Source organism: Varroa jacobsoni, unplaced genomic scaffold, assembly GCF_002532875.2.
Source record: "Varroa jacobsoni isolate VJ856 unplaced genomic scaffold, vjacob_1.0 scaffold_304, whole genome shotgun sequence".
Lineage (NCBI taxonomy): Eukaryota > Metazoa > Arthropoda > Arachnida > Mesostigmata > Varroidae > Varroa > Varroa jacobsoni.
This window is the reverse complement of record NW_019213206.1, coordinates 1-72,089: the sequence shown is the minus strand read 5'-3', so window position 1 is coordinate 72,089 and position 72,089 is coordinate 1. Positions and strand designations below refer to the sequence as shown.

Below are 72,089 nucleotides of genomic sequence, written 5' to 3'. Positions count from 1 at the left end.
TTATGGTAACAATATTAGCCGTGGGCCTTAGTGAATTCACGTTTGTGGGTTACTGCGGCGACAAGGTGTCGCGAGAGAAGTTGAGCTATCGAGAAAATTGGCTATGTTTTTTCTACATGCGTTTTATTTTATACGAATAGTGTACCTTATACATACGTATCGTTTGGTTGGGTTTGAACAAACGATTACTTTCTAGTTATATAGTACTACGGCCACATGGAAAATAATTCCAGGCAAGTGTGAGATTATCCGATCCACTAGGGCAAGATCAATTGGTGGTTTATCTAATAATTTCATTCTAGATAGAACGCGTTTCCGATTACCCAGTTCACCGTTATCCACCATGCACGGGTACGATGACCACCGAAAGAGTTTTATATCGTGTTCTTCATTTGATGATCATATTTACAAAGCCAATTACTCGTTATCTTTCTGTGTAACATGTACAGAGGTCTGATTGTAAACGGTATTACGAGGTTGCACCATTCATCCACCTTTTCGGTAGCTTTATTGTGTAGTTGTTGTCACCAAGGAGATTTAATTCGTGCACATTTGAACCACGTCATTCCACCTTAATTTAACGTTTAGCAGCTGACAGAAAAAAAAAAAAACATAAAGCATTTAAGCATTCTTTTCTGGTTCCATTTAGCTGAATCTTTTAGCCATGTGCTTACACTAGCTACACAGGAATTATTATCATCAATATCATGAAAACCATCCACTGTTTCAGTTGTTCAATTGAATATTTCGCTAATTTGGATTTGCAGTTTGTTAGATGCGTCGGATATGTAGAAACGCGGATCCATTGACATAATTTAATTTAGGGCCATTTCCTCCATCAGCCGCTTTTCTTATTCATCGATGCGTCTGCAATCACCGATACCGCAGCAACAACTGTTTCTCTGTTATACGTATGTGATAGAGTTATAATGACAACGGTAGTAGCAACCACCGATATAAGAGTAGAAGTAAGTTACGTACAATTTCCTCATTATTGCCCTTTACCTATAAGCACGTTTCTGCAACTGGAAAGTCAACAGCGGCGATCATTGTCACCACTTCTCAACTTCTACCCTACGTACATACAACAGCAGCAAACTTCTATTGGCGGAAGAATTTCTGTTCATTTGCAAATATCTGCTACTTTTTCTGTTAGACTATTACTACTACTACCAGCAAATCATTATGTAGCTGGACACATGAGCATTTTATTACGTTTACTAGATGGGCTACACTGCTTGAGCGCCGCTGTCGTCGTGTATAGGTAAAAATAGACGAAGCAAGGTAACAGGCTTTCTCTGGTTCGCCTCGGTACTTCATCATTACTCATCATGTTAGTACAACGGGATAGCAATCTGTCCACAGATTTGCCACGCGACCGACCTTTACCTTACCTAGTCGGAGTAACCCCCTTGACTAGGTGTAGGCCTGCTTGCATCTTACTGAGCATATAGTTCACGACTTCATGCGCGTAAAGAAGAGGTAAGAACTAAGGTAGTGTTGTGGGCCCCTTTTTCCTGTCGTATTTGTTACATGTACCAATAGGCATACAATGCCTCTTCGATGGCAAACACGATGTGTGTGTGTGTGCTTATATTGACAAAGTAATAACACAGCAGTGAGGCACTTCAGCGCAATAGCGGTGCGGCGTATTAAGCAAATTCATTTGGATTGAGAGAATAGCAGCATTGGTTTGTGCTACATGGCGAGCGTTATATATACATATATAGTTTTTATGTCGTTTTATTATAATATATTGTTATGCTGACAATAAATTGTTAAGCGTCTACAGAACTGGGACCGCAATATTACATTGTTCCTTGATATTTGATTGCTACAGGAGCGGTGTGTTAATGGATCGGAAGTCGCTTTTATAGTCGGCTTAGCTAACATCTGGCTATTAGTTGATGACACGCTAAATCATCGATGTATATTAGAAGTTATATTAGTTCATACAATAACCTGTTTCTTACGTAGCGGAAATGCTGTTTGTATTATGTAATGTTGCCTTGATAACTACGTACAGGCGTGTGAGGCCTTTGGTGGATAATCGTAAAACTAAATTCAATCATCATTTTGATCACTTTCTAGGATTCCGTGGCTACACTTTCTAAGTTTTGCTTTCTAAGTTTATAAGTTTTTGAGTTTCTACTGCTAGGTGTACTATAATTTCGAACGGTGTGCGGCTAAACATGAATAGCACCGATAAAAATTTCAACTGTTCACCACTCGCTTTGTAGAACAGAACCGCTCTATAGAATACGACAAGCCGACGCGCCGTGGGGCACGTTTCGACTCACGAACGCAATGCAACAAGGTCATCGCTTAATGGGCCAAGTAGACGCAGTACCTGTTCGGCAGGTTCTTCTTCTTCTTTTTCTTTTTTTTTTTTTTATAATGCTAATACTACAAACGCATTTCGGAAGTAATGCGAATAACTATCTATTTTCTTGGAACTTTACTCCAAACGTTTGATGCAAGATGTTTCAAAAAGACTCTCTTTTTTCATCGAAAACAGACAAGATCTCCAAGAGTTTCCCGAATTAATGGTCAGTGTGGCCTTTATAATAAATAACAGTACCTTGTGCATTAATTGACGTGCAAAAACAACTGCGACCCTAAGAAGCGCGTGTCGTCTTCGCCACGTGCTGAAGTTACGCATATATATGACTTGCGTAAAACAAGCTAAACCTTGTTGTATCTACAACAGTGTGATGATAATATGCGAGTTTAGCAAGTTAACTTCGGTGGGTTTCAAGTATTACTTTGAAGCCTATTAAGTTAGTGCCATCAAAGAGCAAAGATTTGTGTAGGCTTCTTGTAACTAATAACTGAAATATCTTACGTCAGACACTGTGTACGTACGGATAGGGTAAGCAATATGGACGCCAACAATAAATCAATATTTTGATATGTTCTGGATTTGCGTATAAATTCTGTCCGTATTTTGTGTTCATCTTACCAACAATAGGAAACGCACGGCGTAATTAAGTGGCAAGAAAATGCTGACGGCCTACATATATCATGAAAACCTGCTGGGTAAAAGTAAGAATTGCTGTAAAGGTCAAGTAATCTAGCATTTTGCTACAATGAGCGTTTAGACTTCCGTGGCCAGTCGTGTTATCGTATATAAAGACAATGTCAACATTCCGTACCTAACTAATTGTTTCCCTTACAAAAGTGTATGAGCTGCTGGTTAAATTATGGAGCACGCAACGTTCACAATTAACTCTACCTTAGATAGAACAACTATAATGAATGATGATGAGTATTGATATTATCTTTATCTACATAATTCGCATTTGGTTCGTCCTAAATGTATGATCTGAACTCGTTCAGACAGTAGATTCAAGCTGAATATTATTTTCTCTGTTGCTTGATCTACTGTAGTATAAAACGACTCATTTTTCGAGGGTGATAATTACTTCCATTTACGTCGATGAATTGAGCTCGATGTCAGTGATATGATTGATTGTCACCCAGAATCATTTAACTGGCCGGATCTTCAAATCCAACATCGGTAAGACAAGTTCATCACAATTGTCTCAAACCCCAGAGAATACATTGGACAACAGACGATATAGGATGGAATTATGTTATAGTGTGTGCTGTATAAACGAACGCGTTACCGCAAGCACTGCCTACATCGAGGAATATGACGGCACAGCTATAGGGGCATGTTGTCAACGTTGCCCAGTTCAAACAAGATCCCCAAAACCCCCATCTAGTTCAATATGTTTTCATGATTATCTCATTTGACCCCGATGACACAGTTGGTGTAATCGTTATTTTTTTTACCCATGATCCCATTCACTTCCACATTCATCTTTTGTCGACGTAATTTACGCTCGCGTCGAATGCTACGCGTAAATCCCACTATACTATTGTCCTAACCCTAGCAGAGCTGGTTTTCCCTGAAAGCTTGCCCTCAATGCGTACAAAGGTAAGCATTTTACAGTTGCCGACGTCAAAGCTCGAATAGTGTTACATTAAATTGTGACACTGTTGCGTTGAAGAATTGCCAGTAGCATCGTTAATGGCTGACAGTACCTTTATCGCTGCGGATGCACAACTATTGCTACAACTGCTAGTGCTGATGCTACGCTTCGATGGTGGGGACCCTAGCTAGACCCGCGCTACCTACGACTAACAGCTATTAAACTCTAAACGTTAAAGCAGACACGCGTATTTTTTCCTTCTTCACTCTTGAATGTAAGCCATTTTTAATCCAGCTTATACTTTTTTCGAGTTAAACAGCGCGGAAGAATAACTTTGCAACGGAAAATTAGTTGTTTCTGCTTCAATTACAGAAACTCTTATTTATTTAAGGAACTGAATGCGATTGGGTTGATGGTGCCACAATAGTGGCGTAACAGAAGCCCCTGTTAAGGGGCAAAAAAAGGATATATGTAGTAGCTGGAACTGACCGTTTATTGGATGAAAGGAGAGCAATGCAGTGCTCTCTTAATGACTGCCTACCTAAGCATGAAGACGAATACGTAGTATTTATCATGGAAAGTACGTGTGTTCTATAAAAGGAACCTTACTACAATGTTTCGGTTAATTTTTAAGGCGACCAAAACCTTTTTTCAATACTTCTCATCGTTAGCTTCAAAATGTCTATTATTTAGGAATCTTAGGAAGAATTCGAGAAATATTTAAGAAATTATTGTATTATATTATACGATTGCGTGAAAAGATCGCGCATTCAAACAAGAGCTATTTGCGTGAAAATGTCACGCGCTGCTCATTTAATTACATTAGAAAGTTAGCATATCGTTCGTCATTTTGTCGTATTTTTATCATTTATATTTATATCAACACATTGATCTCCTGCTTTAACATCTTCACGTGTTGAACAGGCATACTTGCTAGCATCATTACGGCTATTTAATTTTTCTTTCTGTGTCAAAATTAGCCAAACGAGATTAGTCTACACTACAATATCTATGTATATGATTGTTTCTTTTAAGTTTGTCGTTACCGTTCAGGCGGTCAACTCATAATGGGCGCAGCGCCTACGGTCTATTGTCAAGGTAAGGGTCGCGTCTCAATCATCTATATCAATATCTTCAATGTGATAAGTAAATACAACACGTCAACGTCGTATCAATTGTAAGCTTAATTACGCAATTGATTTTTATGTAATATAGGTTACGCCATTGCAAGTGTGCAAGGTTAAGGCGGATGGGTGGTCTACAACGGCATAAGTTTTATCAAAAAATAACGCTGTTATATAGCTGTTCTTTTAGCCAACTTCTGCAGATTCGCGCGCGTCCTTTGAACTATACCCAATAACTCTAGTGTTACATAAAATTCGTGGAGTACAAACCAATGATCACTTCAAAGGAACCATCATATTTTTAGAGCGGATTCTGTTGAACTTATTCACTTTAGTGCATTTTGGTCGCTTTATTCAATGCGGGTGTACTACATAGAATTGTGTACTATATTGTTTTAAGCAAAAGTAGAACGTGTGTATACGTGAAGTTCTGAAGTAATTTATATCAGATCGCTTCCATGTACCGATGCTTCGTTTTTAGCAAATCATGCACTAATTTCGTTAAAAATGTCGTCGGTAAACAAAGACCTTTGACACTTCGAGCTGTTACCAAGCGCTCCCGTAGTATAGATCGAAGTAGACTAAGGTTTGAAAGCATCTATTTACTATGAAAGTTCAGCGATTTCTTCAGTAAAAGCATTAGCGTGTCTGACGCAATAACTTTCGTGTATCGAGGGATCTACACGTGTGTACAATCTAACGAAGCACTTCGAAAAAAAAAAGGCAAGCTATTTTTCGATCTGGGATGGAACAAATGGAGATTATAGCTTATAATCCTTTATCCTGGAGATGGAGTTGTCATACGCTTGAACTTTTTATGTAAGTCTTTTTGTATCCAACAATTCAATGTGTTGTCCAACAATCTTCGACTCTACTGTAAAACCGCATTTACGATTAGACCTTGAATCGTGAAAAGTCCTGTCTATACAACTAAACGTTAACATAGACTTAAGGAGAGCTGATGTGCCATTCGGGATGGACTTGTACTATCCGGTGGTTTATTTCAACATAGCCCACGCTAAAATATTCACGTGGTTCAATTAAGGTGTTTCCTCAACTGTATATTGTGTAACTAAATCACAAAGAACTATTTAGCAGATAGTTGATTCAATAGCATAGAGCATATATGAGTGTATGCTGTTGCAAGTATTTGAAGGTAAGTGGACTCGTGGGACTTTACAGCTATCAGAACAGAGTCTAAGACGTCAATGCTTTAGGGTTTCTAATACGCCCCTGTGGCGTCGTAACTTTGCTATAACAACTAGGTGTGTCTTCCATTTTCGATGTGGGACTAGCTCCTTCAAGCGTGACAGAGCCGTTGAAGTCGATCGTAAGGATGTTGGAAGCACTATCAAAAATCTATGTTTTGATAAATGGCTTAAGCAATTCAGATGATACCAGCATAACTGCACAATAAACTATATATACATTATTCAATCGCAATAGATTGACCTGTTTTCTTCCTATGTCAAGCTTAGCCATATGACCTGGGTTTGAGAAGCTAGGTCAATCAAATGATTTTCATTAATTACGCTTGTCGTTCTTAGGCAATCACCCACTACGTCATCTATGTACATGACTGTCCTTTTCGGGTTATGACCACATGAGTAGTTCTTTAAACCAATTACACTGCATTTATAATTCTCACAGCAAGAGCCAGTACCTGACAATTGTGATTGGTATAATGGTCAAGGAACTTTTACCACTGACAACTGGCATAAACTTTCAGGTGCAGTTATTTTTTTATTTCGAGGTCGCCTAAACTCTAATGCGTTTCTCTGACGAAATATGTTATTCCGTAAAATTGCATATAATAAATTTATTTACTTGGGTATCTCGAAATGATGATTAATGTTAATTAAATTTTTACTACTAACGTTACTTAAGACAAACATTTGTTCTACTTCATAAAATTACGAATGAATGTAATGCTTTTAAATGGACAGAATATACGTGACGGCTGGTTTATTTTGCTACTGAATTTTACTTAGCCTCGGTGGCCAGGTGAATTTGATCTCTATGCGGAACTTTTGTCTTTAGATCGTATATGAAAGTTACACACTAAGGCATATTTTTGAGCGGAGTCAGTGTTCATCGGTTACTGCCAAATACGAAACTCAGTTTATAAATTGAAGAACATTTGAATTGCATAACACTGTGGTCTACGTTTTTATAAGGTGGTTAATTTTAGTTTTCGAATGATGTCAATCATGATCGCAATTTTGGAACTCAAAAGCTATTTGGAATCGCTGTTTCTCGCTTCACGGTATAGAAATTTCTATATACTGGCTTCAATGCGAGGAAGCAATTTCTTTAATAGATTGTTTACTCAAGTAGCTCACTGTTCGGTTATCTCAAGGTGATGTACGGCCTTAAATGGATTTAATATGAACGATCCCTGTTTTAGTCCTAGCTCTCTATATGTATACTTTACATTTTTTTTTAGTATAATGAAAAATGGAAGACAAGCGATAGCAACACAAATCTTGCTATTCGCTATTGAAGAGAGACCGACAATGCAAAAGACAGATTATTGGCTATCATAAGGGAATCCGACGGCTTTGGAACTAGGTGAGTTAGAGTAATGATTTTTTTTCACTTCAGGGCGGTGCTATTCCATGGCCTGATGTTTTCCTGGCTAGCGGTGAAAATTTAAGCATGTTTCGCTTGCGAAGGTATGCTCCGGGCTGATTTTGTTAGTTAAAGTTCCACGAAATGTACATGGAATACACCGCATGCACCCCGAATTGTCCTGGAATCATTTCACGGTTTCGCACTTTGAGTATTGTGTTTATAATCCTGAAAAGTATTACATGTGAAGTGCCAGCTTTGGTCGACTGGGCCCTTGAATTTCAAATTTTACTTTCATGAAAGTGCTCTTCTATTGCAGTAATCTAATGCAGTTTGTTCTTCAAGTCTCGACATCTAGTCAATACTCTGGTGATCTTCAGTACTCCAATCTCCATTCTTGAAACGTTTCCCTCATTCACGTACCGCACCGTCGCCTGAGTCACAAAGGTTGCTGAGGCCTTCTTGCCTGACGTCTCCACCAATCGTTGACGAATTAGCGCAACGCTGTGGCCTTTGACGAACAAAAACTTGGGCCCTGAGCGTTAATTTCAGACACTAGAACGTGTTTTTCCTTTCGAACTAATTTCTCTCAGAGTAAACTCAACCAGTTTTTACTCACAGATCTTCACTAGACTGGAGTATTTACCAGTTATTATAATTTTGTCTGCTAGCTGCGCGTAGAGCAAGAGCTATTCAATTTTCAAGTCTGCCGGATTCGTTTGTAATAACCTAATATTTCAGTATCCTATTGCCCAGGGGCCGGAAAAAAGTCATCATGTTTTAAATAATCATCGAGCAGATCCTGACGTCATATCTACATTTTACACCTTTGGTAGCTGGTGTGTTTTCCAGCCATATTGTTTGTTTCATAATATCACATTTTGAAAAGCGTCTGCTTCATTTCTATTTCTGAAAGGTATTAATACCGAGATCTTGACACCGTGCGACAAACTCTCACACCCGTATATGCAAAAATAAAGTTCAAATTAATCGATCGAAAACGGTAGCGCAAATAGAAGTTATTTTGTATGCAAGTTATTTTTTTATGAGATGTTTTTTCTTGCTGTACCTTTCTTTCATGAGGCCAATCATGTGAATTATAGAAAAATACAGGATATTCGGAGTAAGCATATGTCAGATGAGTAAATACTTGATTGATAAATTCATTATCTCATTAAATTGAATTAGTTAATTCGTAATTAAGTAGGCGGGTCTGCTGGGGCTCTATTTCTCTGCCCCCTAAAAGTCCTCGTAACTTGCTGTATATATAAGTTCAATGCAATCTTCGTAGGAAATGCTACCTCGTTAAGAGATTTCTTCCAGTTAGATGATAATGTTTGTGCTGTTTCATTCATAGTATATATTTCGTAAAGCAGGAGTAAAAAAAATTCATTCAACGACCGTTATCATCCACCTAATATTCAATGGCTTTTTCGGAAGGACACGGGCTGAATAGCCTTTAACTGGAGGACGCCTGCGTATTTTTGATAGTGGCAGTAAAGTACGTCGTTGATTCAAACGTGTACCTGCTATCCAGTCTTGCGCAACATCTATAAAAATTGCTTTATTGTTTCAGCTCCCGGCACTGTATCTAACGCTTCCTACCCCTATGGTGTGGCGTACAATTCGTACCTAAAGAAACCGCTGCATTCCAACCACCGGGTTGCTCCACTTTCGACTTCTTTTTCTTCAAGGATACGAAAGATCTACTTATATATTCCCATGATAAAATCTTGAGCTTACCGGCAATTTCTTCGTCGTTGGAATCTGCACAAAGGGAAAGGGCTTGTTGGCAATCGCTATGGCTACAAAATAATATCCACGAAAGGTGACCGTCAGACTAAGAAGTGCTCCCTTTAGGCCGATATTAACTGGCGCTCATAACCGATCAGCAACAGTAGCGCCGCCACTTGTGGTGCGCCGATACTATTTTGGCCCTAAAAAGACTTGATACGGCGACCAGAATTGTCTTTAGGACATATAGCTGATATCTGGCGGATACTTCAGTTTGTTCTGTTTCCTTTAATTCTTGATTTGTATTTTTACATCTTCGTTTAAGGTTCAATCATGTGCTTCCGGATTCTACTGAATAGACGCTCTAAAACTCGCCTTTTCTCGTGAAATAGTGAAGACAAGAAGTAGACTGTAATGTTACGTAATGATTGTTTATAGCAAATACGCAATCATTTTCCGTTATCCGTACACTTCCTTCATTATTGGATTAATTAACGTGGACTAAATGTAACATAATGACCATTAATGGTTAGTGTTGTTAACGTATACACATCACCCCATTAATTTGAAGCTGTAGAGAAATTCACACCAAAAAAACTGAAGAAGTGCCGCTAAACGTAGACGATCAACCCACTGGATAGGTTATAAGAGCATGCTATAGCAACTATATAGATTCCGTCAGGGTATAGATTACTTCAAAATTACGCATCACGTTTAAACAACTATAATAAAAAAGTGGGACCTTTTACTGCGTTGGCTTCCGCAAATAAGGTCGGTTACCTGAATCAGTCAGATACATTTTTTTTTTGATTTATTTGCGTGTGGTGGCTGTTATTTCGTAAACGGACTGATAAACGACCAATAAAAGAAATAACTGCGAATGTAATGTAGAATTACTTTGTGAGTAAACTATAAGCAGAGAGAGATTTGATCGCCTATGCAATACTTCATGTCGTACTAGCACACGAATAGTGATTTTTAATGAGTATCCCCTTCAGTAAATAGCAAATTACATTTCTTTATATTGAAATCCCTTTGTGTTGAACGTTACCGGTAAACTCTGAACCTATGCAGAAGATCTGTTTTCCTAATGAGTCCTACGCTTAACCTTAATTCAAAATTAACCAATAGCCAGAATTGGTTATTCAATAGGCAAAGGTAATGGTTTTCATACAAAAGTGAAATGGAAGGGTTTCTTTGAAGTGATATAGGTAAAGATACAGGTTGGGGAACAACGGATCGAATTCAGGACAGCTTCGTAATATGTCTGTTATAGAATTATAAAATGATGCCGAGCTTGTATAGTCGCCAGTTCATAAAATAGTATTTACGTGACCAATTACACCATAATGACCGCAGTATATTAACCAATAGATATCCTGAATAACCATCTGCATTTTATATGTATCTTTGCAATACCGACAGGTTTTTGTGTAATTCTACATGTAACTCTATACGTTTTTTGCACAAATGTTCATCAACAAGAAGTATATGAACTCTGTAACAGAAGTCACGGCCGCCGTACCTCTTTTGCTTACGCGCACAGTTCGACATTGCACATACGTTGTACAACTGTACAAGCTCGGATTTCTCGAGCAGAAGTTTCATGAAGAAGTGGAAATCCGACATGCCGCCCTTAAAGTTCGTTTAACTTGATCCCCTGTACCAAGGTACGTATGCTGGTCTTATGGTGGGACACCCACTACCGCCGGTGCAGTTTACTCTTGTGGAAGTGTCCCTCTACCGACATAACTGTGTTAAATATGTATAATTTCAAGTGGAACACGACCACCTGTCATACGCGCCTCGGAGCTGTGCTCACCTTCTATACCGCGGCATTTAAAAATGTTTAGTACATAAGTCTTGTTAGTGGTAACAAGTCAGCCAGTTTTCTGGCATCACCCCAAGAAAGAATCATGCACATCTATTATAAAAATAAAAACAACACTATATATATATATATATATAGCCAAAATGGATAGTTATATTTAGATGTTTAACACATTACGCTGATTATTGTGACTTCAACTGGGGGTGATGCTGTTGCGCGGCTGTTTATTCATATGGCCTCTGCACTAAGTATACTTTAGGTATAGCAGAAGCATAGCGGTATATTAAACTATATATATCGCGAAGGAGCAGGCAGGCTCATTTCTATTAATTGGAGTTGGTTATAGCATATTTCAAAGGAATTTGACCTTCCACAGTTAACGCAGCTATCGGTAACGGTGACAGTTTTGCTTCCGAACTATATAGTGTACATCGCTCTGTGCAACATGAGCGAAGCGTTAAATAAGCGACTTCAGTCTGAGAGTTACTCTTTTTTTGTTCATTACAACGTATTAATCTCACGCGCGTTCGTGCTCACAGAAGCTGACTGCCAGCTCCGATGGCTGCAACGGTTTACTCTTGTGACTGCTATGTCCTATCTGCAGCCATTATATCTCCTGGTGTACAGAACCGATTTGTGGAAAATATGTAGTGGTATAAAGTAAGTAATTCATTGTTCTGGATGACCTTACGTATAAAAAAAAAATTGTTTCAGTAAACAAGATTTATCGCTTAGTGAAAAAATGAGCATCTTTCTGTGTGAGCAAATGATGAATGCATATACGATTTCACACGGACAGAATGTATTGTTTGCCTTAGTAACAATTTATCTCCTAAGATTTATTTAGTAATTTAGAGCTGCTGCATTATCGAAACAGCATAAATTCACTCATGTGGCACATGTTATGCCCTAGGCTACTGCAAAGCAAGGCTTTATACCTGCGAAGGTCTGTGCTACTAGTGTTGGGAACTGACCTTAGTCGCCGACCTAGACGTTCACGACAAAATCTCCAGTTAAAAATTGTATTCATTTTGCGTAAATACATGTGTGTTCTGCACAACCGCCAGGGGTTATTGTGGTAATGGTATCCTGCTTAATACGAGGAGAACGGTAGATAACGACAACTTAGTTATTCCTTTGCACAGTAGCTATCTACATCGAAACTAGTAAATAATTTAACTAATAAGAACTGCTCGTGTAGACAGGCTGCCATGAGTGTTGTGCCCTCATTTCTTAACAGCAAATATAAATTCAAAATAACGTCCAGTGCTGGTATATCGTCGATATGGTCACTAAATTGGTGATGGTCTAGTATCTCTTTGTTGCAACGTCTTTTCACGAAGCTTGGACACGTTAAAGTTCCTCACTACTATTGGAGAACCCTCAAAATTCAGCGCAAGGTAATTCGGTCTTTTCTCCGTTGGTATATGCGAGTGCAATGTCCACCAATGGAAGCGACGGTAAGGGAAATTTCAAGTCGGTTTGATACTCCTGCCATTTGTCCAAGTGTGAGAACGTATTAAGGAAAAACTATTGTTTTAAATATGTTTTGACGTTGCCAGCAAACGTTCGACGTCTTCCAATTGAGTGTCGTCTATCTTAGCATGCACCAGCTAAAACTCGAATAGGTTGTTTTGTGTATCTAGAGTTTTCAGGCGAACTGGAGGTACTCTGTAACATAGTGAAGGGAATCACGTTCAACTATCCGCCGGAAATAGGCGACCACTCGGTTAACAATAAGATAATGTGCGAACGAAGGAGGTACTGTGTTTTCATGATGTATGTACCTGTGCATGATATATTATGTGCTTACTAAGACTCAGCATTACAAATTGAAAAAAATCGACTACGAATTTTCATAGCAATATATTTATTCAGCAGTTGTTTATTAACTGAGAGGTTGTATGGGAAATTATTCTAATCTGGATTTTTGAGCTGTCGAAGGCTTTAGAACAATAGTGGCCTGTTAGTAGCGAGGCGAAATGCGTATCAGCACTACGACTATAAGATAAATTGAAGGAAACACCCATCTTGATGGTATCATCACGTCTACAGACTGCGCTGCCTTAATAACAATATACAAATTTTGCCGGTAAATATTTAGAATCTAAGTCTCATTTTCACAAAAGTGAAAGTTATTGTGGCGATATTAATCATTAAGGACTTCCATAGTTGTTTCATAAATATGACGAAGTGTCCATATTATAGCAGCTATGTAAACTGAAGCTTGGCTCAAGATGCTGAGCAAGTGCTAACAACGTTTGTTTTAAAGAATCTACTTGATAAATCCTTTTAGTTACTGACTGTTCATGGAAACAGCGTAAGGTAGCAAAATGTCAACTATTTTAAACGCCAGTGTACCTTAATGACAAAGTATATGCAGTAGACGTTCCACCTCGCAACTGGGCATTGCTTCTGAAGTTATTTTAATCATTCATCATTCACTGAACGGACGTGACCATAATTGGAATGTATGTCTGAATGTATATCTGCAGTAAAAGGTAAATTATATGAGATCCTAGGAAGATAACCTTTCGAGGCATACGACGGTAAAAATGAAAAGCGGAATGAGCAACAAAATTATTGATGCTATGCATCGGCTATCGTACCACTCCATGTATACTGGGTTGTAGAAAAAGTACTGGCTATTTTGAAGCCAAAGCTGAAACAAGTGTTTTAACATATGTTATAATAACGTTACTAAATTTTTTTCGAGATTTTCGCGCAAAAAATTGTAACAAATGATCTTTGCATCCATCCATCTATTGAAATTGAATTAATACCATTAAAGGAGTTCTGCAGAATGCGAAACAAATGACAGATAGTGTTATAGTGCATGATCTATGTCCTTCAGAAGATGCACTAGAATTCCTCATTGAAGTTCTTTCTATTTTCGCCAGATAGTTATGTATGTAGTCTGGCACTGTCATTATGGAGAACGAATCCTCCTCATCCGTAGTCAACCGCTTTAGAAATGGCTTGGTGTCGTTGCATTCTTGTAGAATTTGGCAGATTTATTATAACCGGGCATATTCTTTTGCGTGATTTCGTGCGGCATCCAAGTTTCGAGTTCTTTTTGTAACTAGCTTTCTTCGAACCGCTTAATCGTCGATGTTCAGTTCCTTAGCGATACCATGGCTACTTACGGGTTGGTCTTGCTAACTTGCGCATTCATTCCATCAACTTCTTCAGTAATTCGTTGAAAGCTATAAGAAGCATCTTTCACGTGTAAATTTCTAGGACGAAACTGATAGAACCATTTTTAAGCCGTTTCTTCCGATAACGTATCCTTGTCATAAATGGTACAATATTTTTTGCGCCTGGGCAGCACCAGTGCTTTTATCGTAATAAAATTATAAAATGTCGTAAACGTTTACTATAATTTTACTTATCTCCAAGGCACCTTATTTTGGGATTTCAACAGTGCTAGCACATCTACGACTGCCAAATCCCAGCTTTCAGATAACAACGACGCTGGCCGCATATTGCCCGACCCACCCAGAGCCAGCGGGGAATCGTAGACTTCTGGTTGTGCACTTCAGTTGGAAAATCGTTATCATCAACCTTCGCCACAAAAGCGATTGTTACAAAGGCCAATGTTTATAGCGATATAGTACACAACACGACAAATAGGTTCCATATTCCAGGACCCTCTTTTTACAGTCTTGCACAAACGTTAACAATAGCCGGGCCTGTATATGTCGCAACGCTGCATAGGCAGTTCCCGAGACTTCGTACAAAAGGATTCGTCGATACAGCAGTTCAGGACGTACTTGCGAATCTTAACGTCTCAGGTGCTTGCCTAGTGCAACAGTTGGACCTTCCTTACGATACTGTTTGCTGTTTGCTACACTAATACCTCGGCAATCGGCGCCATGGAATTCAGATAATTTAGGATTTCAACCTAACGGCCACGCGAGACGTCGTATTTTTGTTACAAGGACCACAGGAAGGCTGCAACGCGATTTTGTATCGAAAATCGTGTCCTTAGTTGTTCCGCACATCCACCCAACTGGGTTGATGAGACTGCTGTACCCTGGCATATTAGAGCTTTCATGGCATTCACAGACGACTATATTATGTAGCGAAAGTAACTTTACAGCGCGAACTCTGCGCAAGCCCTGTCATCAAATTGTTTTTTAAACAATTCTCATTACAGAGATACGTTAAATAACTTTGAAATCAAAATAGATAATTTGGACTCAGGCGGTATTTTATGCTAACACGATATTCATTCGAAGTGCTGCAGTTATTAAAGGAGAAGCGCGGTGAACGCATAATTTATTGGACTTAAGGCAGGTTTTTTTTTTACAGATAAGGTAAATTTTTTCACAGAATTTTTTCTAAGGTAAAGTCCATTCGATCACATTTACAATTAAGGAATGTGGCCAACATTAAATTCGGCAACGAAGCCAGAGTTAAATAAAAAATTATCAAAGAGAATCTTTTAAACCACCAAAGTAAATTTGGTTGGTGAAGAAAGCGGTTGGTGTAATATTTGATGTATAATGGCATTGTTATTTATGTTATAATTTTGATATTGTACAAATTCAACAAACTGCCACTATATATAAAAAAACAAATATATATATAAACCGAGAATTGCTGCTTGAAATCTCGCCAACGACACAGCCATTGTAAACAAGAGTAATTATTTTTTTATGATATATATAATATCCTCACTGGAATAGAATGCCTTGTCCTCTCGTATAGTAGATATTTTTATTATTCATATGTGCTTTGGGCACCTTCTACCATGCGCCTATATAAATCTCTATAACGTTGTAGAACTCACATTTAATGATGGTTCCTTGATTAGTTTTTTGAGCGATAAATCACTATTATTTGTTATTTCAAGCTTATGACGCGACAGAGAACATCCAAACGACATCTGAACCTCAATTACCTGCATAAACTTACCATTTAAAAAATAATGAGGAAGACGACAATGAATCTGAGGTGGTTACTACCCTTCATCCTCAGCTATATAATCAATTTTAGTATTTCAGTATTCCACTTTAAGTTCCTAGAGAGGAAACGTATTCAGTGCCAATACTTCAGATCAAGTGGAGACTCACAAATTAACTATGAGACAAGAGTTCATGACGTTGTCGAACTTATGCCTTTATAATGCCATTAGAAAAGATCCGCAATGCAGAAGTGGAGTGCTAACACAATGAATGTCATGGCTGGTCGCCACACAGCTCATGACTCATAGAGGCTCGAATCAATATTAGTTCAGATCGTGGCGGCCTATCATTCCTTTTCGAACGAATGGTTGTTTACATTTGTCCTTCTTACGGTTTGCGAATCTACTTTGACTTCCTCTGGGACGTAGCAGTCTCTTTGCTAAAATCATTCTTATTATCTATTAGCTCACCGACAAGCCAGTAAATTGATTTTTTCTTATTGACTATTATTTTGTGGCTGAAGGTTTCCATAGGTAGATTTTTTTGTTCTTCGATGTGTCCGGTTTGTCATAACCTATTAGACCCATAAAGCACATGTGAATTTGGAACCTTAGCCGAATTGTTTTATTTTAACATACTTCAGCGGAGAGAGTCAAATGGTTTAGACATTGAAAATAATATACATTTTAGAGAAAAAAACAGGCTTTTTTAGTAAAAGATTTGCCTTGAGTACATTTACATAATGATATGTAAATGTACTCATTATGCCAATTATTGTGGGACACTATGTAGTAGGCGAAACGCTAGGGTGAGCGTACATCTGGCTACGAACTCGTCTAGTGTATCATTAGTTCTATTGAAATGGCTCCACGGGTACCAATACGTTTGAAAAGTTTCTTCAAGAAACTTATTTCTTCAAGAAACTTCTTATTTCTGCTTACGTACTAACTAATAGACTAAAAACGATTTACTAGAGCATCGGACAAGGAGAGCCTTTCCAAGGGGCATCCTTTCATGGATAAAAGACGATTCATGATTAAAAACGATCGATTAGGCACAGGTGGTGCTCAGGACACTAAGCTCGTTTTATAGCACAGGGACCTTATGATGCGACTGGCCGCTGTCTTCACTGGCTACGTTATATCAACGACACGGCCGTTTTGCATAACGTTACATGACATAACGTTCGGGAATCGCTTCCTTAATTTTATTGGTTTGGAGCTATTAATCTGAGCGGCAAACAAAGGCTGCCTGTCAATCGGAATTATTAATGCAGGAGCTTATGATAGCATCCGCACTGCGTTGTCCGTGTGTAACATAACAAATACCTACATGAACAATGCCCTATGGAAAACAAGAGAGAGTCTTTATCAGTGGAACTATATTCAGCACGTTATAATCGAAACTGTTGTCAGTGTCCCAAGTACAAACAAATCTATAGATTATACATTGCTGGAGAGTTTAGGGGGAAATGTACAAACATACTCGCTACTTTCTGAAGCCAATTTGACTCGAGCGAAGTTATCCATGGCTCGATTGTTCCTGCTTAATAATAATAATTTATGATCGAATGTGCTGCATTTGTCTGTGATGCATCTCTACTGTATGACAACTATTATGCGGGCAGTTCCGTTTGGGAACAACGTTGGCCATGTGGGAGAGTAATGACGATGATACAATGCTGACAAACATATATGAGCTTACCAGACTGTTTTGAGGGCAAGCCGCCAACTTGCCATCAATAGCATTTCATTTGCTTTATGTCCGAAACACATAGTCCCGTAGCGTGTCAAGAATAGTCAATAGAAGATGTTCATAGAATGCAATTTGGTTAATCCGTTTTGAAAAATGTAGGCCAGCTTATATTGTTAGAGTTTTACATACGCTGACAAAAGTGCAGAGAAATACTCAGGCGACCCAAATAGGCTGAACCTGGACTCCGATAGCATGCATCTTTACAAGCAACGTTTAGCCCGGTAGGAACAACTAGAATGCCTCCTGGCCCTATAACCCGACCGTTTTTTGCACGTTGACGTTTTATGCATTATAGTCGTTTGGACCTGTCGTTACGTTAGGTTAGGTTTTTGCCCGCCCCGGTTCTTTTACTTCTACTCTGATCATCTCGCCTGGTGACGTTACAGACTCGTATTCTCCTATACCAGATCGTGCTGATTCGTGCTAACGAGAGAAAATGCAGATGATCATTTCGTGCTGTTCAATTGAGAGGTTTGACTTAAATTTAATCACCACGTCAACAGATGAGGGGAATTTATGCTAGTCTTCCTTTGCTTTCCAGCGATGCCACAGTCCCGATTGGTGAAGCCGTCCAGGAGGCGCTCAAATATATCGAGAAAATTATTTGTAACGACATCACTCAAGTGCTTGACGACTTATACAAAAGGTAACGGATACCGAAATGACTTTCTATTGCTAATAGTCAAATAGAAAGTGACTTAATCCGAGTACAACGAGTATTGAATTAATGCGGCGACATCAAAGCAGCGAGCGAGAGAGCGAGCATGACAGACATAAGTTCATCTTCTTCTTGTTTGTTATTCTATAAAATGACAAATCTTGCGTCTAAACCATTCACAAAGTATTTAAACACAACAGAAGTCTACTCGTTATTGCAGACGTACTAGGAGCGTGTACCATGCTATGGCATATGCGCACGTGATGTTTTTGCGAGCGGGCCTAACCCTACATAAGGTAAGTGAACCCTAATTTGCATGTGTCCGGATAGTCTTCACGCAAGTACGTAAGTTCTGTTTTTAATACATCATTATAATATTCTTCACTACAGTTTTATTCGGTGCTAATTAGAACCTGTAGGCATTGCTTAATTTTCATTTATTGCGTGTTTAAAAATACTCGACGCTCACCATGTCACCAGACTATGTCAGAACGGTATTTTCCTTGTAATAATACGGGGGTAGTTCTATTTATTCTGTAATAGTTTATTACGTAAAGCTTGCAATACTTACCTACCTGTGTCATTGCTGTCGAGTTACAGGAGGATATAGAGAAGGCGGTAGCAGCGTTGATTGAGACATCCACTTTTTGTCATGGCCGTCGTAAACAGTCGTCAATGGTGTACCGGATCATACTCCGAGAAAATTATAACTCTTACACAACTGAGCAAGTTCGTTTAATCTGAAAACCATCGTAATAACTGTATCTCTGCTTTGACGGTAGTCGGCGCTTTTGAGCTCAACGATAAATCTGTTGAGAAGAAAAGATTACATATGAGAAAAGTCAAATAAGATTTAACATAGATGTACGATATGATGTCAAATAATCGTTATATATTAAAAACAAAAACTGAACTTACTTATTTTTTATAAGTTCAGTTGAATTGAATAAAATTCAGTTCAACTACTCAGTAATACGGCCGCCGTCTGTCTGGTTTAGATATTAAAACGAAGGAAACTAATTTGGAAATGCGGTAAACATATCACTCCACACAGGTAGTCTATATTAAATGACTAAGTAACAAAAATATAAGTGCGCCTCAGGCCAAAAAATTTAGAGAAACCACTGCGAAGGACACCCCTTTTAAAATTGCAGGTACATGCCGAATTGTGTTACGGTACCACCCTTCTCGCTGAGTCGATCTTAACGATGCTGCAGGACCCTTCATTTCTATCGGTTGTTCATGGCGCTTTTAAATTTCGTTCCTGCTATCGTGCGTTCAAGTGGGTAGCTCAATAACGTACAGATGCCTCACTGTTGTACGCTTTTAAATCGAATATTTATTATAATATTATCTGCACCAATAATTAACAAATACTTCTTATAACTTGAGTCAAGGACGGAGGAGAAATTTTGTGTTGACGATAACTACTCTCGAATTCGCTATCTATGGCCACAGAGAACGGAAAGCGCAAGGAACGCATTGGACCTCTGATTAACTCTGACAAAACGTAGATCACTTCAACTACCAATTTTCATTCAAAAGCCAAAATGCTTTAACTTGATCGTACTCTGCATGAGAAAGGCGGTAGGATTAGAAACGACACTTAAATTAATCTCTATACGTTGCTAGATCCACAAAATGCGGCGTTCAGCATTTTCTACGCTGCAGCGTAACCAGCCCTGGTTCCACAACAACATCTTTTGCCGTTTATTATATATAATAGTAATGTATAAGTGTACTCTTGGAACGGTGCTCGGCCCGAGGCTGTTTACTTTACGAATGAGAGGTAAATAGATTAAAACTGTCGGTGATTCTTAAAAGATTTGTCAACGATGATGCGATTTGAAGAGAGGGTCGTTTAACTGACATTCACAATCATCGCTAATACAGCAGTTTTTGAGCCGTTCGCGGCAACGGTATGTTCCAGTGGGCATTAGTTGCTCACTGTGTAATTCCAGACTACTCAGCCAGCCCGCGCAGGTTCAAAAACAAACAAGACGCCAAGTTGAAAGCAAATTGACGCTTTTCTTTTATTTTGAATACAACTTACTTGCTCTCCATTTCGCGTGCGAATTCAGTGGACGCAACCTACCCATATCAACTACAAAATTCGCTAACCATCTTTATTTATGAGCCTCTATTATTTCTAGCCTATGTCCTATCTGAGTATCGCCCACACTATAAGCTCACACCCGATAGTCCCTGACTCATGTTGAATTTCAACATAGCGTCGCTCCCGATACGGCCTTTGTCACCATTTCTTAGCATCGACTTTAGTTTTGGTGGCTTTATATAGCTGCGGTTAGTTATTGCGTAATTAGTCAAACCTCCACAAAGTTCCTTCAAAAATTCTTATGTTTAGGCCGAATTTCGATTACCTGATTGTCAGTAACCACGTAATTGATTATTGCGGCAGATATTTTCAAAGTGTTGCATTCGTTAGTAAATTTAGATTTTATCCACAATCACGACTTTGATATGGTTACCCTCCTGTTGTGCGTTAATCAGAGATTTCTATATTGAACACTATTTTCTTTCTGCTTTTTATTGCTTGCCAGACAGCCTTTTAATGTGGCGCTAACCTGGTTTGCGTCACTGCACAACTATATATGAATACTTTCTCGCCTGCCTTACAGCATACAAAAGCGCTTGTGATGAATTGGTAACCACTGCTTTTCAGCTTCTACAGAGAATATCATCATAGAAACATTAGCGCGTTGTCATCCATTGGCAACACTGGCCGGCGTATATTACGTGTATAATAAAAACTACGGAAGCCCCTGAAATCTATTAAAAGTATATTCTATTCTGCGATCTATCGAACGACCTACTGTTCTAGCGTGCACATACCTATTTATACTAAAACACCTATTTATTTTATTTATCATCTCACTGATCCTCTTTCTAATTTTCTAACCAAGTTAAATTTTTTAGGGAATGCATAGCTATTCTGAAAGAACGCAGCTGGGGCGAGAATGAACAAAAGATTCACTTTGAAAGCGGCGTTATGCTTGGTGTTGGAGTTTACAATCTCGTAAGTAGCGCAAGCATAAAGCTCAGGCTCTATTTATTTTTTGGGACTGACTTTTAGGCGGATTTGTTTATGAATTTTTCCAAGTGCTTATTTCATTGTAATTTTATCCTGCTCGACAATACTGGCGTAGGCCTTGACAAACTATCTTGCTGTCTATTTTGACACGTTTTTTGGTCTCATTTAGATGATAGCGTATGCTTTTATGCATTATAAAACATTGTAAATTGTCATAGGAAATTCTTCTATGGATCTACTTCATCGATCTCTAGTTTACTCTGCGAAGCATCTTAGCCTTCCTAACTCCTAACTTCAACCTTGAAACTCTCAAATAATTTCCGTCTTCATAGAACATATTTGAAATTGATATTAGTATAGTATAATTATTTTAGCCTACCCAATATATTGAAAGCTATTCTATTATTGAAAGTTAGACGACTTTGCCCCACCTTGCCGTTTGTTAGACATATGTCTAAAGAATCTGATTACGGAGTTTTTACCATAGTATAATTCCTGTTTACTTTCCTTAGACTTGAACTTCCCGCAAGTTGATAGATCTGACAGAATCTTCTCTAACTTTTTTTTTTTAATAAAATCACATGTATGTCCACCTTTCAGCTCGCAGCGTATATCAAATATCGGGGTTAAATGGACACCATCTATCGTACTCGGGACTTTGATTCCATCGCGTTCATTACACAGATTAATTAAATAAATGCATTATTCAAGAAAAAGTACACACTTGTTTATTAATAGGCCTATTGTTTATTGTTCTTTTCAGATCATAGCTTCGCTGCCCCAAAAGGTACTTAACTTACTTGAGTTCATAGGTTTTCATGGGGATGAAGCTACTGGCGAACGATTGTTAATGGAACAGGTAGAATCATTTGAAGGCTTCATGGCTGTGCTGAGCTGTTGCGCGCTCCTCATTTACCAGACTTATCTCTACTACATTTTCGGTAATTTTTTACTTTTCTCAGTAGTTTTTTTGTAATTGTCATTAAATGATCTGGATAGTGTTCTTTTGTATTCTACATTGATTGTGGCTTAATTCAAGGTTGCACAGACTATACCTGCATGCTGCGCTTAGCCTTATTTTCAATCGTTCTACTCAAGTCAATACTATGTGGAGCATGTTAGTGTTTTCGACTACAATTTTGGCAAATCGACCTTTACAACTCTTTTATCCTAGCTAACAATCTCATTTTATGTTTTCTGATCCTTCCGCAGGAAATGGAGACGCGGATTTTGAGCTTATCCATAAAACTGTCGAAAAACTAACGACTAGGTTTCCTCAGGCCGCGCTAGGCTTATACTTTGAGGGCCGCCTGCACCAGATCAATGGCCGAATAGAAAGTGCTATAGAAAAGTTCGAGCTTGCCAATAAGGTCATGGATGATTACATTCCGTTTGATGCTTTCTTCAACTGGGACCATACCTACCTATACGCGTGAGTGTTGCACATAGATCAGACCTAGATCAAAATCACCCTAGAAAAGGGTTGCGTTCATCAGTAGAATCGATACATACGTCCTGCAAAATATGGATAATGCAACATTCACGATTTCCGAGAAAAAAAACCGTTTGTTAGGGTGCACTTCAAAGACAATACGCATGACAGTGTGAATTGACCGAAGTCGAAACAGCTGAGTCACTTTGTCGACAATGTCGGAATGATTGTTTTGCTGAGCTCTCTACTCTTGTAGTTTACATTAATGGATAATTTGGCTGTCCTTCATCGCAGATTCGCTGGTCGGTGGAATGAGGCCGATGCCACCGTAGCGGCCTTACAAGAAAAATGCAGCTGGTCAAATGCAACTGCCATATATGTTCGCGCAGCATGCACCTATATGAGGGGCGTATGTATACTACACTACATAATGCACACTAGTTGAGGACTAGTTTAGAGTAACACAAGCTGTGCTTTGTTTAACTTTAGGCAACATACGGCTAATTTTAGCTTCGCTTGCTGCGGGCAATTCCTTGCGTGAATCCCCTATCGCCTATGTTTTGACCTATACGTGCGAGACAACTACCCAGTTCTCCTCGCCTGGACGCTCCCGAGTCCAACGAGGCTTTCGTAACCTGCGAATTAAGTAGACGCCAAACATGCTCGATAACCGTTTCTGAACCGGTTCACGAGATTTGAATACAGTAATAATAATAATAAAAAGCTATCATATTTAAGGTGGCTAGTGACTAGTTGATGAAATCATGCTTTTCTAATAGCCACTCTCGAAATTGCCTACTACTCCATCGCGTCGTTAACAGACAATGCTCTTGAGCTCCCCAGCAGAATAAGTTAAACGTTCGATAATTTTCTGCTCAGCCTTTCGTCAGTTACGTTGTTATCGTAGATCAAAATTCTTAGGCCTTGCTTTCAAATCGAATCTGCGTGCTAGTAAAATAAATAAATAACCTTTTTTATTATCGAGATTTCTATTCATTTGCGGATTAACAGCTAAGTGAGAGTAACAATCACGTCGTACCAGAGGAAATTTTGGCGACGGTAACGTCGGCCATGTCGGAAGTCCCGTCAAAGTGTAGGATGGTTGCTGGCCGAACTGTTCCTATCGAGGTGTTCTGTTCGATGAGATCACGGACCTTCCTTGAAAGGAATCGTCTCATTTTGCCTCTTTATGTGAGTATCCACTGTATATACACAAATATGTTTGTTTGTTTGTTATAGGAGCGCAGCGAGGATCAGCGTTGCAATTATGCACCGGAGCGATACCAGTGTTTTTCAGGATAACGGATTATTTGCTTGCTTTTGACCATCGAACTTCAGGAGCTCATGTACCTTTGGGGCCACTTCAACATGTTCTCCAAAAACAACGATACCCTTATGAAGGCATACCGTGTGGTTTTGGATGAGGTCACGCGTCTCAAACCGGTTTATGATCACGACGCGACATATCTACCGGACTGGTGTCTAGCCAGGTTCATGCAGGGCGTTCTGCTTCGTTACCTTAAAGAACTAGACAAGGCCGAGGAAATTTTCAAGGAAGTTATTGAACAGTAGGTTGACCAACCTGCTAATTGGCACTTCTTAAAAGTAATCAAAATAAAGAAACACCCGAAACATGCAATCTACAACTCTGTATAGCATGTTCAATTTATTTTACCTTATTAAATTCTGTTTGAAGCGAACATCCAACGTTACCCATTTGAGATCTTTACCTGATATAAGATGCTCAACTAAACGTTAAGTCAAATTTAAAAATACTGTCTATTAACTCGGTAGGGGACCGGTTTTGAAAGAAGAAATCCATTCAGCAGCGTTCTCATCGCTGGAACTTGGCCTACTACTTATTGATCGTGGTCTTCTTGAAGAAGCTAAGGAAAGGATCAAACTTACCAGGGCATACCGTAGTTTCCCGCTAAGCATTCCAGTATCATTCAAGGTTCATTCAGCGTACAAACAGGTCAAAAAGTTGCTCCAAGAACATCCATGGGATCAGAAGGGATCGCTGTAAGATTATTCCTTTCAAATACTAGACGAATGAATAACGTTGAACCAAGACAAACAAAATTTACGAGCCTCCAGATGAATGTGATCTAAACAGGTTCTTTTCTTAGAGAAAAGTGCAAATATTTACAAATAACTCTGCCGAACAATAGAACGGGCGGTCTCTAGTTTTCCGCATGTTTACCAACAGATAATGAAAGTAAAGGACAAAAGTTAAAGCACGTTAAAAGTTCCCGATATCGTACTCGTATTACACACAAATAAACAAAGGATAAAAACGCGTATATTTTTACACAACTCGTTGCTTTCATTAGATGTGACATGAATCCGGAAGCTCCGAGCGAATCCAACGTCAGAGGCAAATGCCTAGGACGTTAACCAAATGACCGCTTTATTTTCGGTGACGATTTAGGTAGGCGTGAATTGAAACTTGTGTCAGTTCGGTCAACTTCCGTTTGCGCTAATACGTATTATGTGCTTTCTTCCCTATGCAAATGACCTGATATTCTATAGCTAAGTGAGAAATATGCCGTTATTTTTTTCAGTACTGATGCTATTTGATAGAAGTGTTTTAACAGAAGAATGAATAAATAAATAAATATGGTTTAGATATTCATTTAACTAATGTGCATTATTTGGGTTGCATTTGTAAAAATGGTACCGATATAGGTTAGGTAGATGGTGCTTCAGACGACGTGTCTGAGGCAGGTTTCGAACCTATTACCCATGTCTCGTACTAATAAACAGTTTTTGTTTCTAAGGGGAAGTCCCTTTTATTATTGAATTCACTTTTTCCTAATGGTTAATCATTGTGTAGTCTGTGTGTGGGCACTACAATACATAATGTATTGGCATTTGCCTTCATTTAGCATTTACTGCATACTTCGATCACCCTCTGGTTACAATGCTGTGTATGTACAGACTAATCAGACAACCTAATCACATCCAAAACATTTCCAACTCAGACGCCACTTCAGAACTACAAAAAGGACTGTCATTTGTAACGTGTTAAAGAAAATGATTGCACACATTTTGTGTTTTGACATAGTGCCCATATGGGACGATCTATCAATTTTATTATAATAACATTTGATTGTACAAGATTTGCAAACCACTTGAAAATATATATATAGGTGAGGTTGCAAAAACAGACAACGTTCAAATTCCTTTTTTCAGCCAAAACTCCTAAGGTATTTACAGACTGTGATTACTTTTCGAACGCACTGATTTATCCTTTAGCCATCATCTTTTTCGTTGATCTTCATTCACCCCGACACTTTGAAGCTCAGGAACTTAAGCTCAAACCATTCAGTTCAAAGTAGTCATCATGAGGCGCGAAGATTGATATACATGTGCTAATACAGAAAATCATTTACGCAACGGGGGATGAAAAAGTAAGCGGATCCCAATTCAATCGATTACTATGAAAGTAGCCCTCGGCAAAGGCTGATACGGTGCTCGCTACATGATGCTTTCCGTTGATTATTGAAGGGAGGCTTCATATGGACATCATATACGATAGTCCATCCGTTGTCCTAGTTATAGATTGTGTTCTAATTGTACAGTTCGACAAAATGGGACACATAATTAGTGCGGCGTTGTTGTTATTATATCTCTGAAGAGAAAAACTTGGACTGGGCATAATATATAATCATTTTGCCTTTTTCTATGTATGTTTAATAGATTAGAAAGAGAAAATACATATGTCACTAAGTAGCTCGTGTTAATGACTTTACGCCATAACATTTATCGATTTGAATCTGGCCGACTGTGTGCAAGTCAGGCTCATGGGTAGCCTACTGCTAATGTGCCTTAAGCAGCATTACCTAGATCTCGTAACTATAGTAAGATAATATATATGTAGAACCTAGATGTGTTGCAGTGAGACGCGATTTGCTTTATAGGAATGCATTTCCACCTGTCATATAACGATTTGGCAGTATCTTTACCCTCTTTATATATTGTTACTTGCCTAGAAGCTTTCCTACCCGTCATTTACCTTTACACATATATTTATGAGCTGATAAAGATATGGTAACGGGAAACTGTTGTCATAAATCATCGGTGAAGTCTGACTATTGGTACAAATACTTTCTTTTTTACAAACATTATTTGTAAAAAAAAAAAAGTATTTCAAAAAGTCCCTATTCATCTAGCAGGCTATAGGTACCTCTTAGAGATCTTGAGGTCAATGCACCTGCACAACATAGCTCTTTACACAACGCGTCTACGCAACTGCTATGCCCACACAGCTGGACCTGTCTATCTTTGTTGGCTTCATGTTGCCGAAGTCTACAAGCCTCACTATTCCGAAGTAATTCCGAGTTCAGCGCCAAAGAAGAAGCTAACATTTAGCATTTAGGCACAATAACAGCTTAACAGACATCGTTTGTTTTAAGCGTCACTGACAACTAAGATGGATTCGAATTCGCTATGGAGTAATGGCAGCAAGAATCAATTTTTGACGACTTGCTCTCTTTTTTTTTTTTCGTAATTCTTTCTGTGCATTATAGGCCCAAATTGCTCGATCGATAGTCAATTTAGTCATTCGCTGTGCCTCAAACTTGTGCAGACGGTTGTTTTACTTCGAAGCCCGAAAAGTTATGTAAAAAAAATTACTCTCACCTAATTCTCCCCCTTTCACATATGCCTTAGCTGATAACCGCCATTAATTACTTACAATCAGTCTGCAGTATGATATATGTAATGTCTCAGATCCGTCGAAAAGGAGTCGAGCAATTGTTTTTGTCCTTGACAAAGTGGACGGAGTTTCATTCTAGCTCGATATCGCGTGGGCGGATCAAAAGGTTAGACGATTTATTATTTCCTTTGCGATATGAGGTCGCTTCGCCATTATAGAACTCCGACCGCCAAAAATTTAGACAAGCTGTACTGGTGCCCCCAGTTCAGCTGATGCGTTTAGTTTAATTCGATCAAATGCTGTGTATAGTGCTTCCGTATTTTGTACATTTCCCTATTTTGTTCAGGTTTACTATGAGTCACAGACATCCCGATATTATTGATTAAAAGACTGAAATTATTTTGCCTTTCGGGGTCTGTTGTATCTAGCGAAATTTAATCAACCAGAGTTTCCAAACAAGTGTTTAACAATAGAATAAAATCAAATTAATTTATTATATACTAAAATAATAGCTAGTATACCAGTCTAATTGGGCAACTGTACTCTTGATACCTATGCATCCGATTCTTAAAGTTATAGCAGATTTTAAAGTGCCATTTTGTTATTACTAAACCTAGTAAGGTAAAACGTTACCTATCGAAAGCATATAATGCGCTGTTTGTGCGCAAGCACCTTCGTTGTACGTTTGAAGTGCATGTCAACTTCCGACTTGGATTGGGGATGACCGGGCCAAATGGCGCTTCAGCCCAGACAATAACCGAGAGTAGTAATGTTGAGTATTCTACGTCACGTGTGGGCACAGTCAATCAGCCAGACCTATAATGGTATTTTAAATTAAGTTCATTTTAACCCGGTTCATGTTCAAGTGTGTCCGGTGAGCCTCGAACCACTTCCGACCTTATCTACCTGAATAAAACGTATATTTACTTCTTTTTTTTCTCCAGTTATTGATTTCCCATGTAACCACTGAAGCCTCTCAACGGAAATGTCACATTGTAGGCTCATTACCGCTAGTTATCTCAAGGTAAGCCACGTTATATCGTTGGTGGCATCTAGCAGAAAAAACCGTACGCGAGGTCTTTTTTTATGGCATAATGTATACACCGTTGTTAAAACGGATCTTTTTTAGCTGATGCATAGATCCACCCAAGCGAACATTTGAGTATACTCGTTAATAGACAATCAGTTCCCTGATACAGAATCAAACGATGACAGGCTTTCGTTGTGTACAATGGCCCTGATTCTCCTATCTCCGCGTTACACAACATGGGAAGTGTCTATGATAAGTGCTATCGATTGCAGACGTTATAGGTAGCCAGCGCGATGGAAGCTAATACTGTTACCTGGTTTTCATTAATAAAGATCCGCCTTTTGGTCAACAACAACATGCAAATTTTGTTTCCCCGCCACTCTACCCGCTAGCGATTCTAAGATACTTGGCGTCTGTAAGTATCAATTATTGACATTCACTGGTATCTTTCATCTGACTGCGGTTGGCTTTCGTCTGGCCAGTGTCCTTTTGCAGCTATCTCATCAACCGATTAACGATTTACCAGACTCGTTCTGCTACTCACGTCACATTAAGATATGCAGCGTACGCTTGTGGGCACCATACTGTTATCTAGAAGCAAAACAGGGGAAGAATGAACATTCTTTATAAATAATCTTACAAAGATTACAAATAAATCTTCATTTAATTTCGCTGAATTCAACAATTCGAAATCCAACCCAGTCTTGAACACACTCTTCTTCAGTTCATTAAGGTGGCGTATCTGTCAATTCAGAAGCACATCATCTTAAAATGCTTTTTAAATATGTAATGAGTGATTGCGATGTCATTTAGTACGCGTTCGCTTCCTTCTGCAAAAAATTGGTTTACGGACGCCGAACCAATATACAGCACATTATGATGAAGCGTAGAATGTGACAATATCGGTATCACCTCCAATTACCAGTACTAAGCCCGCAGAAATAACAGGCCAATAAGAGCTCTTCCTTTCGAGTGTTTTATTTTTCTTTCTTTACCCATATTCGACGCAATCATCCGTCACTACGATGAATACCGCCGCTCCTCTGTCGCGGGCCTAAACCCATCAAGGCGCTACAGTGATGCGACGCGATAAGGAATACAACAGCGGATACAACCAAATGTATGACTCTACTGGGCGCTGGGGCAATCAGATCTTGCCGACCGTTTCGTCAGCCTATTGCTATTGCTCCCCCCCCCCCCAAACCCCCAGTTAAGGGAACGGCAGCACGCCATGAGCATGCCTTAGAAACGAGCGTCTACCTGCTGGTAGAGTGCGCGTAATGTGCTGTTATTGGCGTTTCTGTTCGCGATAGCGCTTCAGGCCCAAGCCTTGTTTCCCCTTCGCTCTCTTCCTGTGCATCTGCATGCGTAAGAAACGAAAAGCGTCAACAGGAATCCGCATTGGCGAAGCGTGTTGGTCGTTAACCGTCGATGAGGTCGAAAAACACTCTAACACTCCTTGTTCCTCACACATCTACTGCTGCATCTTCTCGTGCACTATTACGCCTCTTCCTATCAGCACCGCCAACGATCGAGATGCGGATGATGATGGCCGTGGTGATGTAGTCGCAGTCGATGGCTGTGCTGAAGGCGACTACGATCACTATGACGACACGGAGGAACGATGAACAGCAGCCCAGCCTACCTCAGTATCACGAGTACAGGCGAACAGGTCAAGGGCTAATACCCCTTAGACCACATCTCACATTGAACGTACGGTTCACAGCAAGCCAAGGCCTAAGGCGGCAGTGGGCTGGTAGACCTGCCGTGTCAGTTCGCTACTAGCGCGACAGCGAGTTAAACAGGGACGATGAAGATTCGGGAGTCAGTCGGGAGGTTCAGGTGTTGCCGATTCTCTTACTGCTCTGCTGGTGTCGATGTCGACGCTGGCGCCAGATAGTCGCGCGGTTCGATGACGACGACGAGTTCAGCTGATGACGAGGAGGACAACGACGGCCTGTGGACGTGTGCGTATCTACCTACGTTTCCTTAGCTGACTGGATCCTTTTTGCTCACATATTCTACAGCTATTTTCTTCTCCTCCTCTGCTCCTTTTTCATGATGTTCTTTCCTTTTCAGGTTCCTCCCGCTTCGCCTTTTCTTTCCTCACCTTCGCTTGTCTCCTTTAATATGGTCCGCTGCTGCTTCTGCTGTTATCTGAGAACATTTCGTAGTGCTCATGTTCGAACTGTTGATGTTCCGGCTCGTCCTGATACTTTCAAGGTAGTGAAGAGGACAACAGACAGTTGGATCGCAGGTAAAACGGTCAGCAGCAGTCACGGCGGCGTATGAAGGAGGCGTTAAGAAACAAATGTGTTTTAGGGGCTCCTTAGGTCCTCCGAATGGCGCGTTCGCTGACTCTACCCTGTAAGCAATGATTCTTTCAACTATAAGAGAAACAGTAAAAGTAAATAATGACGAAAAGTAGGAGAGAGAGCGAGAAATATCGGGCAATAGAAAAGCAGACGATGTGTTTACGTTGCTCTTTCTTCTGGTCTAGTCATTTTGTGAAACACGAGGCGTCAAGCACAACGTCCATGTACACTCAGTCACAGACAAACAAGAAATACACATTGAAAGCATTGAGTATAGCAACAGCTACAGACACTGTTGTGCGAGTATCGCGCTGAATGTACAAGTATGTTCAAGCTTAGAACGTAGGGTAAATTAAAGAAGTGAGTTTTCTAGATAGATGTTGAGTAGCAACGATATGGGCCTGAGCTATATGTATGCTGTTATTTATCTTTCCAATTAAAAATAAAACACAAGAAAACAAGTGCTGCTTCAATAGAGAGTTTGATAAATGTACTTTCGACTTATTCTTGAGATACCCACTATTAATATTACATGGACTACTAATAACAATTGCATCTATACGTTTATCAGCGCGACACTAATGCAAATGAGTCCTTCCTGGCATAGTATTGCCGTTATGGTTATATTATATTGGATGTCAAAAAAAGTATTAACCATTTATAAGCTAAAATTAAAGCAGATACTTTTTATATTTAAAATAATATTGACAAATATAAATATGCGCCACTTTGATCGATGGACCCTCTGCCGTTTTTCTTCTACTTTCATAATTTTGACTTTCACTATACAATTTCTGTGGCCAGTGGTTTTCGCGTCCCTCCATTAAAGCAAAATCAATGCCGTTAAGAAAGTTCTGCAGAGATTGAATGGGTTACACGATGAATATATTCAGATTCTGTAACTTAAGATGTGTATGATCTGGAATTGTTATGGTGGAAGATGACAGTTTTTCTAGTTCCGGTCGATTTTCTTCAACGGCTTATTGTAACCTTGTCAGATGCTGGCAGTAAATGCCCGAATTGATCGTTTTACCAAAAAGTAGCAGCTCAAAATGTTCCCTACCAGCTCCACCACATACATAGCGCCACGTTTTTTCGAGTCAGTCTGGGCTTTACTACAGATGGTCGAGCACATTGACTTGTATTTTTTTTTCATTAAGACATTATCGTAGCATGATATCCTTTTCTCTCAACCATTTTAGAAACGGCTCGATTGTGTTTTTGACTAGTGTTCCAAATAGGAAAGTGACCGAATAGATCTTTTTGCGTCAATTCGTGCGTCATCTAAACGCTGAGTACGTTGGCAGTCAGCCTTCTTCAGATGGTCCAAACAGATCCGTGGTAAATGTTTGGCTCCTTAGCGATATGATGGCTACTTAGGATAATCATGGCTATTCAAATTTCGTAATAATTTCGTCAGCTTTCTTCTGTAATTAATCGGCCACTACGAGAAACATCGTTCGCATTGGAATACAAAAACAGTAGCAACAAAATCACATATCGGCCATTCTTTCCGATCGCGCATCTTGAGCATCAACACACAAATTGTACAAAAAGGTAGTATCAAATTTTTGCAGAAATTCAATTTATTCTCAAGGCGTTCTATCTGAAATCTACATAATGGCGCTACAAATGCCGAGCTGACGCGACTCAAATTACCTGAGACTTCTTAGCTAGAAGAACAGCCCTGTCGTGGGCATCGTGTCCTCACATTATGGAGAAGTATACAAGGCTCCTTGATAAATGTAGACAGGTGTACAAGTTAAGCAAATAGGCACAACGAGCGAGACAGATCATCTAGAGCTGGCCAGACGGGCTAACTTTAGTTATTGTCCTACATTAACTAAGCTTTCATTTAACATGTGTGGTATAGGTTTATGGAGTATGTATGATATATGCAGGGTGAATTTCGTATATAATTAGGTAGCCAGGAGCAGCTCAATCCAGACATATGTGACGTACGAAGCCTCTAGTAACAACTCTATCACAGAGTTGTATTACATGAGCATTACGTGTAGAGCATGTACTGAATCTACGCTCACAACCTCTGTGAGCAACAACACGTGCAAGGCCTTTAGTTATAATGGTACCCTGCAATGATCTAACGGAGGAACATATCATTATTATTATCATCATTCCAATGGCACTCCCTACCATATCTCTTGACTTCGTGTGCGTTGGTATATACCTGGTATATACTTCGTCTGTAAAGTTCTGAAGCAGAATAACATATATATAATAAGCAGAAAAAAATCCTCCTAGAGATTGAACAGATTTAAGATTGGCAAGCGAAATGAGGGACGGATTTTAAGTACATATATCTCTGTGACAAACAAGACAACAGCGGTACACAAAAGACATTTAGTTTGGTATTTTTCTTTTCATGATTCCATATATGGTACAGATAATCTAGTCATTAATGATTCTGTAAGTTGTAGTATAACAGTGTGCAAATACCTTAGTCGGTCGAGAGCCAAACAACAGCTTGGAAGGTTCGTGAGAGCTCACCATAATAAGATATTTCAAAGCACAGAGATATTTGAAGAAAAAATACTCATCATCGTATTTGAAATACACGCAGATCCGATTTTTAGTAGAGTATCGTCCCAACTGCTCTGACGAACGAGTTTCGGCAATTTATTATCCAACATAATTAAAAGCAAGCAAGGCCTTATTTATAACTTAGTTTCTAATTTAAAAAATGCTGTTGCGTATATTTTCCGCGCTAAGTGTTAAGTGTACGCGCATCAACGAGGATTTCACAATATATATTGAGGAATAATTAGATGTAAGACAATATGAACTTGATAATAGACACCGAATATTTATGTAGCTTGCAGACGATATATCGTTTGCATAAAAATTACATTAGAGTAAATCTGTCTGGAGAAGCTCTAAGTTCGTTTGTGACAAAGTGAGAAAAAAAACTCAATAACGAAATGCACAAAGTCACATGCATTATAAGACATATTACATGCACAGACTATTTTCCGCCAATTGTTAGATTTAGGTAATCTAGTGACATCGAAACATGTTAAGGAACTAACTGTAAGGAACTTAACCTAAATTCACTCAAAGAGTCGATAGGTGTTAAACACGGGAAAGCGGCGCTACAATGCTCAAAAAATTGGTACTGGTCACAGCTGATCTAGGTCATTTTAAACTTGGTTGAGGAAGGCCTTTTCAGCAATCGAATCCGAAAGAGACATTGGTCATAATTATCTTTATGAAGAGACAGTTGTGTACTCGAGAGATCGAGAAATTCATCTTAGTCAACATATAAATGAATATGGAAAAAATAATATATAATAACATCCCATTAGTAATAGAGGAAAAGTTTCCACTTTGGTCAATATGTTCTAGTCTACCAGAGCAACTGGTACGTGCAATTACACAATTGTTATAAAAGCCTTTTTGCAAGTCCATCAGCAAGAAGACACCTATTATACCTAAGCTTATAATTCTCCTTTTAGTGTAACGTTATTTCTAAGGAAAATGTATTGGGATTGGAGCTCAAACAATTGGATAAGCTAAGCCAACAAGCATATATATATATATATATATATATACATGTTTATTTTACCTAAAATATTCATAGCCAAACGAGCGTCGGGGTCGATCACCTCGAGTTCAAACTTGGATGAGGCTTTGTCCTCTTCGTATGTTTTTCGAGTGAACGATACGGACATCCTCACACCCTGTGGCGAGGGTGCCACATCACCACTTATATCGTGTGAGGGCTTTCGATGAATAGTCGTTCATTCGATGCTAATGCTTGAACGTAACCATCTCGAAAATTTTACAGTTTATTTGCGTCAGTGCAAAGTCAGCTATTATAAACTGGTTCCAAAAATTGTCAGCTACATTATATATTTCATCTTTGTGTACACTTTAGCAAAGATCGAAATTGAGCTTGTATATGCTTAGAGATCGAGAACAATTCAATCGGAAGAGTTAGGTTTCAGTGAAGTTCGCCAAGCCAAAGCTGGGGTGCCCTGCTTGTTAGCTGACTCAGCTCTATGTTAACAAGCTTTCTAAACCCCCGGTGCTCGGAGAGGGGTTTAGATTAGGAGTTTGGATTTTCTGCTTAAGAAGAAGAAGAACGCTAAATGGTCTCAAGCGATTCAAGGGCTTATCATAAGTTCTTCAGCGTAAGTGTAATGACCTCTAATAATTAGCGGAACGAAGTCTGACCAGGGAATACAACTGAACATACGCTCCGCGGGTTCATGCACAAGCACTTTTGAATAAAGCTTCCTCAAACAGAAACTGTAGATTTATTATCTAGACTATACACCTATATCGTCGTGCTCTTAGGCTCTGTTATTGGTAAACTCGTATACACATCGTTAGGCGATCGTGCTGTTTGTCTTCATACAGATGTTATAACCACTCGTGTTCTATTGATGACATGAAAGTCATTCCGGGCTGAAAGCGAACGTTTTATGCATTTCTCCGCTTATTCGTGGTCATTTTTTTAGACACACAAATCGGATGAACATATTACATGGACATTACTTGGCTTGTACATTTCATACCAATAGAATATACTAGCACTTAAGTATAATAGCTTAGAATAAATCTAACATTAACGGCATTAGGTTTTGCCTATAGTAGGACGGGATTTCTTCGTTCGTCTTTTTTTTTACCAGTTGCCCCCTATTCTTTTCACCTCTCCAGTTCGACCTCGCTTTACCTTCGAGCCCCTAGGACCCTGCTTGAATGCAACATATATAGCATAAGATTGCTAATCTCTTGTCGTACCCAATAGGTTGTTCCGTCCGAGAAGTTGTGTCGAAAAAAGAAGGCCGAGAACGATAAAAAACGAGAAAAGACCGAAGGATGAGGCGGTGAATTGCATCGTTTCATCTCATTTGCCGCCAGTGGCGATGACGGCGGTACTGTCGTAGTCTATGGTTTTAGCGCTGTTGCGGCAGTTATAGGGCCGTTCGTTCCATTGCCCGTTCTGCTGCGATGGCAGTGGTGCTCAAAGAGGGTTGATTCTGGTTCAAGCAGACAAGAACGGAGACGGATCCGAGGCCGAAAGCTGATCGCGGGCGCAATCTCGCGCACTCGTGCATAAACGCATAAATACACGCATACACACAGCCGTCCGTTCGCTTATCCACAGCGAGGACAACAAGACGAAGACGAAGTAAAAGATGAAGATGAAGGGAGAGAAAAGCGAAGAAGTAGACGAAAAAAGCAGCGCAAAAGAAAGAGAAAAGCCCCTAAGCTGTTCTCGCCTCTGGTGTGGCGCTGAGTTTCTATCGCTTCGATCGCTTGCTTCTCTGAGGAGAGTTAGCTAGTAAATAGCTATGTGGCCTTGCTTGGTCGCTACGTTTACCGCGCAACCTGAAGGGCGCTTGATTGCTGTGGCGGTCTTCATAGGCGTAGTTGTTGCTACTGCTGCGGTTAGTGGTGTTGTTGTTACCTATAGTGTGCATGTGTAAGTTGTTGTTGTTGGACGGGCGAAAGCGACGAAGATGAAGACGAAGAAACAGGAGGGGGCAGCATGAGCAGGGGGCGCTATAGCATGTGAGGCGTTTTAAGCAAGCAAGCGTCTTCTTGGGCTGAGCTGAACCAAAGCGAACGAGCGACACGAAGCTACAGGAAAAACCTACAGCTATTGGCAGAAGCAATGGGCTCGGAGTGAGCGAGCGAGCGAGCGAGATGTGGCGAGGGCCGAAGGAGCTGGGGTTTGCCGGATTTCGTCGGATCGTGTGCAGACAATGAGTACAGACAAAGACTGTACCAAAGGTGAGGAAACGAAACGAACGGATCGTCGGATCCATTTGCCAGTGTGAATGTTTCAGGCTAAGGGAAGGAACGTAGCACAGACTGCCTATGCCATTACATGTGTCTGCTTCCGTCTTTGTTGAGTCGTTTACTAATCGTCAGATTGTGCTAAACGTTGTTGTGTGTATGACCGGGTATAAGTTAACTGTTGTCTGAACATGTGAGTGACCTGGATGATATTATCCAAGGGATAGGCAAATAATTGGCAGGTCAAATTCTGTATTAGTAGGATTCAACCGTGTGCTAAAGGAACGCAGCTTCGTGTATATACGGAATAGCATTTACTATTGGATTTTGTGTTGTGTCTACGAACATACGCGCGTGGGCGTCTCTGTAAGTGCCCCAGACAGGATCTTATTTTTCCACGCATGCAGCGTGCAGTTTTATGAGTGCTTTAGCTTTAGATTTATTAAGAATCTTGTTTCACTTTACCTGTGGTTATTTGTTTGTATTATTTGATATTTACTATAATACATAAACCTTGTTTGCGTTCATTTGCATATTTGCTTTCCTCTTGTTGGTATTGTTCTAAAAACACGCAAAGCCTCGTTCAGCCTTTCCGTCTGATTCGTTTATTGTCTAATGTCTATTATTAGTCTTTGTCATGATATATGAAGTGTTGTTGATTCAACTATATTAGTAGGTGTAATTCAGCAGCACCCTATGTCGTAGCAGATTGGCCATTTAACTGAGGTATAAATTAGTCGAAGGGAGTTCTCCTGATCAGTCTCAAAACTGTTTGGCAGTTTCGATGTGCACAGACCGCAAAGTTTATCTATTTTCATTCAGGAGTATTCTCCAACGTGATTGTCGTCATATTGCTCAAATCGACCGCACTTATCCGGCACTCGATATACGCCGAGTACATATATATATTGATGTTTCGTTACTTCTATGTGACTCTTGTGCGCCTGGAAAAGGTTCAATAACGAACAGCAACGCGATAACGCTCGCTAGTCGACGTTTCTCTATTGTGGTTCACCATTGACATGTAGTGTGCACCGTCATTCGTAGTCCTACCTCAACTTGCCTTTGCCCCTTGCTGTTCGTTCTGGCTAGTTTGACGATTTTGCAAACAAAAACAGGATTCTAGGTTATCTTCATAGGTGTCGACGACGGCTTTTTCTGTCAACCAGCATGGAGCCATCGAGGTTCGCCATTAGATTTGGTCAGTTGCTTCAACCTCGTATCTGTCTTTCTGGCAGACTTCTCTAATGCTCTCGTGGCGCTTACAGCTACGCACAGATATGCGATTGCAGTTGCGCCTGTCGTCGTCGCCGGTGCCGTACGCTGCCGTTTGCGGCAGACACAACCTGCTATAACTGTTCCACAACAACGAGTCGATGGTGAGCATTTTGCCTGGCCGACTAGCCGTTGATCGGCCAGCTAGCACGCTCGCAAACTCGCACATCATGTCGCCCTTGTACGTACGCTATGCTCTATAAGGGCAACAACGGCGACAGACGCAGGTCGGGAGCCCACCAAGTTCAAGACGTTTGTCGCTGCTTGGGATGAGCATGACGATGATGCTAATATCGCCGTTCCGCCATAAGCGTTTCCGTTGGACCTAAGATCTAATAATAGCGATCGCCGCGACTTATCGTAGTGGAAGTATAGTACTCCAAATATTAATTGTTTTAGGAAGCTATTCTGCTCACGGCTGTCGCGGCGTTTGTCGCTCATGTCGCTTCTCGTAATCCTGGTTGGAGACGATTTAGCTACCTGTTGGTGGTTACGATTTAGTGGTGGTGCTGCTGCTTTAGCAATGATGACAACAAGAACATAAATCGATGGTCAAATTAGAAATGGGTCCGATAGGGGTCTTTTTTCGTGGCGCACGCCATAGCTACATTGAGTTCATCTCTAGTTCGAACCTCAGTGGAACACCCTAATGCTAAATGATTCGATGGCGTAGAAGCACAAGCTGTTCCTCTTTTTGGTAGTTCTGACGGTTCCTGCGTTGTATCACCACTGCCCTTGCCCTCGGAGTTTTCCGAGTTCAATGCTCTGTCGTATTAGATTTACCAGTAGGTTCGTTGACAAACAGACATATAATGGCTGCGGATGCGACTAGTTGTGGTAGTAGGAACAACAGAAGTAATATTATTCGTCAGTGAGTAATAGTTAAGTTAAGTTTCGACAGCTGTACCGTTACCTGAGTCGTTGCCACCCTTTTGCTTCTTACCCGTGCTAGTCGGGTACGGTAAGCACAGTCCCCTTTATGCCTGCGCTGTCCTGCCGAAGAACCAGATTTGATTAGTACTGAAGCTGCATGCGTCCCGTAGTCCTAATGTGCGGTGGTTCTGTTTTCCCCAGGGTCGTTATTCCTGCTATTCTAGCTGGAATTGTGCAGGTCTGTTCGTAGACCTCATTCGTATGTGCGAACTCGCTAACTCCCCAAACGCTCGTCGTTTCCTTTGTCCAAGTTTATGCCAAGCGCCAACAGCAGTTGCGTTAGCAAAAGCACCGGCACCAAGCAAGCCGTCATTGGTTGTTGCTGGATGACGTTTTCGTCTTTCCGTCCTCATCGTTGCCGGTATCGTCCATTTAAGTCCGTATCCGTCGACATATCCATCGTCTGTGTAAATCTACGGCGGTTTATACGACCACCATCTGTTCGGTTACCCGGTGGTAATGGTAAGCAGCGGCGTCGGTGGCCACGACAGCGTATTTGACTAAACCTGGCCACTACTCGATTTCCATTAGCTGAGAGAGGACAGGACAGCTTCTACGTTCAGTTTAAGATCTCCGTACGCTTAGGATGAACTCTACCGCCATTGCCGTTGCCGCTATCGTTTTTGCTGCTGCTGCTGCTGCTGCTGCCGCTGCTTCAAGGAGCCGTAGTAGAGTGAAACATAACGGAGCAGTAGATTCCGTTTAGGCTTACATAGGCTAACCTTCGACACGTCGTGGTCTTGGTTCGAACCCGGGCATAGGCACACATCGTTTTATGCTAGGAACCAGCCGTCGGATGGAATGCTTAACGGCGATACCCGGTGTAAAACTCAGAACATGGAGGCTTACATAGGACACGCTAAACTGTGACTGTATAAGACAGTGCTAATAATGGAGACGGTACAAGCGTTCATTGTGTAGTTTCGCCCAGATACTTGTCCTTCAGATTGCGATGAATAATAGACAATACCAACATGTACAAGTGCTATGTCCTGTGAACATCGTGACATCGAACAATTCACTCGAAGTAACAGAATAGCAGTAGAATAGACATTTGAAGTTCGATTAGTATCTACGCTGTTAAGTTCGTCCTGGCTCAGACGCGACAGCGGGAAGTTAAGGGTCGTCATGGTTACAGTACTTATGAAACTAAAAAGTAGCTGCTGATACACATACGCAACTATGTGTCCGTCTGTGTGTTTATGCTACACACTACATAACTTATAACCTACATCAAAGTTAGTGCGATTTGGAATTGTATAATATATGATTACGATGATTAATTTCAGTAATCGATTCAGTGGATCTCAATCGGTGGCTGTGCCACCACACACTATCGCTTCATCTAGTGAAATGCTCAGCGTTAATGTACCGATGTCTTCGCCATATCAAAGTTCCATGGGTTCCCCGCCCATGGGCAACCAGAACGTGGGATCGCCGTTCTATGATGATGCCTCGGTAAGTTAACTACGTTTTTTTTTCTCTATTAGCAGCAGTTGTTACACACAAGTGTTTACACACGCATACAAGTGTTTAAAGTATGTGTGAATGGAATATTAGGCTAAAACTTCATAGATAACGTCTCGCGCTTCAGATATTATCTAATTTTGTTATATTTCTGCTATGGACAAGCTACCGCAGGCAATAAATTATTAATATATTTGTCAACAATTAGGATACAAAACACATAGGTAGCCGTATGTTATTTATATGATGACAAAAATTCAAAATTAATCTCGAAGCATTATCTTAAGTACTAGCAAAGATGCCCATTGTAACTTACGGAAGCGTCGGAATCGCACTAAATATATATCAAGTATTTCTGGACTGAATTCCTCAATTTTTTTTTATCAGTGACCGGTATCGGCGCTCCATTTATCGAGTACTTCATAGGCTGTTTTAAGTAAGCTGGGCCGAACAAATAAAGCCGCTACTGTCTAATATTCATTGTCTGGATATGTAAGCCAAACAGGATATTTTCCTAAAGCATAACGGTTTCCGAAATACGAGCCCAGAAGACGGACGGCAAGTTCCGCTGTCTATAAGTTTTCTGTTGTACACTTCGCTTTGACACTTCTTAATTGTAACGTTTATTTATATGCTTGTATTTACTGCAGCAGTCGTATGGATAAAGGGGTCTTTCTGATTATTTATTTTGTTAGCACTGTATTGTTCGTTGCATATACAAGATCGGCTCGGGAAACACTTAAAAAAATGTTATTGAATGGCCGCCGGCATTAATACAACTACTCGAGTGAACATCCGCATATATATTATTGGAATTCATAGAAATAAAGCGACTTTTAATGGACTTAAGCGCATCTGTTGTGCCAGCTGCAATGGCAAATGGCGCTTCTACACATTAGCCTCCCTCCATTTACTGTCTTTATTTAAGAGTCTTGTCTTGATTTGTCGTTGCTGCCGCTGATAGTACTGATCATGATTGTGCTTCTGTTATTTTTTCTGCTGCTGCTGTCGCTTTGAACTTCGGCGGTTTCTGCTGGCGTCGATAGAGAGGACTTCTGAACGCTCACAGGGCAACAGTGGCCACAGCATCAGAGGGCGCCGCAGTTCTATCAGTTATACTTTTGATAGATGTTGCTGCTATTACTGTTTCTCCCGGCGCTGTTTTTTTCTTTATCTCTCGTCCTGTCAGATCGATCGATCCGGGGCGCATTCCGTGGGGCGCTCCCATCGGATGCTGGCCGAACATTTCGTTGTGGGTATCTTCGTTTATATGTATGTTCTCGATGTAGCTTGTATGAACAACAAGACTGAACGAGGGAGTCATGTTCACTTTTAACTTTGCGCGAGCAACGCTTCTTCCGAAGGTTTTTCGCCGCCGGCGCCTGCTTCTTCCCCTTCATTTTCACAACGCTGATCTCTTGTTCATCCTTTTGTTTTCTCATTTCGACAGCAAAGTGAGATAATTTTTTTTCTATCTATCTATCTATCTATCTATCTCTGTCAGACTTTCTCTCGCTCATACTCTAACTCCTGGCATTTCCGACATCAACGACAACAACATGTGAATGTCCGCTATGCCTTATGTCAGGCTTTTCTCTCTTCTGTCCAAGGAGTCGAAAGGAAATTGATGACTGTGCACATGTTGTCGTTTGTCAGGTGGCTGAGCTCATGTGTGTCACTTTTCCATGTGTGCTTTCGGAAAGAATATACAGTTAAGCACATGGTTAGCATGTCTGCGCTACTATAGAAAAAAACATGTGTTTTCAACGAGGTGGAACTTGCATTCCTTCAACAGCACTTCTACAAACGTGACGGCAATATCTGCGTGATATCCTGGAGGGATCGGAAATTTAGACGGACCAATATGTCAATAAATTCGGAAACTATTCCCACAAGAAGGCTGGTAGTTTTGTGAAGGCTTAGATATCCTATAGCTTAGACATTTTTCCGTCGAAAAATTGAACTAACCGCGTATTTATAAACCCGACTTCTGATTGAATACATCAAACAATTTTAATATCGGTCGAATGTGTATCGTCCAACAGCGATGTTTCCACTTTTTTCTTTAAAATGCCAATGTGTGAATCTCGCTTACAAGAACTGCGCCTTACTCCCAAATACCTACTGCAGTACCTGCGTGTTAGATCACAGTATCGCCTTTCTTGAAAGCTTACAAAGTACTTTGCATCCCTGTGAGCTGGCACTGAATCTTTGACAGTGTGGCTATCAAAGTTCAGAGTGTAACAGTTCAAGTAGTCACCCGTGTCTCACTATCAATGCGCATCTATCCTTCAGTTTGTATAATACCGTTTCTTTTTAAAGGCGATGCCTTATTTTTGCGCTGATTCTTTATGTTCGCGTTTTAAGTTCCCGACTGTCAACGCTCGATCTAGCAACATTATAGTGCCCTGAAGAAAATTTAGAACACAGGGCGGAGGTATTAAGACAAAACAGGACGACATCAACATATCTTCTCTCGGTTGTTGATACGACTACAACTGCTGAGGTTGCTCCATCTTTCGCGTTGACTTGGATTGTTCCTGATTTCTGGTGGCAGAGGCAATTGGAGTGGGAGTGATTTATCCCTCACTTGGATTTTCGGCTTACTAATCTAACGACGATCTTAGCTCTTTCTTCGACAAATGATCCAAACACATTTCACAAAAATGGGGGACCTATGTCCGTGTTCTTAGGTTTTCTCCCGCTACTAGCGTCCTCTATTTCTTTTCCTGCCCATTGCTTCGCCGTCTACTCTGTGAGCGTTTCACACTCACAGAGCCTCCTCAGATTGAGCTCAGCTACAGTATACAGTGAGTAGCTACGAAGCTTCGTACAGACAAGGACAGTGGCCAGGCTTCATCCGAAGTCTGTTACTGTTTTAGGTCTTTGCTTCACAAATCTTGCTCAGCAAACCGATGGCCGCTGTCTCAATGGTCCGCCAGCAGATCAGGGACAGGCCCAGCTCACCGAACAACAAGCACCACTTGGCCTGATGCTAATTTACAGCTCGCTTTCTCACCAATGGGCTGTTCGTTCGCAGTCTTCAGGTTTCTGGTTTTGAGCTATACAGATCAGCACCCGCAGCAGCAATAGCAGCTGGCGATGCTAGTCTAACTCCTGATATGATCGCTATAGCCGCGGGTGCTGTTGACTCCGTTCAAATCCTCCCAATAGCGCTGTCCTTGTCACTGATGTTTAGGGGTTTCTTCTTTGGTTAGTAGATATCATCTACCAGTTTGGGCCCGGACTAGCCAGAGCGCCTTTGTTGTACTTGAATAGTATTATAGTTTTGTTCTGGTTAAGACCGTACTGTATTTCTCTTTTTTCGCACAACCATGAGCAGAGACGCGTTGACTTCCTGGCTGCCCTCCTCGAGTAGAACGAGCTATGGAGGTGATCGAATTTTCTAAAACCATTTGTTTTGTTAATGTCGGATTCGGGTCCAGAATTAAGCAGAAGAAAGGAAGACCTGAGACTGAATTCTCTGCGAGGCGAAAAAAGCGGACAGTTTCCTTTTCTCTTTGTATTGTTGCATTGCTAGATGGCTAAATTTCACTGTAAACACAGTAAACATAAAAAAATCGTAGTGCCTGGGCCTTATACGGGTGTATATATATACACACCTCTACTAACGCCTCGCATCCGTGATCATGCTGCTTGCACCATATCTAGCTAGCAAGGAGTACAACTGGCAATATTCGTAAGGAAAAGATCAGTCACAAACAGGTTTGTATTGTGATTATATGGCGGTAATGCCGATATAGGCCGGTGTGGCCTACGCGCCATAATCATCGCATGCCCCCTAACAATCACAGCAGATCACAATTATATTTGTACTGTTGAAGGCGTAGTGTCTTGATATTGAAGGGCTTTACGACCCCTGTTCACATTGGCGTTACCTCCATGCAATTCACATGTATAGTACAAATCTGTCTTCAAATAAATTTTTCCCTTCGAATAAAAACAACTGCGTGTGCTATTTACTATTGGATAAATACGGTGCATACAATATACTATTGCTAATACCATATGTTAGAAGAAAGAGCGAACTCGACCTGAGTTGCTGCGCTACCAAATAAGAACTGTTCGTTATTGTAGATTTACCATCTCCTCATATCTTCCTTAATATGAACACGCGCTTTCTAATCTCCGATTACACAATCTAACACAGCATAGGTTTCCAATGAAAATCAATTGAAACCCAGTAATCAGTTACTCTGGCAGGGTACCAAGTAAATGCGCGGAACAGCAAGTTTCTCGACTGCCGCTCGTGTCACTTTGGTTGGTCTCAATGATAATTTTATGGGTGTCGATATTCGCCGTTGCTCAGTGGTTGGCTAATGTGATGGCAAGCGAAGCAGCTTTGAGGGACTAAAGGAATCACATCTCAGATGATCATCCTCATTCGCTGTGCTGTCAATATATTGTCCATGTCGAGCTATAACCGATTCTTTGCACAGTTGTCACCAAACTTACACTTCCGTCATGGGTCTCGTTCTTTCTTTACTTGTTGTGGTGGTGACGGCAATCGCGGTGATAGGTGGTGATTTTCGAACGACAAATGAGTATACATGAACAAATTCGCCATCTCGATATTGACCGGCACTCTCGTCTCAAAACCGTCTTCGTTGTCGCCCAGTCTGCTACCCGTTGCTGCTTCTAATATTGGACAGGAGACCGATTGTGTATCGAGAACTACGGGCGAACCGGGGTTGGCGGTGAGGCGTAGCGGGCAACGTGGATTGTTTTGTGCGATAGATTCGTCATTGAGCGTATAACACAGGCTAATGGCGGACGGGTGCGGGCTTTGCACAGGAATAACGGGTGAAGTACGGAAGAACAAGCCTGCTGCTGCTGCTGCTGCTGCTGTTGCTGCTGCTGCTGCCATCTTCGTATCGCTGCCAGATAATCGGACAGGCTACTGAAGAAAGCGGTCGGTTCGTTGCCGGTTTGCTCTTCGTGCTTCGTCCGCTTCTATCGCTCTTCCCTTCTCTCTAGTTGGAGACGGGTAAATATGAGCACGAGGGCGAAAGAGAGAGAGTTCGTATATGCTCTACTGCAGAAACATCGGTGCAGGAATGCTGTAGCTCTCAGGCGACCGTACTCGCAGCAAGCTTGTTTCAAGCAAGCAACCCCCATCGGATGGCTCAGTCGCGACAGCACAGCAGCGACCTCTGTGCCTCAAGAAACTGCGGAGTATGGACCGTCGGTGCAACGGATGGGACTCGGGTTGATTTCCGATACATCGACCAGACAGCTTGCTTGTTGGCTACTGGCAAGCGAACGACTAGGATCCGCTGACAGAGAAAGGGGACCAATGAACACGAAGGAGGCAGTGGAGACGACGTTGACAGCACTTTTGTTAACGGCGGTAGTCCTAGTAGTGTATAGGGCCTTGCAAAGGCCAAGGCGATGAACAGAGCATAAACAGTGGTTCGTAAACCGCCGCAACGACTCCCAAAGAACTCCTCCTGATGCTCCCTGTCCCTTTATCTCTCTCTTGCAGTGTATTACTCTGTTAACATCACGTCGCGTCTAGATCCTGACGGCGCTGATCGAAGACCGATTGGCCATAGACGATAGCTCAGGAAAATTTCCTATTCAGTTGTTTTCTCTGGGTACAGCATATCAACACACATATGTTACGATCAGTCGAAATCGTTATTATAGTCTGGCATGGAATTGCTAGCTAATTGAAATCATCTTTACTTCCAGGCTGTTACATGAGGGCTAAATATTGTTATGTCCGCAGCTGTTGCGTGCTTTTCTTTATGGCAAGACGCGACTATCATTTCACGCTCCCCTCCTTCCCCAACTGCCTTTAAACAAGTACAAATGCTCGAGAAAGATGAACAGCGCAGTGACCGAGATGACACCTTCTGAGATCGAGATAGCGGGTTCAAAACGAAGGGGTGGTATGCTGGTATGTCAATTTGGCAAGTTACCGCGCTCAAGCCGGCCGACTGCGTCTTCGTGCCACTATCGCTTTGTTTACGGCTGCCGCTGCTGGTGCTACGCCGTGAAACAGGTAGCCAGTGGCCAAGTAGTCATCCAGCCGTCAAGAGGCCCAGCCAGCCAGCGTGTTGCCATTGCAGCGACACGCACGCACGCACGCACGCACGGGTTTTGACTTCCTCCAATTTGTGGGGCAGCTGTCTGAGTGGTGGCGGCGGCGGCAGCGCCCATCGCTATTACTGGTTGCATTCGTTACTGCCGCAGACTCGGCTAAGGTTAGCGCTAATGGTGCTAGGGCGGACATAGTATCATTGCCAGCAGTAGCGCTCGATGGTGTGGTCCCCGGTGATTTATGAAAAAGAAGAGCCTTTCTTAACATCTGCTGCTGCCGCTATGCCAATCTCGGTATCCGTGGTAGCAGCGGCCGTAACAAGCGTGCCTCTGTGCAAAGATACAAGTATCTGTTGCTGTCCGTTTAGTCAAGCAAGTAGAACTCACCACTGTAACAATAGGGGCAAGCAGGTTTTGAGCACTTTCAGGCTTAACGAGAACAAGGACATGCAATAATTGCGGCTACTACAAGCACGGAAACTGTTATTTTCCTATCTACATTTAATTCTGTGCTGACTGCCATTATGTAATAGTACGAAGAACAGTATGCCGCACCGCCTATGTATTATATATCGTACCGTAGAGTTTATTAGTATACGGAATGTCGGCTGGGTCGCAACGCATACAGCACATCGATAGAACCTATAGCCTTATAGCGTTGTTTTGTCGTGATGGTCGTCGCAGTTGTCATGTGTGGGTCCCTGGTTGCGTGCGTTGTTACCACTGAGCCTGGTTCAGGTCACCCCAAACGTTGCAGCAGACTCAGCGATTGTCCTTGTTGTAGTTGTCGTGGCCGTTGTCATTCCAGTCGTTGTTTTCCCTCTAATAGCGTGATTATCCTATGCTGCCGCTGCCGTTGCTGCTGTTCCTCGGCGCCCCCCTACCGTCCAGTAACGTTATTGCTATCGCTAAGAAGCTATTAGCAGCAACGACGGACGGCCACACGAGCTAGCGATAGCGCTAAGCTAGCTACTATTGCAACTGTTACTCGTTGGCTGAGTGGGTAACGTTGGTCAGTGGCTGGCCGGCTCGCATACGTAATGTAACTGCTATACAGTCATCACAACTGCCGGGCAGTCTGTGCCGTTCGCTAGGTCAATCGACGGCAATGCTGGCTGAGGACGTAGCCGCTTTGTCACCACTGGACGCACATAGATGCAATACGCGACCATAATAGCCACGCAAGCAGTTGCAACAACGAATTAGTATATGCTACCGCTGGCATTATAGCTCGCCGTGCTGCTTTAACGGCAGCTGCGACCGTTGGTCTTCGTACAACTACTCGTTGCTGCTGCTGCTGCTGGTGTTAATGTCGTTGCTCTGATCGTGCTGTCTCTGTTTCTCTTTATGGGAAAACGATTTCTGTTGCTGTGACCGCCGTTGCTGCTATTTGCCTATACGCGATCGGTTGGCCATACGTGCGCGACTGCCCAAATGCCGCTGCTTTTCGTTGCTTGCTGCTAATTGCTGGTCATTGCACCAAGTGATTGACTCTCAACGGTCGTCGTCGCCGCCGCCGCTAATGACTCCGCGTACGCGCACGCATCACCAGAATTAACCAGAACAATCAGCAGCAGCGTCGGCAACGTAAAGCAAGCCATTTTTCTGTCAGATATTATGTTTTGTGCTCGCAGACATTTCCAGAACTGATGAGTCTCCATTACATATATATATATATATATAGGTATATTTTAGAGAAGCATACCTATTCGCATTCTTTTGGTTATTGATACCACCGCGACAATAAGTCTATTAGTTTTTCGAAATAGATTGAAACAGCGCAGATTTCAGTACGGGCGCACCTTTTGCGCTGGTTTTCCCCATGCTGGGGAAGATATGGAAGCGAGTGGAATTGGCCGGGGTTGGGGAATGGGCAAGCAAACGGTGGTGGCGACTGCTGCTATAGTACTGCTGCTGGCGCCGCTGGAGAAAATAATTTGGGCGTTTTTTTTGTGTCCACTGCCCGGTGGTAAGCGCCAATAAGTTGAACTCCTTAACCGGCTGTTTGCCTTCATTCTGCCGTGTCAACATTATCGCATCGCCACGAAAACACAACAGACCATCATCATCGTAGAGATTATGTCTGCTGTTGTTGTTGCTGGTTGTACCGCTTGTTCGTGGCGGTGCTGGTGCCGCTATGGGAAAGGTAGGAAAGGGTCAGCGCCATGACGGTGCGGCTGACGAAACGGCCCTCGCATCTGCGCGCTGACGACACGGCGCACGCCGTGACTAGCTAAGTAGCTAAACGTAGCTTAGCGCTAAACGATGAGCGTTAGCTAGTCGGCCAGCTGGGTAGTCAGGGCAGATGAGCAGATGTATTGACCAACGTCGGACCGTAGCCTTAAGCCAGCACAGGACAGAATAGGCAAAGGTAGAAGGTAACATAGACAGGAGGAGACGTAAGGGGACTGGAGGCGAACGGAAAGCCGACAACGACGAAAACGACAGTGACCAGCTGAGCGCCAGCCCCCGCCGCTCCCGCCACCGACGAATGAGAATGAGCCATCGCTACTGCTGTTGTTGCTGCTGCTGCTGCCGCCGCCGCCGCCGCCGCCGCCGCCGCCAGAACGGCGTGATTCCAAAATGGCGCTTCTCCTGTTATAATAATAATAATAATAGTAAGTGAATCGACTAGCTGACTAGCTAGCTAATAGGCTGCAAACCAACCTAATGGAGGTAGTAGCAGTCACACGGAAATGTAGTCGCAGCGCACTAATATACTTTTTGTATTATAGAACTCGTAGCAGCAGCAGCAGCGTCCGTCGCAGTCGTCGTTGCTGTGGAAGTGGAAGTGGTCGTAACAGCCACTCTTGCCACCAGCCATTGGCAGCGGTTGCCACCACCGCCGCTGGCTCAAGCCTTAGCGAATGGTAACAGGCCAACACTGAGCGGGCAAAGGCAGGGAGACTACAGTTCCAGAAACAGTACTTCGCAGTAACAGCAGCTTTACTGCCCGCGCTAGTACAAGTGGTGCCAGTCATTGTCGCCGCGGGAACAGCGACACCCGCAGCAGTGGCAGCAGCAGTAGCAGCAGCAGCGTCACGGCAGCAGCGACATCAGTCAACGTACAGAAAAGAAAGAAAAAAAAGGAACGACGCACGCGAGTGAACAAAGAAAAACACTCCCACGTTATCATACAACTGAAAGCGAATCAACTGACGAAATCAACAGGACAAAAGTTGTAGTGTGGAAGAGACGAACTTAGAGATTGCCGGTGCCATCGAGGCCTCCGCGACGGCTGTGGGGTCGACGCGCCAAGCACCATTACATGAAAATGTGCAGTGCAATAGAACAATCTAATGGTCACAACAAGTTTGCGCAAGACACGCCAAACTCGTGAAGATAGCGAACGTACTAAGACGATAAACTGTAACGAACGATGGCTATTTCGTGAAGAAGTAAAAATGAACCATGCGCAGACGGAAGAACGAAAATAGCTGGAAACGACCAGTCGACGGTGCGGGAAGCAATGTTTTGATACGGCTATTTGTTGATTAGAACTTTTATGTTCGCGTCTGGATAATAATCGTTCGATTGTGATGTAGTTCAACAGTAGAGGCCGTAGGGGTAATAAATTGTATGATATTAGCGTTGATTCAATGGCTGTCGCTACTGCATCGTCGCTCGTTGTCCGTCTACAGCCAGTGTCTACTTTGTGTACAATTAACTGTCTGCAACTTGCGTGCATTGCACGTATCGAATGTTAAGTTCGAATGATGATCGATGATTGGCACAAGTGGGTGAGACCAACTGCAACAACATTAGTGACAAACAACGACGAGCGTTCGTGAATGCTTTCCGCTCTTGCTTGGCGACGCAAACAACCAACCTGCCGTCTGCATGTTTATCTACTTCTCTGTTCGATGCTTCTGGAGTGCCAAGTCGTGGTGGCGATTAGCAGCCACTGTTACCTGACGTTGCTGCCGAGTCGCTGAGACCGTGTCCAAGGCGCAGCGAGACGCGGACAAGTGTTGAGTAACCAAACGGCGGCGATTAATAGAACCGCTGAGTGCTTACAGCCTAATGAAAATGCTACGCTCAGTTTAAAGTCGATAAAATTCTGGTTGTCTTCGTCTCGTTACTGTTCATGCCGCCGTCGTAATTGTTGTTGTGCTTGTGCTTGTTGTTGTCATTGTTTTTGTTGCTGTTTTTAGAGATAGCGAAGCGCATGTGAATGAAGTTTAATAGAACGTCGTATATTGTGGGCCGCACTCGCAAACAGGCAGGTTAAGCTAAATAATGTGGATGTCCTACTTGGCGCTTTTGTCATCGTTGTTATTGTCATTTAGTGAAATATTCGTGTAATCTGCGCATTGTCGCGTTTGCCTTCCTTTTTGTTTCGGATAACTCTTTACGAGAGATACACCTGGCGTAGAAGACAGCAATATAATCAGCGAATAACACATTTAGAAGTAGAATTTAGAAGCCAGTGTCACTAGTGAGTTTTCCTGATTGTTCGATTCTGGAAAAATACAAAACGATATCTCGACGTAACAACGTCAACAAGAACAAATGCTTTTTTCTTCGCTCGTCGTCATCATCATAATCACCACCAGTAGCAGGATCAGCATCATCACTCGAAACTTCGCGGGTTTCACCGAAGGGTGAGTCGATCGTCTCCGACGATCAAGCTGAAGTCAGTTATGGCCACGGTAAGGATTCTACTATGGGCTCGTGTTCCTCATCACTCATCTTGTTCAGCAGGCTGTACCGGTGTTTTTTTACGTTGCTGTCGTTATTGCGCGAATCTCACTAGATCCTCCAACTAGCCTATCTATTCTTGCTTCGTAACTGCTACTACCATAGCTACTGCTATCACTGGTATATACCGGGTATTTGAACACGCACTCGTCCCCTTTCCTTGCTTCTGTCGCCTGTATGTGCGTGTATGTGTGTCCTCGCTTGATATCCATATATCCAGCTGCGCATTCGCGATCGCTACGTCGTGAGACAGACGCCGAACGAGAAATGCTCTGGCCTGCACGAACACTGGCCAGTCATCCAGCCAGCCAGACCAAGGGGACCAGCAACCCTAGGATAAGGAACGAGCGCCGCAGCAATGGCGAGCAACAGCAAAGGGAAAAGAAAGGATGGAGAGAGAGTCCTGTGGGGCTGTAGGTTGTTTGGTCGCTTGGTCGTTCGTTCAGCCCGTTCGTGGGCTGACAGCAGCGACAAAAGCAGAGATACCTAAACGTTCTGGGGGTTCCTATGGATGGGGCTTTGAGCTTCTAGGGAGTTCCAATGGAGCGCGAACTTCAAAGGCGGTGGCTCGATAGAGCGACTTGGGAGAGGGTAGGGCGATAGAGTTTAGGTTCGAGTTGGAGTGGTTCGCAAGCAAGCGCGGGCAGGCGTTTGAGCAGGTGAACGGGAGCCTGTCTAAGGGCCCACGGCCTTAGGCCAATAGTGGGAAAGAGTAGCAGGCCAGCGAGGGTGGGGCGCAAGGACCGCAAGTGACTGTGGAAAACAGCCACCATCAGCCAGAGGCTGCAGGTTCTGGATAATACTGATGCCATTGCTAGCGACGCAACAGCAGCCTTTGACACTGATGACGGTGATGGTGACAGCAACAAAAACAACAACAACGATAATAACAACAACCGCGTCACCGTCATCTCCGCGGTTGCCGCCGCCGCCGCCGCCGCCGCCGCTGTCGTCTTCGTGAACGTCCAACGAGTGAGCAGGCGGCTGTGAGAGCGAGGAGTGACCCAACTGGTTTCGGTTTCTTATTCCCCTCCCTGGCGCCCTGCGCGAGAGAGACAGCATCGCAATCACCACCTCCACCCTGTTCGCTGGCTGCAGATAGCCGTAGCAGAAGTGCGTAGGATAACAGTTGCAGCAGTAGCAGCAGCAACAGCACGGCGGGTTCTTGTTGCACGTACAGACATGACGACAACCACTAATGTTGCTATACAATACTATAGTGTAACAGTGTAGTGTGCAATTCCTCCACTGGCCCCCGTAACCCCCGACCCCTATTCAGCTCTGTACCTCCTCGAGCGCGCAGGCAAAACCTCCTAACTGAAATACTATTTCCACTACAGCTGTTGTACTACCACAAGTTCGCTTACTAGCCGAAAGCAGTATCAGTCAGAACGAGTTGTCTTTGAAACGAATGACTGCCACATTCATTGCTAATTTGCGCGTGCCGTTGACCGCAGCTGCATTTCATATGCCTGAGAACCATTCTTGGTAGATTTCACAACGTTCGTGTTTGCTGCTAAGATCGCTCTCGCTTCAGCCGCCGAGGAGATAACTGTTCGCCTTCTGTTAGAATCGATTGTTATATTACTGTGCTTTACCCGTTGCTGCTGGTGCTGCCGCTGTTATTGCCGCTGCTCCGAAGAATTATCCGACCGACACAACAAAACAACGTCGTGCGTGGTGCTGGGGTGTAGTGTGTGGTTTGCTGTTTATGTTATTGTGAGAGTGGTGAGGAGCTGCTCAGAGGTCCAAGAGAAAGCCACAGCCGAGCTCGGTCTGGCACAGGCGATCGGCGTAGAGTGGAGTAGTGTCGTTTGTGCTTCGTGTGTGTTCATCCATTCATCATTTGATTAGTCTTATTATATTCGATCGTGTGTGTCCACCCATCCCCAGTTCCGTAGCCGAGGTGTTGGCGTGTTTAAATCAACGAAAGCCTTTCCTTGCTATCTTCCCTTGTAGAATCTACGCTGCTGTAACCGGTACGCAGTCTAAAGCAACTTGCTTCTATCTAAGCGGGACAGGACAGATATTGTTGGTGTTGCGCGCGCGACAACACGTACGCATCACAGTGTAGCAGTAGCGGCTTGAAGCTGAGTCAATGCTCTAAGATAGAAGGATAGATTCCGATCATCAGCCAGGAGCTTCAGGAGAAGACGAAGAAGCTAGAAGCAGAAGAAGTAGCAGCGGCGGCACAGAAACAGAAAACACCGTGGATAACGACGGTCCAGAGTGGTCCACTGGGATCACTTCTGGCTCCGAAGTGAGGATGTGGAGTGAAGATAAGGAGCAGGCTCCTGTCAACGGGTCCACTCAACTGGACTCGCAGGTATGCGAAAGGATATCGCCATCCCCAACAAACAGTCATCATCAACTGTCATCCAAACAGCGAACCGAGGCAAGAGGCTACCCAGGCTAATCGTCTCAATCGCTTTGTTTCTGTTGCTAATCTATGCGAAATAATCCTGTTATTGTATGTAGCACATGATAGCACCCATGATATGCTATAATCATATGATACTGTTCTCTACATATTCACTATATTGGGATTTGCCGTCTAGCAGACGGCGTGTGAATTTCTTGAGAAGACTCTGAGAGAGTGGGACTTCCGAAGGTGGCCGAACGAAAATGTAAGCAGTTTGGTCTTGGCTGAAATAACCATAATTGTTGCCATCAGGAGAGCCGAGTGAGCGGCTGCCCTGCTGGCGTTCAGCTCGAATAGTTATTAGTTTGCCCAAACTATGTGTCACTAATCTTATTGCAGTGTTTGCATATATATATATATATATATATCGTCCTCTGCTCAAACGCACATGCGCGCGCGCACACACACATATAATGTAAGTATGGATATTTGCATAGGAAAATATGCAAGTGATTATATTTCTGTATGTGGATATTTCCGTTTCGAGCACCTGTGTCGAACGTAACTAGAGATAGAAGCATTATAGCAGTCCTATGTTCTAACAGAAAGAGACATTGACTAGGTCTGGTGACGGGCGGTGACTTGGCCTACGACGGCAAAATAAATGGACCAGATCACGAATCACCAAGGATACACACAGAATCAAAACTCATCAATATTTTCATACACTCTGGTTTCTCGATCTTTGTCTCGTTGAGTGTATATAATAATATCTGTCCATACTTACGTCGCTGCGAGCGTGCGTCAGTGCGCTGCCCACCGCCTGTCCTTCCAGTAACGTTATTAGCACGAGCAGCGCGACAATCATCAGGGTCACGTTGATGATGATCATGGTGGTGTTGAAGAGAAGCAGGAGGGGCCATGCTTACTGCGATATGACCGTTGCGCTGATAGTTGGCAGATTCGTTGTTGTTTCTGTTGTTACTCGTAGCGAGGAGCCGACACGAGAGTCGGATCGCTGCCTTGACAGTGTATGCACATTGCGGCATGGCTGAACAGCGGCAGCAGAAACGACGATAACAACAACCGGCTAGAAAGTATCCGATTATCAGCAGCAGCAGCAGCAATGAAATCATCAGCATCATCATAATAATCATCGTCGTCGTCTTCGTAGCCGTCGTGATTTGGGCCTCCGTCGCGGCTGCTGTCTTTGCTCCGCAGGCAGCGACGTCAAGTCAGCGACACGAGTAGTTGAGCCTACAATGATGACAGGGTTACCATAAGCCACGAGTGACGGCGGAGCCATCGGAACGACAAGCCTGAGCCAATTCGATTGTGGCAGTCTTCGTTGTCATCGTCGTCATGGTGGTGCTAGCAAGGTGGCTTTCGATTGTTAGATTTCCAACAGTCGCCGTTGCGACGGCCTCCGCGCCAGAGTTGTCATAGCCGCCGCTGTTGGGAGCAATAACACAAAGACCACGACGCCGGGCCATAGGCGATACGAGCGCCGTCGCCGCGCGGAGAATGGGCTTTGTTTCTGTTTGTTCTTTTGTTTTTACAAATGTTGCTGTTGTTGTCGTTAATGCCGGATGCAACAAGGCACCGCACGGCGACGGGAAGAATGGCAACCGACTACGAAACATTAGCAGCAATAACAGCAGCAGTGGCGACGGCTGCGGTGGGATCAGTACCGCCGTAATCATCTCTTGCTGTTTGTTGCCGTTTGCAATGGCTGCAGCGACCTCTGATGAACGGTAATGGCGGCCTCGCTGACGGCGTACGTAATAGTTGTTGTATGTATGTATGTATGTATGTATGTATGTATGTGCATATTCGAGTTATAATCGTCGTTGTAACTGCTAGCTGTTATTTCGGCTACTAGCCGTATTTCTGCTAGAGCGAACTGTGATCTGCGGAACATGCTGTATCATAGAAACGATGGCGAATTCATTTAATCGGTCGGTGTCAGTTCAGCCAGCCGTTCCATTAACATCGTTTATCATTAACAACGGCAAAGACAGCTGCTGCTGCTGCTGCTGCACGAACAACAGAAACATCAGCAAAGCTTGATGTTAACTAGGAAGTCAGTGCGCGTCTTCAATATCGTGGCATAGATTCACAGGCGCACGTATGCATACGTGGTCGGAGCACTGCACACACAGACGCAGACAGACACACGGTGTATACAGGTATCGTGCATCCAACGTAAGTCGCCAGTAAAGAAGTCGGCAATGTACAGCGACTGCTAGACAGAGGGACAGACCGCAGGCGCCCGCCTGGGCCATCGAACGGCGTACGATTATGATGATGCTTGACGCCGCTGATAATGACAACCAGGAATAATCCCAACAACAACAACAGGCGCAAGCTGCCAGCAGAAAACGAGGCGGGCCGAATCAGAAAAGCCGGTAGGCAGCAACAGCGATACGGCGCGGCGTGGTGCCAACATCTTCTGCTTCAGCCGCTGATGTCGCCGCTACCCTAGCTGATTGCCAGATCGAAACTATAGTAATAATAATAACAGCGGCAGTATATTGTCAGTCTGAGGCAATGGTTAACGACAGTGCGTAAAACTCGAAACATTTATCTATTTATTTAGGACGTTGCAAGTTGCCAATGCGGCATTATCCACGAAACGCGCGTTCGTTAGCCATTCGGTTTAATCCTCTCGGCTCGCAGTCATCGCTCTTCCTCAATATAGCGAAAGAGGCAGAAGGAGTGACGGATACGAAGACGCTAAAAAAGAGCTAAAAAGTGACGGCAGCTGCGGCAACTGAGCGTTCGATTACGAAAGGACCCTCGGGATATTGTCCTTCTCTATGTGTCGAATAGCACCACTCAGTAGGAGTAATAGTAATCATCATCACTGATGTCGTCGCAATCATCTACAATATAAGCAGGTAAGCGAATCTGTACAGGCCATAAGAAGAGGTTGCACTCCGACGTCATCGTGATAGTCTTCTTTGTCGACGCAGACAACACGTCATATAAATGCGTGTCTTGTTATCTGCTTGGGCTAAAGTGGATAATTGAGACGGGTTACTGTCCAAGACATGTGTGTCTTGTGCACTCTTCATCTATCTACTGCTCAAACTATCGACCAAAATAAGCCATGAATGTGCCAATTAAAAGCTTTCTGTCGCGTGGTCATTGGAAAAGTTCGGATTAAACCGATGGACGAAAAGTAGCAATTTATGCTACACCACTGCATTGCTTATCACTATTGGCCTGCGGCGAAGCGCAGCGTCTGTCATTATGCTTCACGTTTTGGGCACCCGGTGGAGGTCATTTAAAAGGTTGATGGTATGTTAATGGTCACATTTATCCAAATAATCTTTCTACGACAAGTCTTCGAGTCATCCCCTATCTTGACAGGCATTCCAATGTGTTTCCGGCTGCACTAACCAGTTAGAAGAACAGGGCAGAGCGGAAAAGCAAGGTTAAACGCTTCGGATAGCGACAACTGCTGATGATGATGAGCTCTAGGGAAACAGGAGGGCACAGGAGACGCAGGGGGCAGGAGCGGCTGTGTGTAAGAACGAGCAGCCGATCATCCGATCAACTGACGAAGTACTGAGCCCTTAGCAACGTTGTTATTGTAACGTTGGATGTCGTTGTTGTCGTTGTCGTTGCCGTTGGGTGTAGTGCTGAGGCTGACCTCGTTAGCGAAATGAAGCTACGAGGTGGGTGCTACACGTCTATCCTAAGTACGGGGTCGTTGTTACAGCGCAAAGCGTTAACAATAAGCCAGCCAGCAAGACTCCGGAGCGCTAGGACAGTAGTGTAATTCTGTGAGAGCGTATACCATTATTCTACGGGCATATGGGTTTAAGTGTGTGCCAGTAATTAAAAGAAGTGGGCATAAATAGCTATGAACGTGGTAGTAGTAAGTGACGAACGCACAATAAGTACGTTCGTTTGTAGTGTTTTCGTGTCCACCTATATGACTCTGCATGACCAAAAAGTGGACTGAGCTCATTCGTTTTGAGCTGATTTGGGACTCGCTGCGCGTCAGTCTAGACGAGCAGCTGCAGCTTGTCACTACTACCGCCGCCATCTTTATCGCAACCACTAGTTATCATTCGTGGGTCGCCGCTGTTTCACAATGCGCGCGCGGGCTCCTTCATTACGTCAGACCGGCATTACGTTGTTGTCGTTCCTGCTGTTGTGGCTGCTGCCGCAATAGCCGTCAGCGTTGTAGCTGCAGCCACACGGCGTATCACTGTCGCTGTGCGTCATACTCGGCGAGGCCGGTGCTGGCTGGCCAGCCACTTCCTCTAGCAGCGCACTGCTATAAAAGCTACGTCGCTACGACATTCAGCGTAGCAGCGAAGGCTGGTAAAAGCGACAATCCAATAGCAGCTGCAGGAACAACGTCAACAGCAGTATAGTCCTCGAAATAGCAGAACGGCTCTGGGGGAACAGTGGCTAGTAAAACAAGGGGCGGTTTTGCAGAGGTCACTAGTGCTGCTGCTGGAAGACAGAGTATGGGCCGATTGCTAATGGCCTACTCCGCAACAGTTTGCGAAACATACTACCTCTTGAATCGAGTAACGACTGGGATTTTGTGTGCTTTAGATTGGTGTGTATATGTAGAAGTATATCTATTTCGATGCGTTTCACACCGTTAGCTGGTGTGTCGATCTGACCAATTTTCAATAGCATTTTTTCTATGCTCGGCAACGGTAACATTTGACAGCTTGTTTCCTGACCGAAAAGAAGGCTTTTTGCTTTGTTGTGCTCGATGATTTTCCGATTGTCCACGCGCTGACTGACGGAAGCGGCAGCCGCTCTACTGCGGATGCCTTCGCTGGAAACGATCAAACGCGCGCGAAGCGTACGCTAAAAATAGTTCATGTGGCGTCGACCGAGAATCACTTGCTGGTTAACGTGCGTGTCTACTAATGTACGTGCAGTGCAACACAGTAATAACAATGCGTCCACGTCACGGCCGATGCTCTGCTGCCATATATATACGTGTGTATATACATATATGAAACGGGAGGTGGAGCTCAGGTAACTGACATCGAAAGCGAGAGAGAGAGAGAGAGAGAGAGCAATGCACCAATGAGAAGAAAATGGTTCGGAAAGGCGCCAAATACCTAAGGACGCCACTTGGCAGGGCATCGGAGAAGAGCCTGGATCGGTAGGATTGGAAAGGCGGAAGTCTGGAGAACGTTCAAGCTTGTAAACAACAGCGTTGCGCGTTTAATTATTCGGCCGGCCGACATCGGTGTCGGCATTGCAATCGGCAATATGATGCTGAACCAAAGATAACAGCAATAACAAAAAAAGCGCGTTTCCGGTGTTTCTAACAACGGCGATAGCAGGAGACGTACGTACGCGCCGTCGAACACAAGATTGGACGAGGCTGAGCGTTCCGGGTAACGTGCTATCGTATAATCGTAGTATTCGCCCATCAATGGACTCTGTTCTCAAATAACAGTCGTAGCGCCGTCAATTAACGCTGGTGGCCATAGTTGGCAGTTGAGCTTGATCTTGGAGGGAGCATAGCGGTAGGCAAAAAGAAGAATGGAACATCGAAAATGTTCGGTTTATATAAATGCAGCCGTTGCTGTTTTAGCTGGTTAGAATCATACGCTGGATTATTTCGGACCAGTTAGAATGGCATCTTATAGAGACAGTGGTTGAACCACTCAGGAAATAGCTTTCGTTTTAATTCTGGCGGCGATAATCTGCATCGGAGCTGATACGACAAGCTGGAGTTTTTTGTTGTGATCTAGTGGGGCAGCAACACAGGCATGCAGAATAATCGACGGAGCTAGAAATTGACACAGGGCGATGAAAGCAATCTGCTAACGGCTGCCGACTTGGTAGCCCCACTGTTGATATATCGTCGGCAGTTGCACCGTGGGCAACATGAAGCTTCCGAAATTCGACTCGACAAATTGCTCGCCGACACGCGTGCACTTCGGGGTGGCCGAAACACTCTGTATATATTAAGTCAGTGTCTATGTAGTAGTACTTTGCCATTAAGAGCGAAGCGAGTTTTGTTTGCCACTTCCTTTCTGTCTGTCTGTCTACAAATTGCTTCGGCTCTGGTTTGATCCGTGTAAAATTTTTAAGGGATTACTAGTTTCAATTTATCTAATTCATTTTCCACATCAAAAACCTTGTGTCACGCTTAAATCGTACAGAACTTGGACTTAAAGTAGCGGCATTTGCTGCTTATGCCTAATGAAAACATTTAAGCTCCCTTAGCTAACAAAGGCTCATCTGTATGCCTACTTAATAAAACAAAGTAGCGGTTATATTTCTTTTATCTACTATCTGGCCCAAATTCGTGCTCGCATGCATCTGCAGTTTTCAAATCTTGTTGCATGCTGTTATCGTATCACAATACTACTGTTTCTATAAATACAGCTCGTTATTAGTATTATTCTAATTGCGAGAATTTTATCGGCTATTGTAGAGACAAATGGGGTAGCTTTGTTGCCTTCAGTGCACGTCGCGTCACAGCTGTGATTTCTTCGCTACGGGGCATTTCACCTGTCCGCGTTACGCTGCTGCCAGTCGGCCGGCCGCACACTCCCGCTCTATTCCTCCCCCTCCATTTGCGTTCCACCAACCACTATCATGTTCATGCTTTCATCTTCTATAACGTAGTCGATAGACTAACAACAGCAACTGTACGCGTGCATGCGTACACGAACCGAACGAACGGCAAAGAGCTGTGTGACGCCTATCCTTAACCGCTGGCTTATATAACTTTGCGCCTGTTTGGGTGAGATGGCGACCGTCTGATTGGCCGCTGGCTTAGCCGCCAACCACTATGCCCTCGTCTCTGAACACTGAGCGCAATGGACCGGCTAGAACTGTGCAGGCCACAGGGGCAACACTGGATTGTTGCTGCAGTTGGAGACGGCTGCATCTGTGGCGCGGCCACGGTCACGCTGCTCGTAGTGCGAACAACGATTATGGGTTGTGGATGCGATACCATCGGCGCTGTTTTTACCGCCCTTAGAAATAGAGGCTAAACGGAGTGCGACGAGTACCAACCATCTTGAAAGCGCAGTAGACTGCGGCAGTCATTGTCGTAGTTTTAGAACGATAGAATAACGGTTTAGACCGGGGCACTAGAATTGTAGTAATGTAGAAGTATCAAGCGCTAGACTAGATGGTCTATTGTTGGTATTAGAGGTAGAATAGACTACAGTGGATAGGGTAGAACGGGCTTGTGGCAGATATTTATATCGAGCTGAACGAAGCAAAATTGGCGGGAAAAAGCAAGACCTTGTAGAGAAATCGATAGGAATCGAAGGAACCGGATGTAGTACAATACTAGTTGAAGCAACTCAATAGCATTTCGTACATGGTAATACCAGCGCGAAAACTAATGATGGTTAATACGGTGTATTTCGGTACATGTAGTTGCTATATCGTCTTATAGTCGCTTACTTTACGGGATGGCAGGAAGCGTTGACAAACTAATTTGAGGTAGATCTCAGCCTAATCGTGGACCGGTTAATTTAACTGTCTGAGCCAACATAATTAGAAATATCAGACTTACACTGACGAACCTGTATAACTTTTATGCCGATTTTCTCAGTATGTCAATTTTATAAATTATTATATTATACTAAAATTTTAAATAACGGCACACATCTTCATCATATATATATATATATATATATATATATATTTTTTTTTTTTTTTTTTTTTTTAATGTATTTTTCATTTATTTAATGACTAGATATTTTGATACGGGACATTGATATCTTGCCGGAATATACGTTATATATATATACATTGTAATAATCTGTACCGCTAGCGATGTTCTTTTTAATTCCTTCATTACACATTGGTGTTACTTTGTTCTTTTTCTACCGTCCGCTTCTCTCTTAATGATCGGTCTCTACAGTTAGCTGCGGCATTATTCACTGAGTCAATTGATGATTTGAAGCGGTACGAGCAATAATCTACAATAGCTCTATTCATTTCTCTACTGTTTCCGCTCTACATTTCTATATGTTTATTTCTACGCGAGTTTGTAGGGCTCTGCCTGAATCCGACAGGCCACTCGGCATTAACGAACATTATCATTAAACATTATTGCTGTCCGGGTGTATAGGATGAGCTGGCCTATCATTTGTCGTCGCATGAGACCGTCCGACTGGTCACGGCCTGTACTTCACCTTCTCTTTGCCAGTTTCTATCACACATTTCCTGCTCAGATACTCACCTTCATTGGCTGATCTAGCTTATTTGTGAGCTGTTTTACGTTCACAATGGTGTCCAGTGACTGAGTTTGGTCCATAGTCCCCAGCGCAGGCCGATGTTGTACTGTTTCGCTGTTGCTATAATAGCCTGATCCCATCTCTTGTTCCCTTCCGTCCTCGACTGTCGTGAATGAGTCATTCTTTTCGTAGAATCACACACTGTCACTCGTGATAGCCGCTGATTGTTTCGTTGAGCGAAGAGCGCTCGACGCCGCTGCTCGCCTGCGTTTGGTGAGCCGCGACCGCCTCTATCGCCGCCAGCAACTGCCTATCCTGTCGACGGTCTCTGTGCGTCCGGCAATTGGCGAGGTGGCACGAACCGGTACCGTTCCGTTGTAGACAGCCAGTCTACCACCGAACGCAGACATCTTATTCTTCACTCGCATTGCCGCCGATCTTGCTATAGCTACTTTCAATGAATGCAGACCGCAGACACACCTGGACAAAGGGGCAAAGATAGGAATGACAGAAAGGCAGGCAAATGGCATACATATATTCCAGCATCAGTATCTATCTCTCTTTTTACGTATGCGTGTCATCCACTTTCTGTACGTACACACCTATTACATTTCTACTACGGAACGCATGCGTGAACACACACCGGTGCCCAACATATCGACTTTTGCGCATTGAAGCGACAGCGTATAGGCGCGACCCGCAAGAATGGCGTTTATGTACTGTATGTTGTCTGTCTTTGTCATTCCGTTGTGACCTTCCTGTATAACAGCAGTAGCAAAAGCAGTTCGTGTGACGACAGCGACACATCCGTAGCTACTACAACTGCCACGATATAACTGCTGGTGCATTGGCGCTTGGCGTAATCTCCCGAAGTCAACCTAACCACTATCAATTCTAGATGATTTTAGTTGATATATATGGTATTGCGCATATGATTGTGTCCTGCTTGCGATAAGGGCCTGAGACCCGTGAAGGACTCGTGTTCACACAGTCGCAACGGCGATTGGGATGGCCGTAGCGATAAAACCACAAACGCATAATTACGACGATTGATCACCACGCGATCTATACCCGGAAAGCAAAGGAAAATGGCCTCGGAATTTCATTAAGCGACTAAGACGATGGTTTCTCTCTTCTGAATGAGAAAAGGAAATTAAGCTAGCTTTAGCCTACGACTGAGAATAACGAGATGTGTCGCCACAGTTGAAAGAATCTATAGCGTCGCCATTTAAATAGCATACGCGTTATGGAAAATATAAATCGTTGAATTGGCGGTAGGCTACTGTCAACTACTTGACATTAGCTGTAGGTCACCTACCGAGAATATTGTTCCTTCGTGGAAGCAGGTGCTGCGAGCAACAAATTGTCGGGTTGCAAGGAATGACAAACTCACATGAGAAGTTCAATGATGGGTCCCATCTACTCGTACAATGCCCACGCTATATGTACAGAACGTTGCCAGGTTCGCGCATGTCTGACAGCTGCGTTCAGAGAAGCGCAGACCGATCAGTAAGTAGCCTAGTGGCTATACCGGTGCGCGATCGTTGCGAAAGCCTCGACCAGTAATGCGCGGTGTTCGAAAAAGTTCATATGGTGGATTTTGGTGCCTAAGTGATTATCCTTTCGATTTTTAGTTGCGCTTAAATTTCCAAAGTAATTTTGATGTATCCAATTATCTAACAATAAAACTTTACTAAAGCTAGCTAACGATAACATAGGCTGAAGTTTTTCACGTATATTTTAGTGTTATTTCCTCAGTCCTCTCGATGGCCTCATTATTATGTGATAATATGGTTGGGAAAATTCGCGAAGTCGATATTTTGTCGACCCAGCCAGCAAAAATGACAACGATAAACAATTCAGAAAAATTCATTCAATTTTCTCGTTGTGGCCAAAGAAGAGCTAAGCCCTTTTACATGGGAAACTTTCACATAAGCGGCAACAAGGAACAAGGAACAAGTGAAGAAGAACCGCTGGCCTATTTATATAGCGGATAGATATATACCTTTACGTGCGTATCTGAATAGGTGTAAAGAGATGTCATAGAAAAGAATAACAATAACTTCGACAGAAATGGCAGGGTCAATAGAAAATAAGTAGCAGATGACAGCTCGTGATGATTATGACATATGTGCTGTCATATGACTAACTGCTTATATTGTTGGCAGAACACGGGCTTTGTAGAGCAACGAATAAGAAACACGACGAAGCGACACGCATGGACCTATGAATGTGGCCCACGACTGTGCGGTGACTAAGTCAGCAATGACGCGATAGGACTTTGTTTTTCCCCTCGCTGCGTGTATACGAACGATGGCCACTGAAGGCTGCTTTAAAGGTACCTCATCGCATTGGAATATATTCCATTGTAATGAAGTATCTTTGTAGAATGCCTAAAATAAGGTACATGTATGGCTGAGTATGTAAATGCGTTTCAATATGAATTGAGAAGGTTGTTAAACGAATCCTAAAAAAACATCATAATCAGATTACTACAGAAGAGCTTTGCAACTGCAACAGAATTTCGTGGTACACAAGGATATTTTTAAGTATGCTTTTCTCCTGTTTGTTGGCTTTACGTGCATGCTAAACACGTTTTAGATATGTATTAAAGCTGCTTCTAGAACCTAAAGCGAGCGAGCCTTGTTTTGGTCACTCCTATTCCATACTATAATATTGCGTCTTCTATAGCTCGCCTCAATTTGCTCAGACAGACAGAACAACTACTTGTGATTGAGACATGTGTGAGTCTTATTCAGATTACTATAGCTGTTGTTACAGGGTAGTTAAACAGAAAACTAATTTTTCGAAAGCCACAAAAATAACAAATTTTTACTAGGAAGACTCATACGTTAAGTACGACATACACGATTCTAGTAAATGCATTGTGCGAGAAAAATTGTGCGGGTAAGTGTAGAAAGTACACAGGTAGCTGCTAGCCCATTTGATGTGAGTTTCCCAAATGATTATCAGGGTCGAGATACAATTCAGAAAATAGGGTTCAATCTAATCGGCCAACTATTACTAAACCTTTCATGCATTGACATTAAGCGATGAGGAGTCGCCCATCGCGTAGCAGAGGAAGAATGAAGAAGCCTGATAAGGCGCCGATAGCGAAGAAATCAACGGGTACATTACACTCTTAATGATTATAGCCTGCTGTGACTCATGTTTTTCTCACTTGTAATCGAAATATATTGGCTATGTGCGTTCTTCTTAGAAACGCTACTATGTATTTTGGCTTACACACATTTCCTACTTAACGTTCTCTAAACCACTGACTTCGAGCTAAGGTATGGTTTTTTTTCTCTTGCGGAAAGTTTTCTTCATCGGAGTTATGTGGTAACTATACGGCACAATAAGAGATTACGTGAAACGTAAATTTTCAACTTGTTTATGTATTACTTTATGCATACGTTTGTTGTGTGGATGGGTTTTTTCGAACCGTAAATAGGAGTATACTTCAATACAAGAAATGTTTGTGCGCAATTAATAGCGCGTTTGGAACCAGAGCGGCAGCTCTTCATGATTTTTATCAGACTAGATGTAACATATTAAGTGTTAGACAGATTTGACGATTCAGCATTGTATTTATCATTGGCCCGTTTACGCTTATCACAACAAGTATGTGTAGTCAAAAATAAATGTTCCTTAGAGTATACATTTATATACAGATCTACATCTATAAATCCATATACCGAAGGCTTGTAATCGACTTTCGAATTACGAAATCTTAGCTTTTTTATTTAACTGACTAACTGGTTCTTCGGCATCGTGCTTTATTATAGTACGGACGGTCTCCGTCCCCTTTCTTCGATAAGCTGGACTACGACACGAACTCGTCTTCGGGGGGCGGCGCGGGCTCAGTGACATCTGCCATTAATACGCTGTTTGGTTTCACCTCACCCCATGTCAAGAAGCTGCTCGGATGGAAGCAGGGGGACGAGGAGGAGAAATGGTAAGTTTATCTATCTGTAATTTCTCTGCGTACTGCATATAAACCATATCACCCGCTTTTTCGAATGCTTTAGTTTTGAGATCGATTATCAACTTCGTATGCATAATAATCGATCGATATCTCGCATACAGGAAGCCTTTGTAAATCAGACCATATCACCGTTGCCAGTTCCCGGCACTCTGCTAATGACTACGCCCTTACATTGAAAATGCGTAGGTAGGGGAGCGTAGAGCTATATGGGTCAAGGTTTCTTCAACGCTATTGTTGAAAACAACCGGTGTCATGAGAGGGGAAAAATGTACCGGTCTATTCGTGAAAGACTTTTCTACTATCTATTATACTATTATTTCTATGAAGTTTAAATGAGCTTACTACGACTCATTAATTTCCAAGAAGATATCAAGTGAGAGCATCTACATCGCTGGCCCATAGAGCTTAACAACGTGCAATTTTATGAATAAAAATGCGTTTCCTCCTAGAAAGAGATCTGACTATATGTAGAGTAGTAGATATTTTAAAATAATTTACTGCTCAATTAAATAGGTCAAGGATTATAATTCGTTTATAAACGCTTCCACTCCAAAGCTCACTTGGCCGCACCGAAGCCTATATCATTATCACGGTTATGCATGATTCTATCACAAATAATTATCCATGGTACGTTCTGATCATGATCGTGATTACCCGTAATGTGATGCAAATGTTGACGACGTGCTCAGTACGAGTGACGCGTTTAGTCAATAAAGTCGTCAAAGTTTCTTTCAAGAGAAATTACATGTGACATGTCAGTGGCAACATCGACTTGTCTAGGAGTGTAAAAGGTATGATCACTTAGTTACCTTAACATATATACGCATCTACTCATTCCTATTAAGCTGAGTTGTTCTCAGGAACTACTTAATTTCTAAGTAAAATTAGCATCGATGGCATCCAGTGTCATAGATGCCCAAAATGTAACGGCCTATACAGTTCCTCAACTTGGCTCACAGCTTCAAAAATGGTCGATAAAATTAAAAAACATGCTTAGCTGTCCCGTATAATTCAAGCTTTTGAGTTTTCGCAACATTTCTGACCCGTGTATCTAAAAAACTATAATTTTCATAGCAATATAATTGCTTGCTAAAAAATAGGGAGCGGCTTATATAGCTCCGCCTTCACCTGTACCCAGTAATAGGATATTTAGAGAATTTCTTAATTACCAGTAGTAAATACAACCAAAGACATACTTCTGGGAGAGTTTGCAGTCTTTGAGGGTAACAGCTTCGGACCGTGAAAACCAGCATAGATTTGTTAGAGTTTTCTTTTAGAGAAAACTTACGTCTGCTGAATGATTCCTAGAAATTTGTCATATTATAAACTCCTAGGTCTCATTTTTTCTGAATACTGTAGTTAGCGGAGACGTAAGTACTTGGATGCAAAATAAAAATTGTGCTTTTTTTTTATCGCTGTATTATCCGTTCCATTGACTAGGGCTGAAAAAGCTGTTGACTCACTGGTGAAAAAGTTGAAAAAGCGTAAAGGCGCAATCGAGGACCTGGAAAAAGCGCTAGCATGTCCGGGTCAGCCGTCGAAATGCGTCACGATCCCACGTTCACTCGATGGTCGCCTCCAGGTCTCACATCGGAAAGGCCTTCCACATGTTATCTACTGCCGAGTGTGGCGTTGGCCCGATTTGCAGTCGCACCACGAGCTCAAACCATTGGATATATGCCAGTACCCATTCAGCGCAAAACAGAAGGACGTCTGCATAAATCCCCATCACTACCGGTTAGTAAATACATGTTAGCAAGAGTTGTCAATAGTGGTTGTTGAGGAAACCTAAAACGTTTGGCTTGACAGTAACAATGTTTTTACGTACCGTACACCATCTTCTAACGTATCCAAATGCTTATACCCATTCATCAGCTTATACCCTTCTTTATACGGTCCACTAAACGACTATTGTTATTATATTACCATAACTTTAATATCGTCATTTGGTACTATGTCATTCAATATGATTCAAAGTAACTGTAATCGAACAGGAAGTGCGTTTACGTTAAGTTGCCTAGATAGAGCATGTCCGATAAGGTTAATAGCCACTGTTAATAGACAAGCCGTTTCAGTCAAGACCGATGAAAGCAGAAAGCCGTGTTCGATATTGCGCACGTTAAACTTATACCTGTAGTCAAGTCGAGTTGCTAAAGTACTTTAGTTCTGTCTAATGAAATTAAATTTGAATTGCAATCACGAAACGTTCCTTTCAGACGTGTGGAATCTCCAGTCCTTCCGCCAGTCCTGGTTCCACGACATTCGGAATATCCACCAGGCCACACAGGTCTACTGGGTCCTCCGCCTGCACCGTTCCGACCCATGCCGGAACCGGCAATGCCTCACAACGTTGCATTTACTCCCCATGTAAGCTATAGTAAATACAGTGATAAAATTAAACTGAATTCGAGTAACAATAGAAAAAAAGGTCGTTAAAAGCCTTATATTCAATCAAGCGTAAATATTATTCATTCCTATTAGTGCTGGTAGTTGTTTCTAAAGGGGTGTCTAAATGCTGTGCACAGGAAATCGTTGGGTCAGGTCTGCTATCGCGTATAGTGCATATCGTTTTTATTAGCATGATCCTTTATCACGACCTTTTATCCATTGAAATTCAACTACACCATACAAGTTTCATTAATTGCAGTTTTTGCGTTCATATTGGTATCACCTCAACCATACTTATCCTTTTGTTGACGATTTATTGAACAAAGCGTTCCACCCAAAATTTTTGTCGGTGTATTTTTTCTAGGGGTTCGTTCAGCAGTCGCTTCATAACCAGACGGTTCCATCGCCTGGCACCGGCGCCCGATCTCCCTCGTCTCTGCCTCCATCCTCGCCGCACTCGATGGGAATCGCCGAGACACCTCCTCCAGCGTATTCACCGCGAGCGCCTTCATCCGATACGGGCCATGACGCGTTGCATAACAATACCAATAACAATAACAACAACCCCAATAATCCAAATAATAACAATAATACAAATGGCAGTCATGGCCAGGACCATAATAGCAACAATGGCCAACATCAGCAGATGGATATCGTATCAGCGGGACAGCCAGCAATAGCACCCGAATCGGAAATGCACGCCGTCGACTACCAGGAACCGCAGTACTGGTGTACAATCGCGTACTATGAATTGAACTCGCGTGTTGGTGAGGCGTTCCACGCGCAGAGTCATAACATCGTAATAGATGGGTTCACCGATCCATCGAATAACTCGCATCGCTTTTGTCTCGGACTTCTATCGAATGTCAACCGAAACTCAACGATTGAGAACACCCGACGCCACATCGGTCGAGGGGTTAACCTCTACTACGTTAGCGGTGAGGTTTATGCCGAATGCCTATCGGACTCGGCCATTTTCGTACAGTCGCGAAACTGCAATCAAGCGCATGACTTCAATCCGACCACCGTGGTGAAAATCCCGCCCAATTGTTCGTTAAAGATTTTCAACAACAAAGACTTTGCAGCGCTGCTCTCAACGGCCGTAAACCACGGATTCGAAGCGGTATACGAGCTGACCAAGATGTGCACTATTCGAATGTCATTTGTCAAGGTGAGCTTTTACAGATGCCGGGTATCGTTAAACCAAGCAAGGATGTCAACTATTATTTAAGTAGCTGTAGCTTTTAAAATTATCAACTTACTATTGGCATGACAATAAGTCATGCCAACATTGATTTGACTGGTATGACTTGTTCGCACACAACACTTAAACTACAATGCGTAATAATTAATTAGTTATTTCGCTTACTTAGAAATACTTAATACGTATGTGATATAAAATTATTGCGTACACACCTGTGATGGATATGCCTCTGATTATTATATTAGGTAAACAAATTTGGTAGTAGCATAAATAAACATTCCGGAAAACACCAAATGTCTGTATATCATTCCCTCCTGGTAAAAAAAATTAATATTTATTTGCTGGTATATTCGTAGGGCTGGGGTGCTGAATATCACCGACAAGACGTAACGTCGACACCATGCTGGATCGAGATTCATCTCTCAGGTCCTCTACAGTGGCTTGACCGCGTTCTTACGCAAATGGGCTCACCACGTGGTGCCATCACCTCTGTATCATAAATGGGTTCCGCTAGCGAACAATAGAACCTCAACAGGCCTCTAGGTTTTGGCAGCCACATAGCCCACCTTTACCTATGTACGACAGACATTACGATGGAGTATCGAATAACTTCTTCGATATAAGCAAACCATAACGATTCAGCCGTATTCGACGGACCTCGAAGCCGGAATAAGGTTGCATTGTCTCGCAGCTTTTAAAAATTCCCAATCCTGATGAATTCAATACTGAGCATCCAAACATGCCACATCTCTATTGTTGCGGAAGGCGTTTGCATTGATCATGTCGAGTGCAGCGTCCCTGTAATCTATTCGCCAGTTAGCTCGGCAGTGATGTTCTCTGTATAAACGATGATTACGACGACGTAAATGATGACTCGAGCGTACGGGTTGAGGCTGCTGCGGGTATGTCGTTTTAGAGCGTTTCTTGCTGCGAAATCCGGTTGACGTTGCAGATGGCAGAACTGTCCATAAAAAATTTACCTATCAGCCGAATTGTTTGCAGTGTACGTCTACACGAGAGGGACTAAATAGATTTCCGGTCTAATAAGATGATCACGAAAAGCAGGTTTACGTTCTACGAGCAATTTATTATAGTGACGACTACTACTACTACAAGGATTAAGAGCTGCCATAGTGCAAAGTGTCCAACCCCCACCAAACTACTGCGTCACATATCTCGGCTTGACAGCTCGCAACGTTCCCCACCCGTATGTCGGAGTGAATTGATGTCCGCAGTACATACCTAGATACCCACGTAAAAAAATGACTCGATAAACTAACTGGGTGAACAAGACGTACTTGAATGACGCCATGGGCGCCGAAAATAGAAGGCTCCGGTCAGCTGTGGTGCTTCTCCCAAGCTTCAACGGCCGTGGACCAAGTTGCCGGATGAAGGCAAATTGTGCTAGGAGCGACTGGTGTATATCTTTATAAATCGTGTGCTAAAGAGACTTCAGATAACGAAAAAACTAACAATAATGCCTTACTAATGGAGCGCGCCCATGGCAGAACGGGAAAAAAATCGACAGAGAAGGAGAGAAAGAGTAATAATCATATTTAGTGATAACAACAACAACAACAACAACAACAATAATGACGTGGTGAATAGTAACATCAGCAACAATTACAAATAACAATAGCTATGACTATAACGATAACAATACTTCTAGTTATAATAATAGTATCGTATTGATGACGATGTATCTAAAATGATGTGCGAAGACCACACGATCAATATCATCATTCAACGTTCGACACCTCTGCTCTGTTACGTTAACGCTGTACCAACAAGCGAACAACTTTTCTTCAAGTCTGATTGAGAGTTTTTTTATAGAATTAAATTTTTCAATCGAAAGGTTGAATTTAGTAGTAAAAGAATTCTGTTCTCTGGTGGTAGTAACACTTGAGTTTGCGCTAGCTGAAATGACGGCGACGGAAAGTTCGTGAGCTTCTAAATAAAGGTTTGTATTTCTGAAAGGGTGAACAAATAACTCAATTATAACTATTGAATAAGTGAGAGATCATAACGGAATGCTCTTCCATTGCGAAATCAAAGTCGATTTCAGCCGAGAAAGGCCATAAGCAGCCATCAACAGAGCCACAGCAAGCATTATGTTTACGATGATGATGATGATGATAATGATGCCAGTGACCGTATATAAATATATACAACTATGTATTATGACATTAAGTTAAATAAATGGCGTATAGAACAAAGAAGAAATAGAATGACTGAAGTGTGGTCCCCTGGAGTATACATGAGCGTATATATATGTCCAATGAGATACATCTGGTCCAAGATCAATAATAAATAATTATGAAACCGGGAAAGAATAGATATAGGTCGAAAATAAGACCAACACCGGCAACAGGAAACACGATTTCATCATTGATTATAATGTATGTAAACTATGACACCGAACAACGTAAAGGACGTGATAATAGTGATCACAATAATTATAACAACAAAAAAGGTCAGCATTATATTCGAGCATAACAGTAGTTATAGCGAGTTACGGCTTGTTTTGTTGTTGTGAATAGGACGGCTCTACGAAAGCGAAGAAGGTCGGTCGTTCTAGAGACGAAAAAAGCTTGACAACGACATGACGAACTTATACACAAATACAGCAAATACATGTTCGGCTATACACAACAGTAAAAACTTTCCCATAAACAACACAAAACACACGAACAATCTCATATGAACAATATTTCTAGGCAGACATCAGGAC

At 42.4% G+C, this 72,089-nt stretch overlaps 2 protein-coding genes across 12 annotated transcripts in view; both read left to right on the top strand.

The window, feature by feature from the left end:
• The window catches only part of LOC111259193 (tetratricopeptide repeat protein 39A), a 32,018-nt gene extending 6,373 nt beyond the window's left edge, over positions 1-25,645 (top strand). The window contains exons 1-13 of one of the 5 annotated variants that reach the window (XM_086967786.1): positions 12,622-12,658; positions 12,845-12,977; positions 18,405-18,509; positions 18,742-18,817; positions 19,122-19,250; positions 19,676-19,803; positions 21,459-21,558; positions 22,337-22,514; positions 22,786-23,005; positions 23,300-23,414; positions 24,017-24,196; positions 24,344-24,573; positions 24,800-25,645. In XM_086967786.1, coding sequence (XP_086823912.1) covers positions 12,637-12,658; positions 12,845-12,977; positions 18,405-18,509; positions 18,742-18,817; positions 19,122-19,250; positions 19,676-19,803; positions 21,459-21,558; positions 22,337-22,514; positions 22,786-23,005; positions 23,300-23,414; positions 24,017-24,196; positions 24,344-24,573; positions 24,800-25,031 — 1,848 coding nt within the window. In that variant the 5' untranslated portion in view covers positions 12,622-12,636 and the 3' untranslated portion in view covers positions 25,032-25,645. Of the gene's footprint in view, positions 1-1,450; positions 1,483-12,621; positions 12,659-12,844; positions 12,978-13,664; positions 13,700-18,040; positions 18,085-18,404; positions 18,510-18,741; positions 18,818-19,121; positions 19,251-19,675; positions 19,804-21,458; positions 21,559-22,336; positions 22,515-22,785; positions 23,006-23,299; positions 23,415-24,016; positions 24,197-24,343; positions 24,574-24,799 lie in introns of those variants that run through there. The other 4 variants (XM_086967785.1, XM_086967789.1, XM_086967788.1 and 1 more) reach the window with 4 other exon arrangements.
• Positions 25,646-36,718: 11,073 nt separating this feature from the next.
• On the top strand, positions 36,719-71,733 carry Mad (mothers against decapentaplegic homolog 1). 7 transcript variants are annotated; one of them, XM_022830997.2, is made up of 8 exons: positions 40,319-40,442; positions 49,253-50,253; positions 53,178-53,613; positions 65,567-65,736; positions 67,207-67,503; positions 67,983-68,133; positions 68,519-69,325; positions 69,715-71,733. In XM_022830997.2, exons 3-8 carry the CDS (start codon positions 53,485-53,487, stop codon positions 69,856-69,858), a joined length of 1,698 nt encoding a protein of 565 aa, XP_022686732.1. In that variant the 5' UTR covers positions 40,319-40,442; positions 49,253-50,253; positions 53,178-53,484; the 3' UTR covers positions 69,859-71,733. The 7 variants fall into 7 exon arrangements, with proteins under 7 accessions (XP_022686736.1, XP_022686729.1, XP_022686737.1 ...); XM_022831001.2 differs by lacking the exons at positions 49,253-50,253; positions 53,178-53,613 and adding an exon at positions 36,719-37,142 and having other exon boundaries at positions 40,274-40,442; XM_022831002.2 differs by lacking the exons at positions 49,253-50,253; positions 53,178-53,613 and adding an exon at positions 39,674-39,884 and having other exon boundaries at positions 40,274-40,442.
• Positions 71,734-72,089: the final 356 nt, after the last annotated feature.

What these genes read in the sequence shown, in the direction of transcription:
- Mad (XM_022830994.2), top strand. Translation starts at nt 40,251, where the DNA reads ATGATTACGATGATTAATTTCAGTAATCGATTCAGTGGATCTCAATCG. An exon ending in ACGTTGCATTTACTCCCCAT is followed by an intron (nt 68,134 to 68,518) that starts GTAAGCTATAGT and finishes TATTTTTTCTAG; the next exon opens with GGGTTCGTTCAGCAGTCGCT. An exon ending in TTCGAATGTCATTTGTCAAG is followed by an intron (nt 69,326 to 69,714) that starts GTGAGCTTTTAC and finishes GTATATTCGTAG; the next exon opens with GGCTGGGGTGCTGAATATCA.